This window comes from Scleropages formosus, chromosome 6, assembly GCF_900964775.1.
Source record: "Scleropages formosus chromosome 6, fSclFor1.1, whole genome shotgun sequence".
NCBI lineage: Eukaryota > Metazoa > Chordata > Actinopteri > Osteoglossiformes > Osteoglossidae > Scleropages > Scleropages formosus.
In genome coordinates, this window is record NC_041811.1 from 25,216,544 (window position 1) to 25,280,378 (window position 63,835).

General features: G+C 39.7%; 1 protein-coding gene across 4 annotated transcripts; it reads left to right on the top strand.

Annotated features, from left to right (window-relative positions):
* The first annotated feature begins 5,906 nt into the window (after positions 1 to 5,906).
* znf462 (zinc finger protein 462) lies at positions 5,907 to 51,470 on the top strand. 4 transcript variants are annotated; one of them, XM_018754475.1, is made up of 13 exons: positions 5,907 to 6,001; positions 27,124 to 27,347; positions 27,716 to 33,129; positions 37,199 to 37,336; positions 40,992 to 41,350; positions 42,166 to 42,284; positions 43,252 to 43,443; positions 44,170 to 44,419; positions 44,731 to 44,867; positions 47,548 to 47,771; positions 50,594 to 50,759; positions 50,844 to 50,967; positions 51,184 to 51,470. In XM_018754475.1, the coding sequence occupies exons 2-13, from the start codon at positions 27,158 to 27,160 to the stop codon at positions 51,392 to 51,394; spliced, it is 7,524 nt and encodes a 2,507-aa protein (XP_018609991.1). In that variant the 5' UTR covers positions 5,907 to 6,001; positions 27,124 to 27,157; the 3' UTR covers positions 51,395 to 51,470. The 4 variants fall into 4 exon arrangements, with proteins under 4 accessions (XP_018609991.1, XP_018610007.1, XP_018609999.1 ...); XM_018754491.1 differs by having other exon boundaries at positions 40,995 to 41,350; XM_018754483.1 differs by having other exon boundaries at positions 27,127 to 27,347.
* Positions 51,471 to 63,835: the final 12,365 nt, after the last annotated feature.

The window sequence follows — 63,835 nt, forward strand, 5'->3', positions numbered from 1 at the left end:
ATACCAAAAAACAAGCAGATGAATCTCTTATCAAATTATGTCAAAATTCTCAGTGGAAGCACAAATAATGAGACTGAGCTCATCTTACTTAGGAGATTTCATGCAAAGATTAGATTCTCATGAGAAGACAGTAATGTCTGAAAAAGTTGGAGAAAAAGAAGAAAAGGATGACCAACAGCCAGATGGACAGACTCAATCACAGCTACAATGGATGTACCCTTTTCAAGTGTATAAGGACACAAGTCATACACAGAACATTCTAGACACTCTCTATATATGGTCACCAAAAGTACATGTTGACTGGATAGCTCTTAACAAGTTATGCTTCGCAACTCAAGGTAATAGTCCAGCCATCCAATTTCAACAACTGCTTGTCCTGAGCAGGGTCGCGATGATCCAGAGCCTCCCATCTCAGAAGCATTGGGTGCAAGTCTGAGCGGGTGTACATCTTGGACTGGATGCCAGTCCATTGCAGGGTGCCCAAATAAGACATATGTTCAACTTTCCACAGTAAAAACAAATTGATTTATTTCACTATTTCACTATTTGCATTTTCTTATTTTACTACTTTGCTGCTATTGCTGATTACTAAAACTATAACATTTCTGTTTTATTATTACATTATGGGGGGGTGCGGTGGCGCAGTGGGTTGGACCAGGTCCTGCTCTTCAGTGGGTCTGCGGTTCGAGTCCTGCTTGGGGTGCCTTGCGACGGACTGGCGTCCCGTCCTGGGTGTATCCCCTCCCCCTCCGGCCTTACGCCCTGTGTTGCCGGGTAGGCTCCGGTTCCCCGTGACCCCGTATGGGGCAAGCGGTTCTGAAAAATGTATTACATTATGGCAATTATGAGAGGGTAGCATAGGAAGCATTTCATTGTACAACATGATCTGTGTGTTTTCTAGTAAATTAAGGGAAATACGGAATGTTTTATGGCAATATGTTGATATACTCTTGTCAGTACCTTAGCTTTTTAAACTGTGCCTTATGCTACAACTGTAACTGAGGCATTTGGGGATATAAGTACTGTATTTCACTGCAGTCTTGATACTGTGTGCCATTACAACATTAACGGATGACTCAGTCTGCATGGAAACAAGGATACAAAAATCCAAGTTACTAGGCTACAAAAGGTACCTTACACTGGCAGGTAGCATTTTGTGGAAGGAACAAAATACAAAAGGCATTATAGTTTATGCTACCTGGTTTATGCTGTCTGACACAGCCTTCTGTGAAAAATGAATGGTTGAACGTCAAAATTTAATATTCGACTCCATACAAACCCATCACCTTCAGGGTAAGTTAAACATTGTTTTTGTGGTTTTGTATTTACTAGCTATTACCCTAATTGTGCTGAGTGGTTAGTTTAATTTTTTTTTTTTTTTGTATTCATGACCTGATTTATGGAGATCAGCTATCATTTGCAGTTCACTTCCTTCCCTGTGGTAATGACTGAGAAATAGTTTTCTCACATGTATTAAGCCTTTATTACCCTAGTGAAAGAGCAAGTCCAAAAAGGCCCCTTGAGTCACATTAGTACAATGTGAATTCATCTGCATAATTCATATTGTTTTATTTTCTGGAACAATAAATAAGACATTTAACACAGGGGATTCAATCATTTTGAAATCTATAGTTCTGAAGAAAAGTGTATTGCTCATGTCTGAATATTTTTTTTGAAAAAAATGGATTTGAATAAAATATGTTTTCTTAGTTTTTTGGTGCAAGAATTTGGGTTCTGATGTTATCAGTACAAGTAAGGTATAGATACCAACCATTTTCATTTCCTTAACATGTTAATTTATTTATTACTGTTTCAAAATACACTTCTCTGTGTCCTCAGAGGAGATCCATTTAAAATATTTCTCTTGAGTCAGAGATGAGTATAGGCTGTTATTGCAAGGTATTGCAAATTTTTAGTGGCAACCAGGATGCGCAACATTGCCAGTTACCATTACCAAAAACCTATTATTTTCTGATGTAGCTCCTCCAACCTGTTTCAGTTTTTGAATGGACCTGTAGAACTGACGGTATCCCATCTCTCAATTAGCCTTCTGGCTCTCACTGAATTTGTAGATCACCCCAGAAAATTCATTCGCCTCTGCGTTCCTGTCCACCAATTACTCCTTCTCCTATATTCCTCAACCTTTTACCAGGAATGGAGGCAAAGGCTTGCATGCCTCTTCTCGGTGAAAATATCCAGTTCTTCAGTTGCCCAGTCTTTATCTGTTCTTTGAATTCCTCAGTCTAGGTATCTGGACTGATTGCACTGTTTGTAGGCGTCTACTTCCTCCCTCACAGCCTCCTTAACTGCTTCCTGAATGACCTTGACATTTTGTTGAGTTTCCCACCAGTGGACAACACCATGCTGATTCTTCTGATTCTTGTCATACATCTTGAGAACATTTAAGTTACCGAACTTCTAGCACTTCTACAGTCTATTGACCTCTCTATGTGCCAGTCTTCTGCCACCCACAAGGCCAGTAACCATCTTGACCTTGTCTTCATGTGGAATAGAGGCTGTCTGGCCCTCTTTGATACTCAATTTCATCTTTCTGATCATTTATTCGTCTTTTTTCCTTTCTGTCGCTTGAAATATTTTGCCTTCTGCTGCTGCACTGAGTATCACCTCCTGCTGTAACCTATAATCTGTCCCCTTTCCTACTCCACCCCTCTATCATCATTGTAATTTTTTTTGATCTGACACTGACAGTACACTGACAACCAACCGCAAGCTACCGCCCTTGCCCTCTCTCTTTCTCTGTTCTCTTCCATCCAGACCAGCGCATCCCACCTCCAATCCATGACTATCAGAGATATTACATGCTGATATTTATTTGTTTACTTATTTTATGCTTTTCTCCAGAGCAATTCACAATGCGACTTACACTGATTCAAGCACAGCTGGGTTACTTTTTCTAGAGCATTTTTAAGGAAAGTATTTTGCTCTAAGGTACTACAGTAGAAGGTGGGATTTCAAATTCAGTCCAAGTGGAAGGTGGCATCTCTAACTTTTACACTAGCAGTTCAGCTACACAGTTACAAACTATGAGCAAATGAGCAAAAGATGCTCTTCCTCTCCTTCTGCAACATGATTTTTCCTCAGTAAACTACAACCTGCTCCCAGGAATTCCCACTGAGTTTTTAACATGTTTTTTTCTATCTTTTTCATCTCTGTCTGCCCTTTCTTTTTCTTCAGTTTTTTTTACAGCAAACTTTGATGGCATCATCAGTAAATTCATTACATACCCCCTGCAATCCATGCCAGGGTTGCCAGCAAGACCTTGGTTCTTCCATTTCAGTTCATCTGCAACTATATCTCTGATCTCCAGCTCTCACATTAAGCCAGAAGACACCTTTTGACAACATTCTTTCTGCTCTTTTACAAGCCATTTCTCCACAGATTATTCTTTTATTTCATAATTTGTTCTCACCTTCCTCTGGTTTCCTCCCATCTACCTTGAACCTGCATGCATCTCTCCACACTTACACAAAACTTCTCTCGATCTAGAAGTAGCCTAGAACTACAGACCTGTTTCCCTCCTCACTTTTCTTTTCAAAATTATCCTTTATCTTACTGTTTACATTCAGTTATTGGTATTCCTTGTGCAGAATGATTTTCTTAGTGTAGAAAAATCTTAATTCAAGATTGATCATTCCACCAATACTATACTCTTCACAGTGTCAACAGCTCTCCAGTTTTCTAGGGTTGCTTTACTAGGAGAGCTTGGGATCAAATTACTGATATTTTATAGTTTGAACCTTGCCACTCAGGTCGCTCTTACAAGGTGGTGTGCACTCAGTATGCCGCTTAGTCTTGATCAACAGGATTCCCAAAGGCTTAGTACTGGGCAATTTACTTGTAATCACATCTGTTTCTCTTGGCTTGGTCATTACCTTTCACAGTTTCTCCTGCTTTTGCTATGCAGACAGCATGCAGTTCTTCCTCTCTTTTCCCCCAGCCTACACAGCTATATTCTCTTGCATTGCAGTAAGTCTCTGCCTGGGTCACCAACTACAACTCAGTCTTTAGCAGACAGAGATCCTACATTACCTTGGTAGCCTATCCACCTGTCATGAACACTCCATCAAACTGGGCAACTTGCTCAGTGGGTGGAATGGGGGTTAGAGCTGTTACTTTCCACTTGAAGGACCAGGGTATGAATCCCACCGTAGTACCCTTATTTAGTAGGTTACTGTACAGACATGCTGTTCCAAGTCACCTTGAACAATGCCATTAGCTAAGTCATGAATAATACTCATATAATTCACTTCACCAGTCAAGAGCTTGGGAGGAAGGATTGACTCAAGGTTCAACGTCTTCCACAACTGGGTCATAACATGATTCTGCAAATATTTCCTCCACAAGAAAAAACAGCCTGTACCTCATGCTACATGCTACCCAGATACTGGTCTAGGATATTTTTATATCTCACCTGATTAATGTAATTCCTTTCTGTATGGTCTTTTGGGTTTTGCCATAACACCTCTTCAGCTAATACAGAATGCCACAGAATCAGTTTTGTTTCACCTGCAAAAGCATACCCGTGTCTCTCTTCTGTGCTTCTTTTCATTGCCTTCTTCTAGTTGCCTGTATCAGTTTCAAGACTCTGGTTACAGTCTACAACATGGTCACGGGATCAGCACTTCAAAACCTACTAGACCTGATTTATCCCCACACCCCACAAAGAGTATTGTGCTTCTCTACCTCTCGTCATTTGCTTGTTGCATTCACAAAGTGTTCAAAATCAAAAAGGTTCTTGTTTCAGTGTAGTAGAATGAACTCCTTCACTCCCTCAGAAATGTCAAATCCATCCCACCATTTCTGAATGCTCTCCAAACCCAACTCTTGCTGTTTTTCACCTGATACCCTAACAAGTACATAAATTTGTTCTCTGCCATCTGCTGTGGTTTGGAATTTGAATCTCTCTTGTATAGGGTGACTACTTCAGTAATGAGTACCAGCAAAAGGGCAGTAGTGGACAACCAAGGTATGCTTTGGTAATCAAGTGTCTGTATCTAAAACTCTTTGTCTTACTAAATAGGTAAATATAAATGTATCGAAAGTGGATGGTGGAACTTGATTCCAAATATTATCAAATATATACAATATATATAAATATTATAAAAAATAATGTATATAATTTATAATAACATAACCACATTGCAGATAACACAATAACAGCAAGAACAAAACGACATTATTATTAATACTGTTCTTATTATTACTATCATTATAATCTATCTGTTGTTATTGTGTGCAGTTTTAGAATTTATTATTATTATTATTATTATTATTATTATTGTTATTTTTCATAAAAAATATTTCAGTTAATACGCTTGGCATGCATATGCAGACATGATCATAAACTCTTTGAGAGTTCACTCCGTAGGTCGCATTAAATAAGCATGGACATTTATGACATTAAATAAACGTGGACCACTTCTGAGCTCCTACGCTCCATGCAACCATTCTTCTGCTGCTTCGAAAAAACCTTCCAGACAGCGACAGACGTCGACACAAGTACAGTTTACCATCAACTGTTTATTGGGTTACTGCTAAATGATGGGTAACGGGCGCTGTTCGTTTAAGATAAAGCGAACGTGGACGCTTGCACATTATGGAATAAACCAAAAAAGAAAGATCAGGACGTAAACAGAAGCTCTGTCTGTCTGATAAGGACGTCCATGGAGGCTGAGAGATTTAACATTCATCAAGGATGAGAGCCGTTCTGGACATTGACCGCTCCGCCGTTCTCTCATCTCATGGCAAACTCTTGCGCACCCTCTGGTGCTTGCTAGACTCCAAAAGTTCTTTGTGTTGCCTGCTTTGCAGATTGTCTTCCTTGTCTCTGTGGTTGCTCATTATTCCGAGACAGACGGATCTCAGGTCATCTGCAGCTGCAGCAAAGGAGAAGCAGGAAAGATGGCGATCATGCACTAGACCGGGCACACGCATGAGACACAAAACAACTTTTAGGAACGTCGCTTTTCTGGACGACCCCGTAAGTATAAAAGGAGATACCCAATCGGCAGGCTTTGTTAATGATCCATATGCAATACGCCGTGGCGGACCAAATGATCTAGACTGGAGGAGCTCCTCATGAATGACCTGGAAAGAGGAGCTAAAGGCTTTTTTCTTACTTTAGGACCAGTCGCGCTGACTTGGGTTGGTAGAGCCGGATAGAGAGCACTGCTGGACGCTTTTGTTGGCACCCAAGCAGGCAAAGTCAAATAGATCATGGATTATTCTTCCAATCCAGCTATTTTATCTGCGAGCCATCGATACGTGCGGCTTTTTTGGAGAGCGGAATCGGGAATGCTGCTGCTGCTGCTCCTCATTAGATTTAGAGAGCGTCGCGTTGAGCTGCGTGAGCTGCCTGCTATGCTATCAACTAGGGACAGAGTAAAATTGGAAGCTCTGGTGAGGGTTTTAGGTATGGACTTCGCTCTCTTGTTTTGTCTCTTTGAAAGCAGCCATCGTACGGGTTGCTGTCTCCTCTCAGCACCGAACTGAACCTCCATTAGCGACAGCAGCAGAGTGTGACATTGCCGGTGGTCCACGTCCAGACGCTCCAGTAAAAAGCCCCCGCGCAGTTGTTGACGGCGCTCTCCCGCGGTTTGTCTTTTGCAGTTACGAATGAAAGCTGGTGGGTTTTTAATCATCATGTGTGCATATGTGGTGGAAATCGTGCCACGGAAGGGCAGTGCGGCTGCTTTTGTTTCAGTGTGGAGCACTTTGGAGCCGTGGCTGAGCTCAGCTTAGGCTGGGGATGTGTGTGTGTGCTGTCACCGCTCTCCAAGCAGGTATGTCATTGTGGGGCTTCACCATAAAATGGAGGAAGGGAGATGAGCCTCTTAGGACAGCCAGACAGCACTCCTCATGCAGGAGCAAAGCTCCATTCCCTTCTTTGGTGTATGTGATGTACTTTTTTTTTTTTTTTTTTTTTTTTTTTTGCGTGCTTTTATAAATCTGTTTGGTGGCTGCTGGCGGGGGGAAGAAGTGCGGAGCTTATGCTCTAAGTGAACTAGTCATGTTTTTTCACCAGTCAAGTTTTTTTTTTTTTTTTTTTGTATTGTCAATGCTGTGGACTTCACAAGAAAATGGAGGGCGTTAGGGCTTCCAGAAGCTGGACTCTGAGGAGGCTTGGAGCTGACAGTGTGATGGAGAGAGAGGGACAAAGATGAGATCGGAATTTTAATGCTTTAATTGTGCAGCTTTGGAGCCTACAGGTCTTTAATGTTCTTCAGAGTGGCCTTCTCAGAAGCTGCAAAGTTCAAGCTGGACTGGAAGTTCTTGATGCTGGTCTTCTTGTCAGATTAATACTAAGTAATTAATGACATCTTGAAAGCAGGTACATCAACCATCCTTGTGTTTATCAGACCTCTTCTTGGTGGACATGACCTGCATGGCCACAGTTTTCAACACTGCTGAAAAGAATGATTTTTCCTCAACTTTTTTTCATATCTGCTCATAATGGAGAATTATGTTCTCGGTCTTTTTGTGTAAAACCCTGCTCTCATCAGCACCGTATGACTCAATGTTCTCGGAAACCTACTTTTTTGTTGCCTTGCAGTCTCAAGCCTGCTAAGTCTGTAGAACTGTTACAATTAATTTTCCTCACTCGGTTGTGTATTTCAGGGCTTCTGCAATGCTTTTGTTGAACAAATAGTTTCAGCGAAATCTTGCTGACTAGTAAACAGAGCTAGACAATTTTTCTTTGACATACACTTTGCTAGGTAATCAAAATGGTGGTGTTTCTTTGTGTCATTTCAGAATTGAGGAACTGAATTGTCTCAAGATGCTTTTGAGAAGTGCTGTTACAGATGGTTGCAAAAAATAAATTAATGTCAAAAACAGTAAAAGGTGTTCTGGGTATGTCTGATTATTAGTACTAAAAGTATGTGAAGTTTGATGTCCAAGATAAGCTCTTGTAGTCAGACAGGTGTCTGCTCTAAATGGTTCCATTCCACAGTCATGCCATGTTCTTAAATTCACTCATTACTGTTATGAAAATTAGTAATGCATCATTTGAAAAGTGGCTCATTTATTTCTACAGACTCATGTTAAACCTAACATTCTCATATAAAATGTATAGTTATGTACTGTCACAGCCGCTTCTTTGACAGTCTTATCTAACTTGCTTGTACTTATGGCTGACTTGTGGTATTTCCTAAGAAATGTTAGGCTATCTCTTGCTGGCTTAAACTCTTCAGGTTATGAAGTTGAAACCTTTTTAGCTCACACGCCCAATTTCTTAAACGCTATTCTACCTGCTACTATCATTCTCTGATAATTTTGCAATTAAAATGTTTTCAGTGTTTTTTGCTATACAGATGTAACTAGGACCTTGACCTTGACCTTTGTATATCTGAAACCTTGGATGGATTTGTAGGGGAGGTGCAACGTACTCAAAGTTGTTTTCCTTTAGTTGTCATACATACAGTAGAGACCCACAAAACAAAATCTTGAGTTGAAATCTTGATATTTTTTTTGTCTTGCAAGACATGACATGTCCAAACATTGTTTATATTTTCAACATTTCTTAATCTTAAGCATGACAATTCAAGGTCTCACAATCAACTTGGCTTTTCCAAGTTACTGCTTTGCTTTGCAGCAATAACCTTTACTTTGTAAATATAACTAGCAGATACAAATAGTGCTGCAGGAAACATGAAAACTGTACAATCTTAGTTATAATGAACATTATCATGTTTTACAAATAAATGTAAGGATTTAACACATAACAATACCATAATGGGAAATGGTAAGTAAACCCCTGAGAAGTTCTGGTTTTTTATACATATGTGGATGTGTGATAGTAATTTATGTGCTTTCAGTTGATTAAGGTGACCACATTTGAGAATTGACATTTCAAATTAGCTGTGACGGCCTAGATTTGCACAAAGACAAGAAACTGGTTTCGGTTTTGAAGTAACCATATTGGTGAGGAATACATCAAGGCCAGCAGAGCTGTCACATTGCTGATGACCATATGTGTGGGAAGGGTACAAAAATTCTCAAAGGAAATTCAAGTCCACAATTCTACTGTACAGAAGATAATTTACAAGTGAAAAAAATTCCAGATCATCATAATGTACAAAGAGTAGGCCATCTCTCCAAATTCAGCTGACACACTGACTAAAAAACACTCCAAGATGTCTCCAAGAACTCCAAGTAAACATCAAAGGATTTACGACCATCTGTTGTGGCATTCAATGTCAACGTGCATTATTCATCAATCGGAAAGAAACTTGGAGGTCAGTAAAAAAATAATTAAAAATAAAAGAAAAGCTCATCAGAAGTTGTCTAAAGATCACCTGGGTTTAATACATGACATGTGGAACAATGTGCTCTCTACAGATAAGTAAGGTGGCATTATTTGGCTTGAAAGTCAGACACCATGTTTGACGGAAGCCATTTAAAGTCTTGATCTTATGAATGTCATACTGACTATAAAAATGATGGAAGGAACATTATAGTTTTGTACCGCTTTACTTCTTAAAGCTTGCTTTTTAACCATGACCACCTCTATGTACCAATGAGTACTATAGCACAATGCAAGGCCATCTGTTAAGAAAGTGAAATGAAAGTGTATCTTCCCACAGAAAAATTATGTGACACACTCAAGCAAATTCACAATTGCTTAGAAAGAATAAATTGAGACTTTTGGGGTGACTAAGTCAAAGTCCAGATTTGAATCTAGCTGAGTTGTTATGAGGGAGTTGGAATGAGCTGTGTATTAAAAAAAAACTTTCAGGGGGGTGCACTTAACTTCTCAAATAACTGTCTATAAAGAGGAGCAGGACTTTCAAGCGACTCCAAATATGAAATTGCAATTTTTCACTGTAATTTTTCATTAACAAAATTAGTTTACTCTGAGTTGTATGTTACTTTGGAGAAAAGTGTCTACAAAATGGCACAGCTGGTAGCATAGTTGTTAGAGGTGCTGCTTTTGGACCTAAAGGTCGAAGGTTTAATCCCCACCTCCGGCTGTAGTACTTTTGAGCAAGGTACTTACCCTAAAATTGCTTCAGTAACATTACAAGCTTTATAAATCGGTAAATAATTGTAAGTACCTCAACATTGTAAATTGCTTTGGAGGATAGTGTCAAGTGAATGAATATATGTCAGTGCAAAAAAGGTTTGTGAGACACACCAGAAAAAATAGTTCTTCTGGAAGCAAAATAGGATGTATTATTCAGCTACAAATGAGTTATGATATTTTTGGGTTTTCATAATATGCACAGTACATAGTGCATTGCTTAGGTTAAGCCAACCCCTGCTAAGTTCTACAAATGTGCTTAGAATTTTTTTCTCTGTGATGTTTATTCCCAAGCATTGAAACAATTATTTTAAGATGGCAGTGTTTTATTTTAGATTTTTAAAGTAGAATGTATTCGGTCCTTACACATTAATACTTGGAACATCATCTTTTTTTCTGCAATAAACACCTTTAAGTCTTTTGGGTCAAGTACATGACAGCTTTGCATTGTTTTGGAGTGATTTTAGCCCTTCCTTTAGGTATTTCTGCTCCTGTTTAATTCAGATTGGTTGAATGACTGCAATTTTCAAAAAGTTACTCAGCGAGTAACGTACTTAGTCTTACTTAGCGAGACTGAGATAAGGACTTTGATTTTAGTGATTCGATTTAGATTTTTCCAATGGAAAAAATTCATCATGTTGAAGAAGGTTCTCTTGTAATATTTCAGTGTATTTTGCTCCATCCTTTCTTAGCAAGATGTTCAGTCTCTACTGATGAAAAGCAGCCCCACAGCATGATTCTGTCACCACCGTACTTTATTCTATGGATGGTTTCTTGAGGCATGAGCAGTCCTAGGTGGTAGCACTAGAATTCCTGCTAAAAGGTTCTATCTTAGGCTCTTCTGACCAAAAAAAAACCTTTTCCCACATTGCCACTGGGTCATGCCCTCTGGTAGAATCCTGACATGATTTAAGATTGTTCTTTTTGAGTAATGGCTTCCTTTGTGCCTATGTCCCATACAGTTCAGTATTATACAAAATTCTTGATTATACAAAGTTCTTGATATGGTTTACTATTGCACCTTGAATCCAGTCTCAGGTACTTCTCAGCCAGGCTATCTCTTTCAAAGTGAATATTTGACTCTCTGAACCTGTATGAAACAAGTATACATTTTTGCATACTTAGAGCCTTTTCTAGACAATGCTTAGGTGGTGTGATGTAGCCTCAACTTCCTGATTATTGAACCAACAGTACCCATAGGAATATCCAAAAACTTGGATATGTTAAATATCTTTTTAATAATTAATGCATTTGTATTTTATATATATGTATATATATATATGAATTTGAGTGGTGTTTTATATCCAGATAATATGACCGTTAGTTTTACGTATTACAGGTAGCGGCCAGTTGTGTCCTGTTTTAGAGCAGTTGTATTTCATCTTTGTAAACTTCCACAGCACAGGGACCGAATTCTTCTCTAAATACAGTATCATGTTTCAATTTCTATTTTTTATTAAGAACAATATGAGTTTTATTTTTGATAGAAAATATCACAGAGAATAACATTTCAGTATTAAAAGTTTCAGTATACAAAATTCAAATTTCAAAGACATCAAAGAATTAGCCAAGGGTCTGAATATTTTTGCAAGACATTGAAAATTATTTTAAAGTAGAGGTCAATACTAGTGTTTACAAAGATCACAATATTTAAGATTCTGCTTATAATGGTTTTTAAATAATTGAAGTTTTATATAAAAGAGTAGGCTTCAGGTCACAGGCATGTTCATACAAGATTATAAAATCATGCAGCTATAAACCATAAAGTTTCACTTTCACTTTTAAATGTTGTAAAGTATAAAATAGCATTAGCCTGTGTGATCAGAAAATCACATCCTAATATTTTGCATATTAGCATTTTTAATGAGTTCTTTGTAAGTCCTTCAAATTTCATTTAAGTTGTACAGTGGAACTTTAAAAGCATTTGTTACTACTGTGCACAGTGCCATTGAATTTCACATATGGAGCAGACGTTTTTATATGTATTTACTATAAGCTGATCTCTTGTTTTTCCTTGATTTTTTCTGCTTCTAGTTTCACATGAACCTTTCAGATTTCTGTGTAGCACTTGTGCATTAGGAATAGGATACATTTCAAAGAGAAAACCAGGATAGTCCTTTATGGGTCTTTTAGACGATGTGATGTGAACTTCAAGTATGGTTGGGTAAATCTTGCAGCCATGTTACTGCTGTTTACCTGCAGCAGTGGACTAAGCTAGCACAAAAGGCAACTGAAATGTTCCAAGGAGTCTTTTCTTCTTATGCTTAGACTTCTGAGGAATGAGGGACAGATTCTATGTAACAGATCTTTAAAAACATGGTTAGAAGTCAGTATAAATTTTACGTAGCTGTTTCTGAATGTAGCGGTAATATTATATTCTTGCTGAGGTAACAAACATTTTTTGGTATGATTTTCTCAGACATTTCCAGGCCCAGACATTTTTAGAGATAAATCTTAAGCCTCAGTACCTACAAGTACAGAAATGACTCACTCTGTGGTTTCTAAAATGGTTTAATATTGGTTGAATCTATAGTTAGTTTTAGTCTAATGGCTGTTACATGGGAAGGTGGAATTTTTAATAATGTTATATGTAGACATTCCAGTCATGACACAGTATGACTAGTGAATGCGCACATTGGAATAAGTAGTAGTTGAGGGCATATCTGTCAATATAGCTTGTCAATTTGTTTAAACAGCCCCCAATAAAGCTGATGACTTCTGTGCTTCAAGGGAATAGCTTGAGTGTGCAGAAGAAGCATATTGACCAGTAGTTGTGAAATGAGATGCAAGAAACAAATCTTGCAGAGGAGGTGTGGAAACATTCCAAGGTCTTTGGAGAATGTTCCTCTCTCGCTCTGTTTGTGCAGGACAAGGCCTTCTTTCAGGAAGAACAGGAATGATCTTGTAGGGATATCCACAGCTTCAGCCCATGTGCAGTGCTGGTGTCCAAAGTCTATTAAATATTTAAGGATTTGGAAGAAGGTCTAGTTGGTAAGTTAATATTAATGGCTCTCTTATCTTTCTACCACAACTGCTCGATGGTGGTTTTGGAGTGGCTTACCTGAGAGCATTATATTGAAAACTACTGACCAGCAAGGTAGTGTACATGGCCATTGAAAAAGATGTACATATTTTTCAACTCTAATTTCTCAGTATTGCTGTGGTGACATGTTTAAAGAACTGTGTTGTTTTTGCATCAGCTGTAATTGTTTTGATGTGAACGCTTTATGCATGAGTATAGTAATTGGCAGAATGAACTTTTGCTATGAACCTGTGGTATGTAGAATGAATCTATGTAAGGTACTCATTTCTGAGGTGCTTGTCAGGAAACCTCAGTGACTTTTTCTTTCACACCAGTGTTGGCTCTGCCGGTAGCCGCCTGGCATGCATGTTCAATGTCCCCAGCTGAACCAAATTATCACGCAGAACATCAACTCAGCTCCAGTAAGTACTGAACTGCAGCATAAGCCAGTCTCCTGCGTTAGTGAGAAAATCTGAGAAAGAAACAATGTAACACTGTGTAACGCAAAATGTGTAACGACCAATAAATGAACATGTTCAATGCATATTTGAACAGCAAGATCTAATTTTACTTCTTCTTTTGATACTTTAATATCGACAGCTCTATTGTTGGTTATGTATTACCATTAAATGAAATATTTTGACACGTCAGTATTTATTGCACTGATGTGCCAAAAGACATGTATAGCATACATGTCAGTGTAATTTTAATAAATTTTTCATTGAACTGATACCAAAATTCATTTTATTCTTCTCTGTTGTCAGATCATACTGTATTCTTCAGATTGATTTATTTTAATTATGACCCAGCTTCTTTCTGTATATTAGATAATGCAAAAAAACTTGAATACTAAATCACAATGCCTATTTCTAATCATATCAAAACAATTCTTTTAGTACTTTGTATTTAACTGTTAGTAAATTTGAAAGTGCTACAAACTGTTACAAAATGTGAAACTGTTAGTGACAGCCAAAAACAGCTGTACCAATCATCAATCAATCACTTTTGACAGATGGGTTGTGAAGTGAGTTTGCAGCAATAACTGAAAAAACACTTTAAGATATTTAAAGGGATCAAGAAATATAAGAATAATAAGAAAAAACAGCAAGAATCTCAGTAGAAATTAGGAATTATTTCCCCTTGTTATCACATAGTTTATAGATAAAAAATGTTTTAAAAGATACTTTGGTATGCTTGAACACCATCTCAGTGACCAAGGTCTACATCACCTCAAAACACACCTCTTTAAACAGTGCTTTAGCCCAGAAATACAGCACAACTGGCTTGCTTTATGCTGCTTAAACTTATTACATGAGTGCAGGATTTTAAAAATTCTTTGTACATCATTTATTGCAAATCCTTACATGTAGTATCTAATATTGCACTAGATAGAGAAGAAACTCTGCAAAGAATTTTACCCCATCCAATTTCTTATGTTTACAAGTCATTTATCCTAAGTGCAGCAACTGACTTGAATGTCACTTTGGATAAAAGCATCCATTGACTAAATGCAAATGCAAGCAAATAATTATTTGTGCAGATAGATGCCTTGCATGGATGAAAAATAATATGTAACCTTACAATTTTTTTAAAGACTTCCAAGTACATGCCAACCTTTTCTGTTTTGTCCACAGGTTTTGTTTTGATTTGTCTACATTTTATTTATTTAGAAATACGTGGATTTTCAAAAAAGAGATGGTTGCCTTTCCTTCCTTCAACAACTATTTGGGTACTCCGAGCATTATGATCACATTTATTGAACACTCATGGTTTACCTGTCTTCTTCCATTGTAAAGGCTCTGGGTTACAGGTCAGTACAATTCACATTATGTCTTACTTCAGTTGAGAAACACTACATTAACAGAATTACTAAAAGGCTTACAGGCAATGATAGCAAGACTTTTTTTCCTATTTCTTGGAGTCCCCTTAAAATACTGTCATGCCATCTGAAGTGTACCTATTTGAACTAATACAAGTTCAACCCCTACTGAAAGGAACACAGCAGAGATTTTGAATAATGAGTATTTAGCTGAGGTTGTGGACATCAGCCAAATGCTTTCAGCTTCAACGTCTTCCATGAAACCCTGACATAGCAGATACTACGGTTACAGCTTGCGGGTGAGGTTACAGGCTGGTCTGACTGCCTTGGAATGATCTGCTGGCTACAGAGGACAGGAACCTGGGCAGATCTGAGTTCTTGGTTCTCTGTAAAAGCATACAAGGTGCCCAAATCACTAAGCACACTATTTAATACATTTGGGTTTTATGTTTTATGATTATGAAATGTAATTACATTATTGTTTTAAAGTATGAAAATATAACTTTTTATCTTTGATACATTACATGGCACATAGCCCTTTATTTTAATAAAGCAGAGAGTGAACAGACGGTATGTATTTGCATAGACTCCACGTCTTTGTTGCCAAGTAATTCTTAATACCAATGGAAAAACAGTTAAATTCTCCGTCAGACAGAAGTTTAATTTTTAAGTTTACTCTTGCTCAATGCTTTAACCCCATTCTTAAATTTAGAATTCTGACTTTTCCCAAATGAAACCTAAAAAAAAACACAAGAAAACAAAATCATTTGTTCTACTGTTCCAAAAAGAATAATTGATATTTTCCATCTATTGCATGAAAGTACACCGATTAGCCACAACATTAAAACCAACTGCATAATATTGTGTAGGTCCCCCTCATGCCACCAACACAGCTCTGACCCGTCGAGGCATGGACTCCACAAGACCTCTGAAGGTGTTCTGTGGTATCTGGCACCAAGACGTTAGCAGCAGATCCTTTAAGTCTTGTAAGTCAATCGGGTTGAGATCTGGGGAATTTGGAGGCCAAGTCGACACCTTGAACTTTTGTCATGTTCCTCAAACCATTCCTGAACAATTTTTGCAGTGTGGCAGGGCCACTGCCCTCAGGGAATATTGTTGCCATGAAGGGGTGTATGCGGTCTGCAACTATCTTTAGGTATGTGGGTCCTGGCATTCATGTGGATGTTACATTGACATGTACAACCTACCTAAAGATTGTTGCAAAAATTGTTCAGGAATGGTTTCCGATCAATCATGTGTTGGATGTGCTGGAAAAAAACAAGTCCAATCCATGGAGATCCCACCTCACAACTTACAGGACTTAAAGGATCTGCTGCTAATGTTATGGTGCCAGATACCACAGGATAAATTCAGAGGTCTTGTTGAGTCCATGCCTCGATGGGTCAGAGCTGTTTTGGTGGCATGAGTGGGATCTACACAATATTAGGCAGGTGCTTTGAATGTTGTGGCTGATCTATGTATACTACAATTTTACCATCCTTTTTATTTTAGAAGAAAGAAAATGAAAATGTGAACAGAAAATAATTCTGCAAAGTCAAATTTATATTCATCCCTTTTACAATATATGCATTAAGAACCAGTTGGCACAGTGGCACAGCGAGTAGAGCTGCTGTCTCAAAGTGCTTGGGTGGTGCGAGACAACATGGTTTGATCCCTGCTCAATCTGTGTGGAGTTTGCATGTTCTCCCCATGTCTGTGTGGGTTTCCTCCCACAGTCCAAAGACATACTCTTCAGGTTCCCCCATAATGTGTGAGTGACACAGAGAGAGTGTTTCACTGAGCTATGGATGAGTGACCCATTGAAAGTAGTGTATCTAGCAGTGTAAGTCACCTTGGGTGAATAAGGTGTGGGGGCTGATAACACTACATAGTGTTCATTGGAAGATACTTTGGAGAAAAGCGTCTGCTAAGTGAATAAATGTAAGAACCAGTAAAGACTTACATACAACTGTAAGTTAACTATCTCTTACAAGGTACCTGATAAATGGCACAAAGAACAATATGAAAAGGTGAATGTTCAGTATTTTGAAAATAATCTTTTTATTTAATTTTGCTTGCCTTGATGTACCCACCTCCAAGGAGGCTAGTAAGATGCACAGAGCAGAAGCCAGCACTCTATTGTAGCTTTTAGTGTACATCTACTATTATTTTTAAATGACTGGAAATGTTTTTACAAAGCACACCACCTACACATAATGTTTCTTACTAGGAGTGCATTTTGTTATATAATTTAAATTGAAAAAGGTAGCGTGCTAGGAAAACTAAACATGAATATTTCTACCATAACCTTCATGTTGTATTGCTTTTGATGAATAAAGTAATCTTAAACCAGAAGGACTACTGATTGAATTCTGAACAGTGGTGCTGGGCTTTTATCTTCTTGTTATTCAAAACCATACTTAAGTTCTTATTTATTTTGTATGGAACATTTCAGGAACAAAAATGCCATTTTAAGGGTTCCTTCTCGTTCCTCTTAGAAGTAACAATGATTGTATTATGAGGTGATTTTTTCGTCCTATCACTGCAATTATTACCTCTGAAATACTATTAGTGAATTGTTTATTAAATCATAATCTATTAATTTTACAATAAAATGACTTTTTTCCCCCAAGTAATGCATTGTCATCCAGGGCTCTTATTTCACTTGTTGCCCTTAAAACTTGTATTTCAGCTTTTCAAAGTGATGGAAATCATTTCAGATCATCTGAAATACAGAATAACAATTTAACTATTCAATAAAGTTACAGGGTCTACATTTTATCTGATGTTAAAATGGTTTCAAAACAATGCTGTTTGTGGCTACTTATTTTTTGAAAAGGAATGCGCCTGTATTTATTCAGATGAATTAGGTATCCCATGAATGCATGAGCGTGCTGGTGCACGAGTAGCATTGCTACCTCACAGCACCTGGTTGGTGTGACAGGCCGTAGGTTTGATCCTTGCTCAGTCTGTGTCCTGTTTGCATGTTCTCCCCATTTTTGCATGGGTTTTGGGTTAGGGTTAGCGTGGGTGCTCTTGTTTCCTCCCACAGTACAAAACATGCGGTTCAGATAGATTGGTGATGTTAAGTTGTGTGTGTGTGTGTGTGTGTGTGTGTATGTATAGCTATCCTGCAATGAACTGCTGTGCCATCCAGGGGGTATCCCCCTCAGCCTTGTGGCCTTTTCTTCTGAGATATGCTCTGGATCACCTCTACTTTATTCAGGATAAGTGATTATTGAAATTGGATGGATGGATAAACACATGAGAAAGAAGACCACAGAAATGTCCGGCTGACTCGGCAGGTAATTAGTGATACACAAGTCAATGACGTACAAGTTTCCAGGCCCATGTGTCTGTCATCAGCTATATAACCAAAGAGAACAAATCAGTAGGATTTCATCATACGCATAAAAATACATAGTGTTGTAAGAAAGAAAGTACACTCTGTTACAGTTATATGGTCTTACATGTTACTACATAACTATCCCTGTTCCGGTCTTCATCACTCTTAACAGTAGATAAATATGAACACAACTGACAGCACATGACAGAGTTTACTTTGTGGTTATTTATTCAGCGGAAAACGTGCAGAAACATTGTATAAAAAAGTGTACCCTCTGATTTAGTAGCTTTAGAATGCCCTTGAACTTGATAATTTTCTGTATGAATATGAATGTGTCTGTTACAGTGCAGTGAAGAGATTCAGGACCACTCCGCTTTACAAAACTGCTTCAGCTTGTTGATATTTTAGGGTTTTGTTCTTTTCAAGAACAAAAGATATCTGTGATGATCTCAGAGATGAAATTGTTTCTGCTCTCACTCTGGGAAGTGTCATACAGCCCTTTTCAGACAATATGGAGTCCGTCATTCTACAATGGGAAAGATCATTTACAAATAGAGTACATCGCAGAGAGCTGACAGTCCATATTCAGAGATCTACAGGTCTCTGTCAACAAGGTAAATGTCAGAGTTCCTGAATCCACCTTTAAGAAGAGACTGAACAAGTATGGCTTTCATAGAAGGCAGCCAAGAGAGAATGCCTTCTCTTCAAAAAGGATAGTGCAGCAGGGTTTACGTTTGCAAAACCATCTGAATAAACCACAAGACTTCTGGAGCACTGTTCTCTGCACACATGAGATCAAAGTGATGTTCATCCTCAATTCAAAAACCTAACATTGCATATCGCCAGAAGAACCTCATACCAACTGTCAAGTGGAAAGGTGATACCACACAATCACTGAGTCCACCATTAAGTCCTCTCTACACCAATATACAGGAAAATGTGAGACCATCTGTTTGACAGCTTAACTATCGGCCAAATGTACAGGCGTTAACAGGACAATGATCCTAAGCCCACTGGAAAGTCTGAATCATTGAAAAACAAAAGGATTCAGGGTTTTGGAATGGCGAAGTGAGCCTCATTGAGAAGTTACACAGTACTAACCCTATTCCTAATCTTAAAATGTGCATAAGTGAATGTCCTCAAACATTAATGACCTGAAGAAGTTTTGTAACTAGGAGTGGACTAGAATTCATTCAATGCGATATAAGCGACTGATAAACTGGTAGAGGAAATGGTTTCTTCAAGTTATTGCTGCTACAGGGGTTTATAAAGCTATTGAATCATGGGCTATGCTTTTTTCAGACTTGGCTTCTGCATGTTGACTTATTCTTACTAGCACAGCAGTAAAATCTGTTATGTGTTATTTAACTTGAGGTTATATTTTTAAGCCTGAGGTTACTGTTAGAACTTCATGAGAATCACGGGAGGGTTAATTATGTCCTGATATGTAAGGCCATAGGATTAAAAGATGGTGTACTTTTTCACATCATTGTATGTTGTCCCTTCTCCCTTAAATTCTGCACAACAATGTCATGCCCTATATTGTGAAGCTTATGGCAAGCAGAATAAAAATGCAAGATGTTTTGGGTTTTTCATGTGGGATCACACTGTGCAAGCAGTGGCAGTCCTCATTTATCTGCTTTGTTTGGTATGCTGGTTCTATAAGGTTTTGCAAAGTTGCCACTTTCGGGCAAGAAAATGATACCCGTATGGCAAGATACGTGCAGGGCCAAGAGGGATAAACAGGGAAATCAATGTGTCTCCCTTTATTAAATTCCAGGATATTAGAATCCAGTGAGGCAGGGGATAATGTTTGGCTTCCTTTATTTGAGATGTACATTCAAGTGAACGTGTTAGTGCTTCTGCCCCTGGGTGGTCATACATAGAAAAAATAGAGGAGATGTAGTCATTCCAGCAACATTTTGTGGTAAAGCAGTGACCTTTCTAGTCAGTGCTTCCCTCAGGCTTTGCGTTTTCATCTCCTCTTGCAAAGGAATTGCTAGGAATGATTATCCATGATCCATTGTGGGACCTTACTGATATCCTGAAATTAACTGTTAAGTTCCTGATTTATTTTCAAAATTTTTCCACTTTTTTCAAAATAGCTTTTGGCTCTTTATGAACAGTTCTTCTAATGTAATAGATGAGCCTTGCCATAGGCTACTCATTCCTTCTACTGAGATCGACCGACACTGTAAATGTGTGTATCATCATTGGAAGTAATAAAATTAGGAAAACAGGGACAAAAGTATTTTAAAAAATATTAGTGAATAGTTAGTGTCGCTCAGTGTAGTTCTAAACATAAGTAAATACTGGGCATATTTCATTATATAGATAAGTGGTTTCCCACCTTTTTAGCGCAGGGCAACTGGTTTGAGATGAGGGCTGCGCATGTTAAAAGTCACAGTAAGTGACACATTTAAATGTCTAAAGGAGAAAAAAATTATTTTGATGCATAGGATACTTTTCATTCCAGATGCTATTCTTGTAAAAGTCCAACAAAGAGTAACTGTGAACTTTTAAGTTAGATGCGCATTGAAAAGCAATATGCATCAAATAATAATGATAATAATGATTAAAACTTGACACTTTAACTTTTAAAATGTTCTCAACACTAGTGGCTAACTTGTGAATTCAGAAACCCCAGTATCTGTTGCGATAATCTTATTTTAGCAAGCAGTTTTTTCTTCAGGACATATTATATGAGCAACTTGCTCAAATCATTCTGTAACAAATTTTCCATGTGAAAAAAATGATTGACCCTAAACCTTTATTTTTATTTTGATTTTAATAAAATCAAAGCATTTGAAATTCGGCTGCACAAAACAGAGCTATAGCGTTGCTGCTAAGGATGACTGAGGGACAGCTGGACTCTGCGCTCAGATTCCACCTGAGCAGCCAAACGGCGAAGGTGGGTCTCCTGTCCTCTGCTGTGCTGTCACTCCATGTTACAGGCAATTATTAATCTATACTAATGTATACATTGTACTGTATATATCAGTGTATTCATGTATACAGATACTATAAATGTAATGTAATGCAGCCCATGAGAACTTTTTAAATTGTAACATACTGTATAAGACACAGCTGATCAAATATAGATCCACCCCAGAGACATCAGCATCATTTTATGTCAATTGAAATCTTTTTTATATTATTATTTTAAAGTTGTAACACACAAGCAATCTTCCTCCTTTTTACAGGCAATGTTTGTGCATTGCTAAATTATCATGCCATACAATTAAATTTAAGTTGTTTGGCTAGTAGGTTTTGATATTGAATTTTGTGCATTTTTTTAAATCCTTCGTATTTGCGCCATTGTAGCTGTTGCTTTGCGTTGTAAAGAATCCTTTGTTTAAATTAGTTTATTTAGCTGACGCTTTTCTCCAAAGTGAGTTATGATGTTAAGCTACCTATAATTATTTCTCCATGTATAGTTGGCTATGTATCTTGCTCAAGAGTACTACAGTTGGAGGTGGGAGTAGAACCTGCAACACTGAGGTCCAAAGGCAGTAGCTCTAAACACCATGCTACCAGCAGCTGCTTTAGTGTACTACATGTGTACGGAAAGTTTAGGTATGTCCCTCTCTTACCTGCAATGTCCAAAAGAAGAATGCAATTAAACATATCAGATTTAACTGGTATTCATGGATGACTACTTTCTACTAATGCAGGGAGGCATTGGATTTTGTAGTGGTTAAGGAACTGGACTTAACTGAACTGAAAAAGTCAGTTAATCTGGGGGAGGGGTGTTGTAGGTGGTTACAATGCTAGCCTATGCTTTTATTGATAGCAGTTGTTTAAAACAGTGCAGAAATTCACTTTGTTTTTATGCTCACTTCTGGATTGTTCCATTTGTGCAACAAGATCTCAGAAATGCAAGCACAAAGGGGGGCGTGCAATACTTCCATCCTTCAATGATCTCAAAGTGGTGGGTGACCATTCAACGGGCTTAAGTTTGAAGCTGCGGCAAAACTGGTGAAACTGAGGATTCCTGAGCAAGCCAATGTTCTCACCAGTTCTGCAGTGTAAGGCAATTCTGTGGAAATTAAGGAAAAGCAGCAAACGTGGCATCTCCAAGCTGCCTGTCCAGTAGGCCTACTCTGATGAAGTGAGGAACTTAACCTGTGTTGACTAATCTTTTTGGCCCATGCAGCACTGTGAAGCAAACCTGACTTTGGATCTCAGTGAATTATGCAGTAAAGTTTTAAAAAAAAATGCATTTTTATGCTTTAACAAGGAATGGAATTTGTCCATCTCTATATGGATTAGCTGTGCACTGAAATATTTCGAAACCTAGTTAAAGTCTACAAGGTGTTCTATAATTTGTTCCCTATTGATAAATGTAGATTACATTTGAAAGAAGGCTGTTAGGATCACTTGTCTGAAATTGTGGCTTCATTATCTTCATACTGTGCTAGAAGCTGGCTGTCAGCCATATCTGAGAGGAAACAGTAGATGCTCTCCTTGAGGAACAAAGACAACTCTCAGAGCAAGGTTGCCTATGTGCCTGTGTCCTACTGTGCCTTTGATTTATGTCTTAAATAGGTTGCATTTGATGGAAAAAGGAAGCACACTTTGGTACACTGAGGTAAAGGAAAAAACTGGGTTATATGTCAGGTAACCATCTGTTAGGACTTGGTCGAAGGTTAGTGTGACCTTGTATTTTAAGTTCCACAGAATTAAATGGCAAATGAGTCCTTGACTGAAAGAATAATGTAAGTTTGTGTTCTTCTTTCTGGCATTTAAATTGTAGAGGAGGTATATCTCCAGTTTAAAAATTCTCCCTCTTGTATACCTTTTCAAAACAGATAAGTGCTCTTTCTGTCCTGGCATATTTTGATATGAGAACTATGCCCCTGTTTTCATATATGCAGCTCTATTTTAGTATCCATTGGACACCTATGGATTTTGCATCTCTCTTGCAGTACGCTGTCATTATAATGTCATTATGTGAATGGAAAAATTGGTTTCTCTTCCACACACAGTTAGTGATAATAGGTTTTAGCCCTATACTATAAATGTATAATAAACTGAAAGTTTTACAAATGATAGAAGGACATCTCAGTTTAATGTACTTGCAGTGTAAAAAAGCTGACTGATAGACCATGATATTTACAATATATTGTCTGGTTTAATCTTATTAACCTTTTGTAGGAGGAGAAATTCTCAAATGGATCTACTGATCATAAAATGTTTTAAAAAATGTAAAGCTCTCATTGTTCAAGGCTCTTTTGGAAGCCTCATTTTATGTTTCCAGCATAGGAGCTGGATTAAAAATGATAATGGAGGTGGTTTACAATCTTATTTTTAAAAATTACCATTTGTAAACACTTCTGTTTTGAAATTGTGCTGCTGAGACTGTTGGCAATAGTTTTATTTTTTCATGGGACTGCTCAACATGGATATTACTGAGGGGTAATGTGCTTCTAATTATATCAAGAACGCAAGTAGCTAAGTGTGAGAGATAGTGTTCACTGCCACAACATGGCAAAAGGATTCTGGAATGTCAAAGGACCTTTTATATTTGGGCACAGGATAAAATCAATACCTTTCGAAGTCATCCTTGTCACCACACCAGAGATTATTTGAACATCTGGGAATACAAGAATATAATATTAGAAACAGAGAGGACCTATGTCTCTCAAAATGATGCCTTCATAATAACTTCATTCTGAAATTTTGTTTTTACTATGTCATAAGACAATAGATCCAGCTGTGTTCTACTACTTATTTTGGATCTTCAGTAAACAGGTAGCATTTCGTCCAGGAATGTCATCTGTTTTTGATGTACTTTAAGTCCAGAAAAATGTCTGAATACTAAAGCCAAATTTGACTCATGCACTTTTTGGAAAAGTGAATTGTTTTCAAATAGGGAAATTTTATTCCACTTTTTAAATTCCATTTTGTGTATTAATTCATATTGCTTTTATGCTATTTTTATAAATTGATGGAAATTTAACTTTATTTTTGTATACATGTGATTTTTTTTCAGTCTGAAGGGCTTTGACAAGGGCTAGATGGAGAGAAATAAACAATAACATTTTTAGGCTCCAAAAAACTTATTAATTTTATATTTTAGAAATTTTACAGAAAGCACAAATTAGTGTGTGTATCAGTCTGTTTATCAGTGTGAAAACAAATGTGTCTGACATTATTTGCTTTTAATATTTGAGTAAGCCACCTTCCTACAATGAAATACAGCAAAAATGATCTCCCTAAATCCCCTGATGGCTTCTGCGGATGGATCAGATGGATCTTTGTTAATGAGCAGCACTGAAAACTTTGTAGAACATCAGATTTTCTCTTCTTCTAATTTTAATAAATTCAGTTGGTACTTCTTTCAATTATATAACAAGTTTACAAATACATGAATGAGAGCATGTTCATTCGTCCTTAAATGTGTAATAATATTCATAGATGTAATGAATTGAAGCAAACCTGTGGTCTTATTGTTAAATTTTTTCCTCCCATTTCCTGACAAGATAATACTGAAGCTATTTTTCAGGACAAGTTAAAAGCATTTAAGGAAACCTCTAACCTCTGACTATCTCTATCTGATAGAGGTCTAATAAATGTCAAGGTTCTTCAATTAACCTATTTCAGAACTTCTGCTACTAAAAGAATGTAAAAGTAGCTTGGAGAAAAATTTTTTCCATGTGAAAGCATAGTGCTGTGCAATGAGTTTTGCTTTTTCTCTTCCAACTCCATGCTTTCTTGGTTTTATTTTGTGCTTTCTTTAGGTTAAACAGAATCAGCAGTCTGCAGTTCCCCAGATGGGCTTTGTAAACGAGATTGTGTCAGTAAAGGTTTTTTATTCAGCACACGGTTTCAGAAAGTGATGTTTCAACATAAAAGAGGAAGGATGGACCAACGCCAGATAATATAAACAGTATCGCTTTCTCATTGCATGACATGGTGGACCAATGGTTAAGGACAAAAACCTCTGTAGTCCTAATCAGCTTAATACAGGCTTATTCAAAGGCCCTCTTTCAGACAGAGCAGCTGCTGCAGGCAAGTTTGAGTTGAGGGTGTGACTGCTGGCAGGGCTTGCTGATGCAGAGAGACCGGTTGGTGATTAACAAATGCCAGTAGACTTTGGAATCTGGGGAGCCGAGTCAGATGGCTTTGTCCTCTGTATTCGGAGGAAGGTCTCCCAGGTGGCTGGGCCATGCTTCCCTCCCCTTATCCCACCCCACCCCACTCCGTTCATCCCAAGGCTGCAGATGTTTTTGGAGCTATGAAAAAGGAACTTTAAACATGCTTTGCATTTTAACAGGTTAGCTTAACAGGTTACTTGGAAGTTTCCATTCTTTTTTTCCATGATTCCCTTGGAGGAACAGGTATCTTTCTTATCCCATTTGTGATTTTTTTTTTTTTTTTTTTTAAGGATAAGATTTCAACAGTATTGTTACAAGATTTGAAGAAAAAAAAACGGGCTGTCAAGCACAAAGTCTGCTAGGCTGTTCGGGGGGAGAAGATGGGTACATCTGGCAGATAGATTTCTGTCAACAGCTCTCTAGTGACTGGGCTGTCTGTGAGGAGGATCTGTGAGTCCATGTTGTGCGTTGGCTGAGCACCTTAGAAAATGTCTCTGGCTCTTAAAATGGCTGCCCCTGGAGCTGACAGGATCCATGCAGCTCAGCGCCTTTCAGAATCCTGGGGAGTTGATGAAAATATGACAAATCCTACATGGCTTTGCTCAGAGGGAACAACTGCTGGAGAATGTTTTTTTCCCCTCCCTTGCTATTGTTGACTAGCAAGACAGCGAGGTTCGATCAGTTACTGGACAGCACAGTGAAGCCTGTTGAGAGGACCTATAAAGTGTTAAAGATCAGGGTGGGGCAATTGTGTCACTGTAACCTGACCCAGATACGCAGTAGCTGCGCTGACTCCTCTAGGACACTGGCAGTGCCTGTTCTGGGTTTATATGGATGACTGCCATTACGGTTTCAGCTCTGCAGTGTACAAGCAAGTTCCAGCCTTGGTTGGACTCAACTTTTGGACCCCCTAAAATAAATGTCACGATAAGGAACCAGAAAACTGATCTGTTTGTTTTTTTGTGGTACATTTTCATTTCAGAAATGTTGACAGTATCATTGACTATGTGCTGTTATTTAGTTTAACTGTTGGCCTATTTTGCCCTTTCTCTAATAAAACAGCTGTAAATCGTGTTTTGGTGTATAATCTAGCCAAGACTGATGGACCTGGCACAGCTATGAAAGGATGTGTTTGTAGTTTGTTGTAATCCTTTTTAACCATGGCTGATGTTGTTTCCTCAATGTTAGTCCACTATGTACCATACTTTATGAATTAAAACTAACTGTGTTTCTGTTGACAATAATGGATATAGATGCAAAAAGGCTGAAGCATAAGCCGCCACTACTATATCATGTCTTTTAAATCAGCTTAATTTACACACAACATTTTAATATCAATACCTATTGAAAATTGGTAGAAAAACAAGCCGGTTATTAAGCTTGTACTTTTAGAAAGAGAGAGGAAATGCAGCCTTAGACCATAGGACTAGGTTACATGGCCTTGAAGTGATGGACACATAACGCGGTATATTTTCTTGGCAACTTTAATGTAGTGAGAATCTTTCATTTCTACAGATTCAATCTTATTTTGGAAAGCTTGATGCAATTGGATGGACTCGTCTGTAAATTCAGAATTATACTAGGCCTTCAAGCTGCGGCTTATCCCACTGTAATAAAAAAAATAGAACAAATCAACCTATAATCCTTCCTCACCATTGTTTTACTGTACCATTCCAAGAACAAAGATCTTCCACATGCAGCATTTCACTCCCCCGTTAAATCCCTCAAAGTTTGCCATTTGCACATTTCAAGAAGTTAAATTGATTTTTTAGATTTCTTTGTTCTTTTCTTCAGCAGGTATTCTGGATTTTTCAGGGAGTCCTTGGTGATGGAGGTGCTACAGTGCGATGGTTGTGACTTCCGGGCAGAATCATATGATGACCTAAAGGCACACATTCAGGATGTCCACACAGCTTTCCTGCAGCCCACAGCAGTCAGTGATTCTTTCAGCCACATGGAAGATGAAGAGGATCTTGCTCCTTTAAACTGTGAATATGGATCACCCAGTGAACAATCAGGTAGTCAACAGCAAGAAGACTGAAAAGTATTGCATCCGTTCTTTTTTGTTCTTGTGTCTTTAAAGCCCGTAATATTAACCATATTTTGAGGTCCTTATAGGCAAACAGGAGATTTGTGGAGCTTCTGAAAACCTTTGAAAAAATCATATTGTGCTTTTAATTATCTCCTGCCATTGGTACATGTATAAAAACCTTATGGACTGATACAGTTTCATTATTATTTGACAAACTTTAAACTAAGTCATTATTAATCTGACCAATTGCCTAATTTTTGAGTTCATATTTCATGTCATAGAGTACAGTAAAGAAATGTCCTGAAAGTTATTTTATTGTACTTATAGTGATTTTTTTTCTTTTTGTTTCATTAGGCCAACATTCCTTTGACTCTGGGCACTTTTCAGACTCAAACCAAATTAAATACACTCTATCAGCAAATATGCTGACCAAGCCTGCAAACCATTTTTTCCAGTGCAAGTTCTGTGTTCGCTATTTCAGATCAAAGGCTCTCCTAAATGAACATACCAGGAAAGTGCATGGCATCTTAGGTGGTACTTCACTTAGTGATAGATGTTCACCTGGCTCCCAGACTTCCAAGCAGTCAAATTACAGAATCCCTATGCACGATGGTTTTGGAAAAGTGTTTTCTTGCCAGTATTGCACGTATAAATCTCCACGTCGAGCCAGGATTCTAAAACACCAGAAGATGTATCACAAAGGCAGCATGCTCAGCTCTTCAGCATCTCCACCTGAGAATGTTACAGAGTCTTGCTCTAGTGAAATGCCATCTGAAGAACTCTGCAGTGACCTACCTGGGGAAGTGGTTGACCGTAGTGTTTTGGAATCAATGGTTAAACCTTTGACAAAGTCCCGTGGAAACTTTTCCTGTGAATGGTGTTCTTACCAAACCTTCCGTCGAGAACGGTGGTGCGATCACATGATGAAGAAACATCGCAATATGGTGAAAATAATGTCAGCAGTTCACCAGCATCAAGAGGAAGGGGAAAGTGCTGGTTCCTTAAGGTCTGACTCACCATCCTCACCTAGAAGCACCACCAATTCCAACATCTTATCAGATAGCCTAAATGGAAATGAAAATTCTTCAGTGAACAGAGGAGCTTCTGGAAATACTGTACTCAATCTCACTTCTGGGCAAACCAACAAAATTTCATGTTATCAGTATTCACAGGCTAAATCTAAAGTACCAAACAGTACAGCATCATCAGTTTTATCTGAAAGATCAACATTTGTAATGTCAGACATATCAAATTCTGATATGGACATAGACACAAACATCACAGTAAATGATTCCCAAAGTAGCTCAGATGATGAACTTGTGGACTTGGATGATGCAAATACCACAAGCTCTGTACTGAATGAAGATTCTGCAAAACTCCTTCTGTCTGAAGAAGATAATAAAATGCTGGAAACAAAAGGAATACCATTCAGGAGGTATATGAACAGGTTCCAGTGTCCTTTTTGTTCATTTCTCACCATGCATCGGCGGAGCATATCTCGTCACATTGAAAACATACACTTATCTGGCAAGACAACTGTGTACAAATGTGACGAATGCCCATTCATTTGCACAAGTCTTCTCAAATTAGGTACTCACAAGCAATTTCACATAGAAGGATCACCAGACTGGGACCATGTAGACTTACAAAATGAAAGCCCTGATGTTCAACAAGAAGTATCAGAACCAGTTAATGGAGAAAGTGTCATCACAAAAATTAATGGCAAAAACACGGGAAATGAAGTCAACCAACAGAATCCTCACCGGTGCACTCTCTGCACATTTTCCACAACTACACTGAAAGGCCTCCGTGTCCACCAACAACACAAGCACTCTTATTGTGACAACATGCACACATCAAATCTTGAAGCATCATTGAATGAGCAGCAGGACTCTGAATCAGAAACAAACAACTCTTCAAACTTTGTACAAAAAACTCAGACATCAATTTTAGGATTTTCATCCAAAAAGCACTCAGTAAACAAAAGTGCAAGGAAGTCCATTAATGATCTTCCTTTGGATCTTTCACCAGCTAAGAAAAGGACAAGAATAGATGAAATTGCCAATAACCTTCAAAGCAGGATCTGTCAAAGCAAGCAGCTAGAGGACACAGTAATCAACTTGGAGGAAATTTATGATGGTGAAGAGGAGGATGAGAACAATGCTGAAACAGGTGTGTGTGAAGGGACAGAAAGTGCTCAAACTGAACAGGGAAACCACTACCAAAAGCAAAAAATATATATGAATGAATCGGTGGATTCTCAAAGGGACAGCATAATGGCACCAAGGAAACACAGCCTTCAGTCAAAATTTAGTTCAAGACACATTCCAGCCCAAGTTATTATCTCAGATGATGAGGAAAATGAGAATGATATTGGTGTTTCTACAGAATCAAAAACTCTTCAAGACAGAGGTAGCCAAGACAGCAGAGATGCTTTCCAGGATAATCTTGATTACAGTGAAGATGCTGGAATGCTGTTTTACTGCAAACACTGTGAATACCATAACAAGTCTGCCCGCAGTGTGAGCACTCATTATCAGAGAATGCACCCATATATTAAGTTTAGCTTTAGGTATATTCTTGATCCAGAGGATCAAAGTGCTGTCTTCCGTTGCTTGGAATGCTATGTTGAATACACAAACTTTGATGAACTTAATCAACACTACATGGATCATCACCCTGAGGCCATAAATGTTCTCAACTTCAATCAGTCTGATTTAGTGTACAGGTGCCGTTTTTGCTCATATACCAGTCCGAATGTTCGGAGCTTGATGCCTCATTACCAAAGAATGCATCCAACAGTGAAAATAAATAATGCCATGATCTTCTCCAGTTATGTGGTTGAACAGTCTCAGAAAGGTGCTGAATCACAAACTCTGAGAGAAATTTTAAACTCGGGCCCCAAAAGCTTTTGTACTTCAACCAGTGTATATACGTCATCAGTCCAATCTAGTCCTGTTCACAGAAGCCTCTCAAAGATGCAGGAGTCGAACACAGAAGCAGAAGGTCTTAAAGAAACAATGGATAACAGTATTGTGGTCTATGACTGTGACATCTGCTCTTTTGCTAGTCCTAATGTGCACTCTGTATTAGTTCACTATCAAAAGAAGCACCCAGAGCAAAAAGCTTCTTACTTCCGTATTCAAAAAACCATGAGGCTGATCTCCATGGATAGGTGTCAGACTTCAACTAATAAATCTTATGGTCTAAATGTACCTAATATCTCAAAGAACTCAAGTCTGGTTCCTTTTGAAGTCGATGAAGAAATTTACTACTGCAAACACTGTGTCTACAGCAACCGCTCTGTGGTGGGTGTTCTCGTACATTACCAAAAGAGGCATCCGGAAATAAAAGTGACTGCCAAATATATCAAGCATGCCCCTCCTTCCCCTGGCTTAATGAAACTCATGGACGAGTTACAAATTGCACCACCGAAGCAGTTTTTAAACCAGTTCAGCAATGGAATAGATGTGTCCAGTGCTTCCTACCCTGGTCCTGGAGGAGACAAAGGGGAGGTAGAAATGCTTTTCTTCTGCCAACATTGTGACTATGGAAACCGCACAGTTAAAGGTGTGTTGATTCACTATCAAAAAAAGCACAAAGATGTAAAAGCCAATGCTGACTTGGTTCGCAAGCATACTGCTGTTGTCCGAAGCCAGCGAGAACGGGCTCAAATGGTTCAGTCTGGAAACATGTCTGGAATACCCTCTACATATGATTTGGACAAAACTAAGGCACTTCGATCCTTAAAATGCAGACACTGTTCTTACACCTCTCCATATGTGTATGCTTTGAAGAAGCATCTTAAGAAGGATCACCCTACTGTCAAGGCCACAGCTATGACCATTTTACACTGGGCTTATGAAGATGGCATTTTAGAGGCTGGATATCACTGTGAATGGTGCATCTATTCCCATGCTGAACCAAGCGGGCTGCTTATGCATTACCAAAGACGTCACCCAGAGCACAACGTTGACTATACATATATGGCCAGCAAGTTGTGGGCTGGTCCAAATGCTACTTCCTCCCAGCAAGTGGAAAATTTGGACTCTAAACTCTACCAGTGCAGAGATTGTGCCTTTGAGGCTTGTTCCATCTGGGATATCACTAACCACTACCAAGCTGTGCATCCCTGGGTCATCAAAGGAAATGATTCTGTGCTCCTGGACATTATAAGAGGTAACCAAACAGCAGAGCAAATGAGGAGTCCTACTGACAAAGGGCCAGTCACTGGATCCAGTCCATATAACAACAATCATCTTGTGCATGATGAGGAGTCATTCGACATTACAGGACAGTCTGCAGAAGTTGTCCCTCAGCTGTCCTTTGCCAGTACTTCCATTTCAAATAATCCATACCAATGCACTGTTTGTCTTTCTGAATATAACAGCCTTCATGGACTGTTAACTCACTATGGCAAAAAACACCCAGGCATGAAAGTCAAGGCTGCTGACTTTGCACAAGAAGCAGACATCAATCCTGGTTCAGTTTATAAGTGTCGGCATTGTCCATACGTGAATTCTCGGATACATGGTGTGCTTACTCACTACCAAAAGAGGCATCCACTGGTCAAAGTTACTGCTGAGGATTTTGCTGATGACATTGAGCAAGTTATTGATATTAATGAAGGGGAAGAGAAGTCCAAATCTCAGAGACAAGGATATGGTGCTTACAGGTGCAAGATGTGTCCCTACACTCACGGAACTTTAGAAAAACTGAAAATTCATTATGAAAAGTATCACAATCAGCCAGCTTCAGATATGTTTGCCCCTTCCCTTGTAAATATCAATAAAGATGATACTGTTGCTGAGTGCAGCAGCACCAGTGTAGATGAAGTACAAGACATTACTGACTTTCAGCTGGCACTTGCTGAATTTCCCATTGACAAAGGAGAAAAACATGCTGTGTTCAAGTGTCAGCTTTGCAAATACTTCTGCTCCACTAGGAAAGGTATTGCTCGCCATTATCGCATCAAACACAATAATGTTCGGGCTCAGCCTGAAGGAAAGAACAATGTCTTCAAGTGTGCGCTCTGTTCCTACACAAATCCTATTCGTAAAGGTTTGGCAGCACACTACCAGAAGCGACATGACATTGATGCATACTATACACATTGCTTGGCAGCCTCTAAAACCTTTGGTGAAAAGCCAAACAAAGTGGTGGTACCTGTTTCCTCTCAGGCCAGTGGACCTATACTGAGTGAGGAGCTGAGACTGGCTGTGGAAAGGAGGAAATGTTCTATTTGTACTTTCCAAACATTCAGCAAGAAGAGCATTATCTCACATTACATTAAGAGACATCCTGGGGTATTTCCTAAAAGACAGCACTCCAGCAAGCTTGGGCGCTACTTTACTGTAGTCTTTGCCCAGGAGCCAGAGAAACAAATTCCTGTGGAGAAGGAGAACCATACTGAGGAGAAGTTGGAGGAAGAGGTGGAGGGGGATATGGAATGGCTGCCATTCAAGTGTTTAAAATGTTTCAAGCTGTCTTTCAACACAGCAGAACTGCTCTGCATGCACTACACAGACTATCACAGCCAGAAATTCAAGCGGGACTTCACCACCCTTCTTGGTCCTACACAGGAGGAGGGGACAGAATGCTATGAATGTTCCCACTGTGAGCTCAAATTCCTTGCCCTTCAAGAACTCAGCACCCATCTGACTAATCACAATGAAGAGTTCCAGAAGAGGGTCATACGAGAGGAGAGAATAAGGCAGCTTTTAAGTAAGCCTAATGCACCAGAGCACCTAGAGGCCAAGGTGGAGAAGGTTGGTGTTTTTAAAAAATTACACAATTTCTGTATTCATTGTTGCACACTATTAGCATTCCACATATGTATATCATATGCAGATTGCATTTTGTCATTAGCACTTTAGATTGTTGTTTGGAGTTGCAGATACAACTCCTATCATTTAGCTTTGTGGGGGGCAGCAATGTGTGTTGTGTTCTCTTACTCAAAGTACAAATAAAAAAGTAACTTTTAAGAAAGTGAAATAGTGAACAAAAGATGAAAATACTAATGCAATACTCTAACCTTCTCCTTTGCAAAAAATGCTTAGCTAAAAGTGCACTTCATAAAATGTGCCAAGTCACAATTTGGTCATTTTATATAATGCCTGAAACCCTGAACTGTAAAATCTGAATTTTAGTTTTTATAAAATCTCACTTATCAGCAATACACTGGAATTCAAAAATAAAAAAAAAAATAACAAATTATCTGAAAAGTGGGGGGCACGGTGGCACAATGGGTTGGACCGGGTCCTGCTCTCCAGTGGGTCTAGGGTTCGAGTCCCGCTTGGGGTGCCTTGCGACGGACTGGCATCCCGTCCTGGGTGTGTCCCCTCCCCCTCCAGCCTTACGCCCTGTGTTGCTGGGTTAGGCTCTGTCTCCCCGCAACCCTGTATGGGACAAGCGGTTCAGAAAGTGTGTGTGTGTATCTGAAAAGTATACAAATTTTTTTGCAAGCAAGCCACTTTGCATATTTCCCTATAAAAATTTTTTATTTCTTAACAAATAATGTTTCCTTAGCTGGGAAGTTACCTAGTAACTCCACAAATAATTCTTAATGACTAATTTCCACATAGAGTTCAGGAGCTACCAAGTTGATCACAGCAAGGATTGTTATTGGCGTGTAGAGACAGTTGCAGTATGCTCACATCAGCATTAGGGCAAGTGTGCTAAAAGGAAGATCATCTAACCTTGCTATGATTAAGCAATGAGAAAATTTGCCAGTGTTAATTTAATTGTTCAATGAGTCAATGTTACCTACTGTATATGAGTCTGCAGCATTGTAATTTAAGGAGCAAACCAGATGATTTTTATTATGTCCATCTTGATGAAATGACACCATGAGTATTTATATGTACTAACTAGAAATAAAATGTGCTCATTCCAGATAAAATACAGCATGGTTCTGTTAAGATATTATTTGGCAAAACTCATTTATCCAAAGGGACTAACAGTGTTAACAACCACATACGTAAGGTGCTATGTAAGAATTACTGTGTTAGTAAGATTGAAAATCTATTACATTTATATTGGAATCCCTGTGAACTTAGCAAGGTAAAAGGTAACTCATTAAGCCTGTTCCACACCAGAAAGAAGGGAGGACAATGGTTTAGTAGGCCTACAGAAAGAAAACATTCACCATCAGCTGAATAATCCAATTCATTAGTAAAAGTGGTTTCATCTTCTATTCCTACATTTTATTCAGTTTAAATTTACGTTTCTTTGACAATGGTACATTCCTTAATGCTACAAATAAGTCATTACAGTATCATAATCGTCAGTGATCAATGGGACTCCAAGTAAAAATTTACCATTTTTATCCGATAACCTTGAAATATAAAAACTGTAATACTTAACACAAAACATATATTTTATAATAATAATGCATGTGAACATCATTTCAGTACAGTTCACTTCAGTTTACATCTGCTTGTCTTGATAGGGGTTGCAGTATAGCAAGCTGAACATATAAACATTTTAAGCAGAAATTAACATTTTCTGGATAAATTATTGCATATATTTAACTGCATAGTCTTAATAGTCTTAATATTCAGTTTGTGTTAAGACAAAGATAAAACAGCAAATCCAAACAAGCTCCCAGAAAGTATTTTTCTGGTAAATACATAGTATTGTGAGATATGTCTCCTTAGTCCTGTGTTTAGTACACTGCAGTTGAGTCAGAAAAGCAGATAATTTGCTCACATTAAATAGCTTGGCTACTTGGGACCTCCTAGGTTTATGTAAAGTAAATAAAATGATGGAAGAGCAAATTATTCTCAAAAAATAAAACATATTTTGGTGATCTTTTAAGTCCCCTCCCATCTTTGTCTTTACTCTACAGTGCAGTTGACCTATTAAAAAGATTTTGCATTGTCAAATTAAATTACTACTTTAGTTATAGAAAATTATAAACACCTTAACCTTTTCTAGAGTTTGTTTATTTATTCAAAAATACATTTATAATATTTTACTTTAAGAGGGGGGCATGGTGGCGAACCGGGTTTTGAGCGGGTCCTGCTCCCTGGCAGGTCTGGGGTTTGAGTCCCGCTTGGGGTGCCTTGCGACGCATTGGCATCCCGTCCAGGGTGTGTGTCCCCGCCCTCCAGCCTTACGCCTTGTGTTGCCGGGTTAGGCTCCGGTTTGCTGCAACCCTGCTTGGGACAAGCAGTTTCTGTGTGTGTGTGTGTGTGTGTGTGTGTGTGTGTGTGTGTGTGTGTGTGTGTGTATTTTACTTTGTGATCCATTTCATGGATAGTCTGTCTCTACAAATTCATCACTTTTAGCACAGTGTTACCCTCGTGGGCTTTTGCTATAGCTGTATGCTGGTAGCTTTCCCCACAAATGTAATTGATCAGTAATTTGCTGATTAATTAATTCAACATTGTACAGTGTACCAGGCTAATACTGAAAGAGGGAAAAGATTCTCCCAAAAGTAACATTTAACACGGGCCTGAGGCTGGAAATTCTCTGTAAATAAAGTATGGATTCCAAGCCACTCGTTTAAAATTTTGCCTGATTTTGGCCATCACTGTTTGTTGTACAAATTGGAATACTTTTGAAAAAGCAAAATGTCTAGACATTAAGTAGTTATGGAACATGAGGAGAGGATAGGTAGACATCATAGTTTTACTTTTTTTCTCACATTGTATTCCACAGTCTATCAGATGAATTACTACACTAAAGGAAAAAGTATTTTTTTTTAAAAATTTTCAAAAAAAGCCAAGGGGTGAGTTCTGGTTGGGTGTTAGAAACACATGTAAATCTAACAATACTGTTGACATTTAAAATCCACCTTTTCCTTCTCACTTTTTTAGAAATGAAGTCCTCAAATTGGGTTAATGGGCCACACCTGGTGCTCATTTCTTCTTAATGAGCCTTTACCAGGTGCAGTCATCAGTGTAAGAGAAGATGTATGGCTTCCAGCTTGAGAGAGAGAGAGAGAGAGAGAGAGAGAGCGAGCGAGCGAGCGAGCGAGCGAGTGCTCGCTCGCTCGCTTGTTCGTTCGTTCGTTCGTTCGCTCGAACAAACAAACAAACAAACAAACAAACCTGAAGTTTCTCTAAAAATGACTGGCTGAGGCCTGCTATACCATAAGCAAAGTGACCTAGTGTAAGTCACCTTGGTGAATAAGGTGTGTGGGCTGATAACACTACATAGAGTTTGTTGGAAGTTTCTTTGGAGAAAAGCATCTGCTAAATAAATAAATGTAAAAAAGTTAAAATTTATTGATTTGGTGGCTGGATATGAGACTTAAAATCTTATATATGTACCCCATCAGGATGAGTGGAGAGAATATGGTATGACTTTTCAGAACCGGTAAAATTGGCAATATTCATTTTACAAAGTAAAGAATTTCTTAAAAACAGTATTTATAATAATATTTCAATTTACAATGTCCTCAAATGGACACACCAAATTTTGCTATTCACTTCAGTGTCATATCCTCTGGTATGCTGTTATTAGAATTTGTAAGTTTTATGACAGTGGCATTACTTAAATTTTTGTGGTCAAAGTCTGCGGTAGGTTAATTTTTGTATTATCACATATTAACATTAACTAGCTTGTGCTACAGGGAAAGCACTGATATTGTTTAATAAATTTATCTTTTGCATTATAAAACTCTGGTAAAGCAACTTAGTTTCATGTATTTATAAGGTTAGATGCTTTTCATTATATATTCAGGTTAAACACCTTGGTCGAGGGTACTAAAAGAGGACCTTACTTGGCATTTAAACTAGAAAACTTCAAGTCACCTTTTTCTAAAACATATTGTACCCTAAACAAAGACATTCCACAAAATCCCCCTTTTTTTCCTCTTTATTCCCATAGATCAACAATGAATCACACAAAGTCCCGATTGGCTACAGGTGTAACTTCTGTGTAGAGGTTCACCCGACTTTGAGAGCCATTTGCAATCACCTGAGGAAGCATGTTCAGTATGGAGAGGTCAAGGCAGGGCACATGAAGGTAAGCTTGGGACTGAGCTGACGTAAGATCTGTTTACCACGGTTGGTGAGACATGATGCCCTGTGGATTTAATGCGAGTACCCTTTATAACTTCTGGTGTCACAGCAGGCGGGCAGTTTTGGATGACCTTTCAAAATGCAAGTGGATTTCTGTGACACAAATTTGAGTTACTAAGATAAGACATGAAGCTTATATTTTGTCACCATTTTCCAAAACGATTTCATTACTCAATGGCTGTGTTGTACAACTGCCTACTCTTTTTTTTTTTTTTTTTTTTTTTTTTTTTTTTTTTTTGTCGATTGACTCCTGATAACTGTGATGGGTTCTGTAGCTCTCCATTTGTCAAGTTGACTTCTCTTAATATATTGCAAGCTTTGGTGGCCTGCACTTGGCTTCTCTTTGAAGGGTGCCTGTCTGTATCTGAGTTTTTCTGGTTGCTTGGATTAGTAAGCCACAAATAACAATGAACTAAAAGCATAGAAAGTGAATTACATCACAGCAATATTGGTTTAATTGAAATTTATTTCTGTAACCAAGCTCAACTCTAATATTGCTTTCTTGGATTTCTCACTTCCCTTTTTCTTACATCAGAGAATGAACTAAGCCACTATCCCCCACTCTAGTTATAATCTGACTATTGACTGCAGGCTTTTAGAAATGCTCTCTGTGGAAAGGTCTGTTTTATAGAGGCTGGTATTCTTTTCTAAGGTTTGTTTATGGCAAAAGGGGCCCTACTCTGTCATCCATTAAGTTCTCTTGAGAGAAAGAGTGAGGTAGTCCTTATGTATGGGAGGAAAAAACCATAGCTTTGGGGGCAGTGGGTTACCATTTCAGCATTAGTATTCCACTGAGGGGGCCAGGGGCCAGACACAGAGATGCTGGCCAAAGCAGTTAGTGTGTCAGCTGAAATGGAAGCTAGTATTTGTGGAATGCAAGCCTGTTCTCGTAGACAGAGACAGGAGTTTTATACAGTCATTTGCTGATCTTCACTGGTTTTGTTTGTATGTATTCTGAAAAGATAGAGGATTTTTGTCTTGTCTTCAGCATACAGAACTTCAAATGGATTAACTGACTGTTTATTTTGTTGCATGATGGTGCAGTGGGTAGCACTGGTGGCTCATGGATTTTGGTTGAAATCTAGCCGTCTGTGTAGATTTTTGTATGTTCTTATTGTGTTTGGGGGAGGTTTCGTCCAGGTTCTCTCTTTTCCTATTGCCAAACACATGTCTCTAGTGAACTGGTCACCAAGTGTATGTGTGAAATTGCCCTGCAATGGACTGGCGTCCTATCCAGGGTGTACTCTGGCTTAAGTCTCGTGCTTCCTGAGATAGGCTCCGGACAATGCCGAACTTGAGATTCGTGTTGTGTAAACAATGTATTATCTTGAGTTGTATGTTGCTTGGAGAGCAGTGTCTGCCAAATGAATATTAATGTAAATGATTTAAATGCAGAATTTCATTAGCCAGATGCATATCTGTTGTAGTTGTACAGAACTGAATGCACAACAAAATGGCTGCCATCTTTTTATGTCAGGTATCAAAATATACACACACACACACACACACACACACACACACACACACTCTGTCTGAACCGCTTGTCCCATACGGGGTCACAGGGAGCCGGAGCCTAACCCGGCTACACAGGGCGTAAAGCTGGAGGGGGAGGGGACACACCCAGGACGGGACGCCAGTCCATCGCAAGGCACCCCAAGCGGGACCCGAACCCCAGACCCACCAGAGAGCAGGACCCGGTCCAACCCACTGCACCACCGCGCTCCCCTGGTATCAAAATAATTGATTTAATTCAAATGAAGCCTATTTAACCACAGCCTGCCAGCAAATGAGTTGGACTGCTGTGATCTAGACTGGAAGTATGTGGTTGCTGTTAGGAATTCTTAGTCTTTTTTTAAAATTCTCTCAATTTCCAAGTGGGAGGTTGTGATATGTATGTATAAATATGCGCTTATTTGAGGAATTAAACCCTCAAAACTGACTACTCTAACTCTGGGAGCACTGCTAGGGTCAAAAATCAATTGGAACCTAATGCATTGGAATTTTCAAATTTTTCAACACTTCGTATTTCATTGCTCCTCATAGTGTGCATGCAAGCTTTCATCGTTCACTAGAGCATGTCAGTAATGCAATCTAGTACTGAGTACCAGCATGGTCACCTTCGAACCCCAGGTCAAAATACTAGCATTGCTGGAAAAGGTACAACTGCTGAGTGCTGATGGGGTCAAAGTCAATCCATAGCAATTTGTAACAGGCACTTGCACCAGGTTGACGAACATGTACATGCTGTTAACAACAAACAAAATCAGTGGACATGGATCATCTTTTTACGCAATTGCTAGAGTGTTTGGGATCACTTGTCCTGTTACAACATTCATTTTTTTTGTTCAGTTTCAGCTTTTTTGACAGATGCCCTCACGATTTGCTCAAGTATTCTCTAGTGCATTGTGGAATTCATGATCAACTCAGTTATAGCATTGTGAGTACAAAGGTGTCCGCTAAATAAAGCTGCCCAGGATTTGATGTAGCAAAGCTTCAAACTGTAATGCTCATGTTACCATGCTTCATAGGTGGTATGACATTCTTCAATTTGAAGGTAATTTTTGGTCTGTACTAAACGTGCTGTCTGGCATTGTGGCTAAATAATTCCACCGTTAGCTCGACTGTGCAAAATGCACTGTTCAAGAAGTTCATATTAACTTTGATCGTGCATGCATGTTCTCTTGAGTTCAAAATTGTTTTCCTTACTGACCACCTATGTAGACCATGTGTTCAACTTCTTTCTTACAGTTGATACATGCATATAGATAGTGATTTCAGAAAGATGCATGCAGATTCTTTGACTAGGGTTTCTTAGACTTGTTTTTTTGGAGCATCTTTTGATTAGTGTGTGGGCTGAATTTGGTGGGGCGGCCTGGTCTTGGTAGATTGCCAGTGATCTGGAATTTTCTCCATTTGTAGATAATCCATCATACTGTGGAATTATTTACTTGAAAATCCTTTGAAATTGCTTTGTAACCCCTCCCAGACACATGGGCATCAACAGTCCTTCGTCTGAGTGCCTCTGAGAGTTCTGTTGATCTTGGCATGATTGTGTTTCCACTCACCTATATAATTAAGACAAAACTATTGCACTTAGCTATATGTAAAGCTGGGATATTCAAACTACACCCCCCCCCCAATCATTTGCATCTGTTTTGGTGTACCTGATGCAAATTTTAATTCATCTGAGATGATAAAATAAGTGCAATTAATTATACTCGTTAAAACATTTAACAAGAGTAGCTTTCTATTACTTGTTTCATTTAACCATCTTAATGTACTGATTTAAATTAAATTCTGCTATCTATAATACTATGTCTGCAAATGTGTTAAAAAGGGAAAGTTTTCACAGGTCTACTTGATGGTGAATTTGTCCCAAGGCACAGTTTAAGGGTTTTTTTAATTGACTTTTTAATGTTATAATGCAGCGAGATACAAATAAGGCCTACTCTCACACTTGTAATTATCACTAATCCAGATCATAAATGTGTGTGAAGTTTGTCATTGTATTTGCAATACGTTGTGTAGGTTTTCATTGGCTGGTGGTCCTTAGCCAGTGAGACAAGAATTTTCACCAAGTCTTATTTTCCCTCTTTTAGCAGGAATTAATAGAAGACACTCTGACCATCCCAGGGGAGAGTGTGATGAACTTGAATGTGGCCAACGGGGCAGGCAAGGATCCAGGCCTTGTGGAGACAAGTATAGCAGTTGCTCCTGTCCATATCCCCTCTCCCAATGTGGCGGCAGCTCCTGTGGGCTCGGGTCAGGAACCTGGGGGAGTAGCAGAGGGAAGGCCGAGGCTTGGGAGTACTCACTCCTGCAGCCAATGTGGGCGCGTGTTCATGTCTACACAGGGCCTCCGCTCCCATGAGAGGAGCCACTCTGCCACAGCACTGTTCTCACGTGATGACAAGTACAGCTGCCAGTACTGCCAGTTTGCATCCCCCTTCAGGCACAAGTAAGACTACTCCTGCCTTCAGTCTTCTCTGTTGACCTTTGTCTTTGACTCCTTCCAAGTTGACCTTTAATCTTCTGTGGTGCTGTCTGACATTAGGATTATGTTTTGGTATCACTTTTAGTGGGACATCAGATGTGATGCCAGTCCACTGCAGAGTAGCCAAACATACACATTTGCTCATGCAGTATAGACAATCTTGAGTCACCAATTAACCTAAAATATATGTCTTTGGACTGTGGGAGGAAACTGGAGCACCCAGCAGAACCCACACAGACATTAGGAGAATATACATACTCCACACAGACTGGGCTCCATTTAAATCTACTGTACGTCCGAACAGCCCAGATACTGTGAGACAGCAACTCAACCTGCAGCGCCACTGTGCCATCCCTTCTTAACATTTTATATTTCCAAATGTTAATATAGCAAATGATTAAAAGACATGGAAGTTTGCCTTGTTCAACAGAAGCTCATTCATACAGTTCCTTCAGTTGAACTGTGCCATGTGCTCTAATACAAAATGGAGATGTCCTTATGCTTCCCAAGAGTGTGTGGTTAAACACACTTTTTCTCCAGAGAAAACCCTAATATAATGTGGAGCAGCTGGTAGAAATGCATAGCAGAATGTCTTGAGAGATAGCATCACTGCACATTGTCCATCAAGATATAATCCTTGGGGCTATTTCACTTTTGTTTTTAAAAGCCATCATCTGGGGCCATAGAGGTTGCTGTGTCATTGAGAAAGGCTTGCAACGGAGAAAAACTGCAAACAACTGCCTGTCTCTAATGCACATCAAATGGTTGTGTTGCTGCAGCTTGGATCGGCACATTCAGTCCCACCACGGTCACCACAAGCCTTTCCGCTGCAAGCTGTGCCCTTTCAAGTCTGCTTACCTGAGCCGACTGAAGAACCACCTGCACAAAACACATGGAGGTAAAGATGGTCCAAAGCCAAAAAACCTTTCTAAAATTAAAATTTGATTGTAGCAGTAGTATGTGACGGTCATTTAAAAATTTAGTTGCAATTTATGGATCCTTTCTAGTGTAGAAAGTTAGATTACATAGATGTTATATTACTGCCAAGTTTAGAAGTTCATTCAACAGTTGCATAAATTTCTATTGAGTTAAAGAAATTTTAATTATGCTTTTGTATTTCTTTGTGATGTTTAAGAACAGAACATGGCCTTGAACTTGGGTGGTTGGCTTGCTAGAATTTTGTTATGCTTGCAAATGTTTATACAAATGTGCTAAAATGACTTTTTTCCATATTGAGTAATCATGTGAATGTAGTTTGTTAATATGGAATGCATTTTGGTGTTTACAATGTCATTTTCTCAGTATCAGAACATTCATATTGGTTGTTTCCTGAAACTCAATGTCAGGGGTCCAGATAGCAAAGTAACTGTTCCCATTATTTATATTAAAAATTTGTTGGTTTTCAAGCCAACACAAATTCACTCAAATGACCCAGAATATACCTAATCATAAATAACATTATTCTAAGTTTTATAAAGAACCTTCTACTTATCAAAGTAGTATTTCTTGTTATTGCGGTTTCAGGGGTTGCTGTTGATGTAGCAAATTACTAAAATTGGGTGTGTTAAGAGATATTCTTCACAGTTCATACATTAGGAGATGTTTCACTTATGGACTGAAAAAGGTCAAGGTAACAATTGACAGTCTTTATAATGGGGTGAGACGTATATGCTCTTAAATCTTTCAGTAAGGGTCAAGGCACTGAGTTGAAACAGTGATTAATCAAAGATGTCTTTTATTTGCGTACAGAATGAGTTATGTCCCTGTTTTAGAATTTGCTTCGGCGTAAAAAATTTATCAGATTATTTTATATCTTTTTACAAAAGGCTAATACTGATTGATCAATTTCCCTGGTATTGTATTAGGTGAGAACACGTACAAATGCTTGTCCTGCCCCTTCTCCACGATGACCATCAGCCAACTAAAGGAGCACTCTCTAAAGGCTCATGGGGAGACCCTCACCCTTCCCAAACTTCGCGCTGCTACCCACGCTGCCCTCCGCAACACCAGACTAACCCAGAACAGTGACCAGCCTCTCCCTGTTCCTGAATCTCAGGGTAAATGCTTTTCATCAGAATTTCATTCAGAAGCAGTATTAGTAGGCCTTCAAAGCATTTTGGCTGTGAGGGTAAGGAATGGAGATGCATTTCTTATGCTACACAGAAGTCTTTCTGTAAAATCAGTCTTTTATTAAAGATAGAGATACTGGACATAGCTGTGTCTTTGAGACTTGGATTGTATTTAGGAAAATAGAATATACTCTTGACATGAAATTTAGGCAGCTTTTGCTGGTTTCACTTCATTTTGCATAATCTGCTTCAGTATGTCATGCTTTTTCCAGAGCAATTTACAATGGAGATACATTTATTCGTTTAGCAGATGCTTTTCTCCAAAGCAACTTACTGTTAAGGTAATTACAACTATTTACTCATTTATACAGCTGAGTAATTCAGGGTAAGTATTTTGCTCAAGGGTACTATAGCTGGTGGTGGGAATTAAACCTGCAACCTTTAGGTCCAAAGGCAGCAGCTCTAACCCCTATGCCACCAACTGCCCATAACCTTAACATTGTAAGTCACTTTGGAGAAAAGTGTCAGCTAAATGAATAAATATAAATGTACATAATGGATGAATATTACACATTAAAAAGACATTTAAAGTACTTCACATTTCAACTGTGGGTTAACGTATTCATAGCACAGAGGTGGCAAAAAGCTCAGTAGAGAATTGGGTTTTTTTTTTTTTTCTTTCTCTTTTCATGTGCCTCTTCCACCATCCTGCAGAACCTACATATTTGGAACTCCCAGATGTCCAGCAGCAGCTCAGTCACCATCAGCTGGGATCCCACAATCAGGCTACCTCCAGCCCACCTCTCTCATTGGGAATGGAGCCCCGGCTTGATGGGGTCCTCACTTGTGAGTTTTGCGACTTTAGCTCGGGATACATGCAAAGCCTGCGCAGGCATTACAGGGATCGCCATGGTGGCAAGAAGCTCTTCAAGTGCAAGGACTGCTCCTTTTTTACATGCCACAAGTGAGTGTCCTCTTCTTGAATGTTTACCTATTGCTTCTCCTGCTATTATTGTGTAGTTAATGAGCAGCCAGTTTTGTCCAAAGGAACTTAATTAGCTGTTTTACGTTATCAGTTTTCTTGTAACATGTGGAAGTCATGGATTTTGAGATTTTGCATTGCATTTTGGTTATGCTTAACTGGTTTTAATAAATTTTAAATGCATATTCTTTTGTAGATTACGCATCTGCTTATGACTCTGAAAGCTCATGTCCTCCTTTTGTCCCCCTGTACAATCCCAATGCCTTGGTCATGTTCCATATTCTGTGTTCTAGGTCAACGTTGATTGTACATGTGGAAGCTGGACACACCACGGTTCATGAGGACAATCCTCAAGAGCTGCACTGCCCGCTCTGCCCCTATCATACTGAACACAAGAGCAATATGATAGACCATATCGTCCTACACAGTGGTCAGTCCTTAGTCACAACCAGATAGAATATGAGTTCTGTATGCTAAGTCTGAGTTTGAAACAATTTTGTTTCTCATTTTGATGGATGGCTTTCTAAATTTTGCCAGATTATCTGATTTTGGAACACAATGTATAAAGGCATCTTTTAACAAGTGGCAGTAATGTAAACATTTCATGTAGCTGGCTAAGTCTTTGTTCTTACCCAGTCCCCACATATAAATTTTTAATAAACTTGCAGAACTCTTCCAGTTCAGTAATATTGTTTGACCTGCTTGTATAAACTGCATGTTTGTAATAGCCCCAAAGACTTTTATTTGTATTAATCTGGGGACTGTGAAAATCATTCCAAAATTCCCTGTAATCTGATTTTCAGGTATATTTTGGATCTGTCTTGCTGACATAGTCAGCTTCTTCATGGCTTAAATTTCTTCACTCAACCTTTTCATGATTTGTTTGTATTTAGTTTATAATTGAGTTTTTTTCCCCTCCCATACAAAATGTTTCCAGTTCTACTCCGTGACACAAGTCCAAAAGAAATTATATATCACATAACCTGCATTCGATGAAAAAAAGTGACACTTGAAAAGAAAACCTTGCATACTCTAAAAAATGGTGGTAGAGAGAGAGAGAGAGAGAGAGAGAGAGAGAGAGAGAGAGAGAGATTTTATATATAAAATATAGTTTATGTATCTGCCACCGGGGTGTCCGGTGGTGCAGCGGGTTTGGCCTGTGCCTGCTCTCTGGTGGGTCTGGGGTTTGAGTCCCACTCGTGATGCTTGTGGTGGACTGGCGTCCTGTCCTGGGTGTGTCCCCTCCCCCTCCAGCCTTGTGCCCCGTGTTGCCGGGTTAGGCTCTGGCTCGCCATGACCCCACTCGGGACAAGCGGTTTCTGTGCGTGCGTGCATGCGTGTGTGTACCATGTTTCTGAGTAGGCAAAGTTTTCTTTTCAAGTGCCACACCTTTTTCACCAAATGCAAGTTATGTGATTATGGCCAAAAAGTTTAGTCCAAGAGACATTTTACAAAGTTTTTGGTTTACCTATTTTCTGTACTTCGGACTTTTGTGTTGATTTCGTAGGAAACAATTCCTTCAGACAATGTTTTGACGTTGATCATTTTTGATTTAGTAAATGTATACTGGTGCACTCCTATGGACTCATTATGCAGTGTCACCTAAAACTGTCTGCAGGTGCAAAGTAGTGATAAACTTTGTGTTCTGCTTTATAGATCTGACCAGTTTATGAGCAGCCCTATCAAAGATTTATCTATCTCACTATGTCTTAATTATATTTCTGACAATTAAAATTAGAAGCAAAAAGCATATAGATTTTTTATAGCCCTTCACTTCCTTGTACAAGTCACGCCATTAAGTTGAAGTCAACTGCTTTCACAAATTCATGATTGTTAATAGTAGGTACCACATAATGAGAGCTTTTAAGAGTCTGTTTAAGGCCATAATTCATCATTAATGAATCCAATGGAAGTTTATTAAATCAATCATGTAATTGTGGATTAAAATTTGTGAAAAGATGTTTTTATTTACCATACAGATGTTGTTAAATTCTTTCCCCTTTGGGATTAAGTGACGTGCAGTGTCCAGACTGTTACGTAAAGCTGTATCCTAAACAAAGCTAGTTTGAGCACAAAGGGTAGATGTTCATAAGTAAACTTGGGGCAAGAAGCAAATATTAGCATCATCTTAGCCAATGATCCAGATGAAAAGTCTGTATAGATGGAATTTGCTGAGTTACCTTTATTCATTTAGCAGACGCTTTTCTCCAAAGCAACGTACATCTCATAGCACAGTTAGTTTGTTCATTTATTCTGAAAGATTACAATTACCTCTTTGTGATGTGGATTTTATTTGCCATACTTGGTTGTATGGATGTTCATATTTGAGTGACTTTGAGACTATTTAAATGATCATGACTTGTCCTCCTAGAAACCCATTTTTGGATTTTGTGGAAACATCCATTAATGGATTGATTGCATCTAACATAAATGAGAGCAGCCTGTCATTTTTCACAACCGCAGACACCCTAATGTATTGACCTATCGGACAGAATTGCACTGTGAATGTTTTCTGAGCTAACATTAAACTATAGTTTTCCCTCAGGCAAAACCAGTCTCAATCTCATACCCTTTGGTTTATCAGCCTTAGAATAAAATCTCAACAACCTGTTAAAAATAGCAGTTGCTATATTACACATGAAAATATTAGTGAGATTACCGTAGGGCAAATTAACTCTGCTGATTTGGCACTCATAGTAATACTGTTCATATTAGTATTTCACACCCAATTTGACACTTGTAGTAATACTATTCATATTTACAAATGTGTAATTGGTAAAAAAAAAAATCATTCTGAAGTACCTTTTGTTAGAGAGGGGATATAAAGGACATGTTAAAATGCTGTCAATATCACAATATTAAATTATGAACCATGTACTGGTTTTAAAAAGTATTTGGGCTTAATACAATTCCAGATATAATTAAAATTGATCATTGTCAAACACAAAAATGCAACATTCTGTAACAGCTGAGCTGTATGTTCCCCTCACCTTGTCAGTGCCCAGGTTAAACAAGTTTTTACACACAGCTTTAGAATGAACTATGAAAAATGCAAATCCCAGATTACCTCTCTCCTCACCTTCTTTCGTCTCCCTCCCTTGTTGCCCCAGATGAGCGGATAGTACCGCTGGAGGTCAGCCACTCTTCGCCGTCCTGCCACCTGCAGGGTGTGGTTTTCCGCTGTCACGAGTGCACCTTCAGCTGCTCCAACGATGAGGCCCTGCAGCTGCACGTGTGTGAGCATGGCGAGCGAAAGCCCTACACGTGTCAGTTGTGCTACTATGACAGCAGGCAGCGCCTGGACCTGGAGGCACACCTGCGAGACAAGCACAAGGTGCATTGCCTTAGTCACCCCACTTATGTCACCTGTCTGTCAGTCTCTCTTCTAACACCTTTCAGAATTTGCTTTAGAGTAGAAAAAGGATTGTTTCATTTGTTGGATTCAGACAAATTAACAAAAACTCAGAATTTTAGCAGAATATCTTAACTGTATGAAAATTATACAAACGTTTGTAGATCTGGAACAAATAGAATTTTAGGCTGGCTTTTTTTAAAACTTACCACAGCAACACCATTTAGAGGAAAATAAGATCAAATGACAATAATGTAGGATAATTATTAACACTAAGCAGAAACTTATTTTGTTAAAATAAAAAATGAGTTGTGAAAAAGTATACCTGCATGAAAAGCTGTTTCCCCTCCCAGCTTAATTGCATGTGTGGATATTAGATCTCCATTTCACCTATCCTGATAAAGGTTTTCTAATTTAACAAATCGAAATTAAAATCGTTCTTTGCACTCAACTATACAGAAGTCAAACAAAGTTGCCTGCTATGGGAAAGAAATAAGTACACCCCCTAGCTTCAATAGCTGGTGTTGCCCCCTTTGGCAAAAATAATTTCTTGTAGGGTTTTCTTGTTATTGTCAATAATTTTCATTTATTCATTTAGCTGATGCATTTCTCCAAAGCAACTTACAGCATTAGGGTATTTACAATTACAGTTGTATTTACAATTATTTACCCATTTATACATATACCCATTTGTAATTACTGGAGCAATTTAGGGCAAGTCCTTTGCTCAACGGTACTACAGCCAATGGTGGGAATCGAACCTTTGGGACCAAGGGCAGTAGTTCTTACTGCACTACCAGCTGTCCCTGTATTAGTGTCCTAAATAAACTTGGGAGAAATTTTTCACAGTTCTCTTTACATCATACCTTCAACTGTGTGGTGTTTAAGGGCTTTCTTGCATGTATTGCCTGCTTCAAGTCCCCCACAACATTTCTGTAGGGTTAAGATCTGGGCTTGGCTTGGCTGTTCCATAGCCCTCCATTTCTTTTACAGCCATTCTTTTATGGCTTTGCTTGAGTGCTTTGGTCAATAACTTGTTGCAAGGTCCACTTACAGTTCAGTTTCAGCTTTTTGACAGATGGCCTTACATTTTCCTCGAGTACTCTGATACAAGGTGGAATTCATGGTTGACTATGATGACCAGGCCTTGAGGCAGAAAAGCAGCCCCAAATCAAAATGCTTCACATTTGGTATATGGTTCTTCTGACGAAACTTAGCTTTGGTTTTCAGACATGATGTCTGAGGCCATACATGTCATCAAAGGAAAGACATCCTAGATACTGAAAAGGCACTTCCTGGAAGACCTTGAAGAGCTTGCTTATGGATAAACAAATTGTTCCATTGTGATATTGGTAGTGTTCTTGGTCTTTACCTTCTTGTTGGTGCTTTGATATTTTGGTTTCTTTCTTTTTATATCACCTTTATACTGCTTGTACACTTGTTTCATTTTCTTTAGATAGTGTAGAAATCATGTGGTTAGGAAGGTGGCGGAAGACTGTTTTGGGTTTTGACCCCTTTTTGTTTCCGGGTAAGAGTTAGTTGCTACACAACAAGGGTTAGTTTAGTTTGGCATTTTCTTTGTTTTTTGATTACCCTTTGTAATCTGTCACTTTTGTAAAATTTGCTTGTTGGCTCTCTTTTTGTATACTTTGACCGCCCTTTCACCAGAGCATTAAACCACACCCTCTTGTTTCTGCACCCTATTTGTTGTCTCGTCAATTGGCACAAAACCATTATACCCCTCTACACAACCTTGGGTAACAATACTACTTTTTTTTATGAATTTTACATTTATTTAATGGATACTTTTCTCCAAAGCAGCTTCTAATGAACTCTAGTGTTTTCAGCCCACACATCTTATCCACCAAGGTGACTTACACTGCTAGATACACTGTTTACAATGGGTCACTCATCCATATATCAATGGAACACACTCTCTGTGACACTTGCACACTATGGAACAGCATGACTTTGGACTGTGGGATGAAACAGGAGCCCACGAAGACATGGGGAGAACATGTGAACTCCACACAGACTGAGCAGGAATCAAACCCACATCCTTTTGCACCACCCAGGCGCTGTGAGACAGCAGCGCCACTCGCTGTGCCAACCATTTCACTGTGTATTGAATGGTTATTACTAGTGAGAGGTTGATTTTTTTTTTCTTCTTCTATGAAACTCAGTGAAATGTAAGAATAGTTTTCTGTGCATTGTATATGAATTTTGAACATTTAATGTAATTAAATGGAGGGCACGGTGGCGCAGTGGGTTGGACCGGGTCCTGCTCTTCGGTGGGTCTGGGTTTCGAGTCCCGCTTGGGGTGCCTTGCGACGGACTGGCATCCCGTCCTGGGTGTGTCGCACCCCGGTTTCCCGCGACCCCGTATGGGACAAGCAGTTCAGAAAATGTGTGTGTGTAATTAAATGTTCCCTCAAAAAATGGAATGTTTTAAGAGTTCTCACTGTGTGGTATTTTGTATTAGAACCAAAGTTATTAATGAGATGGAAAATCCTTCTTTGTACTGATGTTTTTCTTTGATGCAATCCACAGTGCTCATGGGGGGCTTTTATGGATTATTGTAGCCTAATATTATAAATAGTTATAAGCAATGCTGGAATGTTTCCTTTTTGAAAATAATTGATAAAAGAACTTTGAAAGTCATGGTGGAATTGACAGCTTATGTTTGCTTATTTATGTTTTTGTTATATGCTAGTAGTATTGTGCTTGCTTTGTGTGAGAGATTCTCCTTAAGTAAATGTAAATGGGTTTTTTTGTCTTAGTGATGTATGCATTCTTTCTTGCAGGTGATCCGAAACTTCGAGTTAGTTGGACGCGTTAATCTTGATCAGCTAGAGGCCATGAGAGAGAAGCCCAGTAGCTTAAGCAGTGCTGAGGAGGAAGGAGACCTTGAGGAAGAGGAGGAGGGTCATGGCAGTGAGGATGTAGAGGAGACTGAGCAGCCTGAGCCAGGTTGGAGTAGTGATCGCACTACCTCTTCTGCATATGCCAAACAGTCTCCTTCCTGTGCCTGATGTTGACACATTTGATCCTCAGATGCACCCACATCGCCAAGTAGCAGGATGTCTGGCTCTGATGGGAGACGCATTTCCTGCGAATTTTGCGGCCGCACTTTTACCCACAGCGCTGAGTGGGAACGCCATGTTCTCCGACATGGCATGTGAGTCTGTCCCTCTTGTTTTTGCCTCTGCATCTACAGGAAATGTTGTCAGAATTGTCATCATACCTTCTATAAACATTATAATAAATCACTTCATACTTTTCATGCAGTGAAAATCCACTGTTAATTAAAATTAATTTTAAACCCAGTATACCTTTCTGTGCGCCTCTCTTAATGTGGGCTTGCGATATGTTTTCCCTTGTTTTGTAAAAATAGGACTGTTGCCTCTGTCAAGAAGGAGGACAGCCCCACCCAGATATCTGCTTCAGAGTCTGAGATGTGCTCCACAGATATGGTGGTGCACAGTGATGGAAACCTTCCTGTTGCTGCCAAGAGTGCGGAGTGTGGATACCCTCTAGACCTGGCAAGAAGGGAAGTGATAAAAATGGAGGACAATGAAACACCTCAAACCAAAAACAATCCTTAGGAAAATAACGTACTATGGCTTTTGTACACAGTGTATGTGAAAATTTGGATTTTTAGTGTGGAGAGGAGACAAAAAATAAAAACCCAAAATAAACTAAAATCTGCCAATTTCAAGCATCATTTCATATTTAGTGTTTGAAAATGATAAGTTTGTTACATCTTCCATGTTAAAAACATAGCTTAACCTCAAAACTTATGTTTTGGTCCCATAGAACAGGTGTTAATATATTGGTAACCAATATAGAATGGTGCAGTAATACAGTCATTCAGGTCAAGTCAGTTCCTACAGTACAATTGCTAATGGAGTTTAAATTCTCATAAACATCAATGTATTTCTGAGTTAAGGAGTTCCACTGTACAAATTTTCCTCTTCAATATGGACTGCAAAATGTCTCAAACCTTTAGCTTTTCAGCTTCCAAAGAAAAAGGGTTCCTTTGTTATGTATTATACATAAACAAATCTATTAATTTTCACTGATTTTTTTTGTAACAAATATTTTGACAGTATGTGGAAAAGCTTTCTGTCATTTGACCGAATGATGTTTTACATATTAGTGATTGTGTTAATCTCCCTTAGCAAAATTCCTTGAGGAATTGTAGCTTTTTTTATATGCATATCATTGTATACTTTTTAGGCATTTATATATTGCCCCAAAATCTAGTTCAGATGTGTGTTGTGTTCAGCTCTGGACTTCCTTGCACTTGGGTGCTTTGAGTTAAAACAAAACTAGTGTATTGCCCAACTTCTGACATGTTCCAGTCAGACAAAAAAAAAAAAAAAAAAATTAAATGCTGGAATGCTTTTCTAAAGGGAAATGTGCACCTTATGCACCTTAAATATTACAATACATACTTGTATTTTATTTTAAGACATTAATGTAATGTTTCAGTGTTTTTACATTTGAAAAAGGATTTGATCAAATTACACAAAGTAGCTGTTCACCTCAGGATAGAAAACCCTCAGTACCTCTGAAAAAACATACTGTAATTTAAACATTATGATTTTTCTTACTGGCATGTGTGTCATCAGGAGGAGATGTAATAATGCCATCAGTCTTATTTCAGCAGCAGTTTCACATGATAACCAGGGTTAGTTGAACTGTGACAGAACATTTTGGGTGCCATTTCAAAGAATCCCACATGCATATGGTGAGCAAATGTACAACAACCAGCATTATAAAAAAGCACTTTCTTTTACAATTAAAGTATATAAAACATGTATAAGGCTGAATTTCAGCTTAAGGAACTGAATATCCTGAATTTGGTCACATTTTCTGGTTGGAAAATACGTATTTCTGAAGTAATGTGAATTTCTATTTCCTAAAAAGGTTGCTGCTCAAATACCCCAAAGCCTTATATATCAGTTTAAATAGCTTGGTTTAAATAACTTGTAATAAGTAAAAATATATACCCCAACAATTTAAAAATTGAAGTACTTTGAGCCATGCACAAGATGCTGATTTTTTTTTTTTTTTAAAAAAAAAGGAGAATATTTGTCCTCTTTCTTGAAGTTTGTTTTTAATCTCTTTCCAGAGCAAAGTATAAGTGCCACAGGAATGGCAAAAGTCCAGTTGCTGCTGGGTACATTCTCATGTATAGAAAATGCTGTACTTGTGTACTTGTGGAGTGTTTGAAACTGTAGTGTCTCAAAGGCAAAACTTTGCCCAATTTCTGTAGGTGTTATTCTATCACAAAAGGAAAAACCCAGACAAAAATGGAACTTTTGGAGATCAGTTGTCCATCAGTTAAAACCTGCAGTACAATGTCTGGGGGAAAAAAAGTCTAATTTATTCTACCTTAAGAAACTTGGGGTGATTATGTGCCGAATACTTTTGTGTCCTCACTTTCCTTCATGAAGACTAGCCTGCTTTTTGAAATATAAATTATTAGAAATGTTATGAGGAAATAAGCTTTTAAATGGCAGCTGTTTGTTAGCAGTTACCTTAACACACTGGAGACATGTATATATATTTCTGGTTTGGTTCTGTTACACTTCTATTCTGACTGTTGGACTTGACGTTTGAATAGCTCCTATATTTTGCCTTTCTCCTGTGAAAATCTAATTCCTGACAGTGGATTGTGATGTTGCCTAGAATGGTTGTTTACACTTCTATTCCATTTATTTCTGGATATTATGTAAATACTGTAATTCATTTGTCTTTTTTAACTTGTTAATAAAGTTATCAAATAACATTGCAGACTGAAATGTAGTAATTTGCACTAAAGTGAACAGTTATTTGAAGTTGAGCCCAGAACTTAAGTGGTGATATTTAACTATGAAATCTGAAACTTCCTAGGCAGGCCTGTGACAGAGAGACACACATTTGATAACTTCACTTGACAGTCTGAATACATCAGTATAAATCTGTCTCCATGGTACATATGGAGAACATACAATCTGTAAATCTTGTCACGTTTTTCTTTGAATTGTGAGTGTGCTCATCAGAAACTGTCCTTACCAGGGTAATACCCACTTTCATGCCAGTGTCTCAAATTCCTTGTGGAAACCTGTGTAGTCCATGAGGTCAGCTAATGAGTTTCAAAGGGCACATGGTATGCTTTTCAGTGTTGATGGAAATAAACTGAGATTTTGTGTATAAGAGCAAACCTTGCTGCTATAAACTTTCAGAACTGCTTGTACCCAAGGGCAACACACAGACATGTAACCTGGTGTAAGGAGCACACAAACTTTGCCCCCTGAGCAATGGAAAAAAAGAAATATGGTATGATGAGTGATCTTTCACCCCATTTCCAACATCTAGATGGTTTTACATTTGAAGATAGCAAAACCTACAATGTCGTTTACCAACAGTTGAGCACGGTGGGGAATCCATGATAGTCTGGGCAGCCATCTCATTGGAATCATTAGGTCACTTGATTTTTTTTTCTGTATTTTCATATAACAGCCAAGGAATATGAAGCCATTTTATTGGACCAGGTACACCCTATGGTGCAAACACTGTTCCCTCATGATGTTCCCATATTCGAGGATGATAATGCCCCCAAACACACTGCTGAACAAATTCAAGCATTTTTCCATGAACACCGGGATGAAGTCAAATGCCTTCCATGACCTCCCCATTTGCACTATAGGGTGCACATAGTCCTGTAAAACAGCCTCATATTCTTTGGCCATTATACAACCGTGCAAAGCAATCATCGGACCTAATGATTCCAACAGGATGACTGCCCATATATTGCCATTGTTTTTGAGACTAGTTCCTTTGACACATTAAATATTTTTATAGTTTTTGTGACCAGTGTACTTGTAGTTTTAGCATGGACTTTTTGGCATCTTTGGAAATCTTTATGCTTTTTTTGAAAACTGACCTATCAAAGTGTTAATTGCCAGACCTCCTTTTGCTGGAACATTCTGCTATTGGCAAACAACCTTATATGACTCACCTTTGAAACTGCATTAGTAATAGTAATTTAGTTACTTCAAAATTAACATGATGACGAATAGATTTTCAGACACATTTCCCACAATAGTTCCACCAGGGTGGCGCAGTGATGCGGCTGATTTGGCCAATGCCTGCTGTGTGGCGGGTCTTGCGTTCAAGCCCTGCTTGGGGTTCCTTGCAGCAGACTGGTGTCTCGTCCAGGGTGTGTCCCTTCCTGCTTTGGCCTTGCGCCCTATGTTGCCAAGTAAGGCTCCGGCTTGCTGCGACCCCCACTCAGGACACGTGGTTGTAGACGTTGGTTGGTTGGTGTTCCACCATAGTCATCATGTCCTCAAACAATTTGTACAGTTTTTTTCATTTTCAATTGTCAAAATTGTTTTTATGAACCAGTGACAAATTAGTCTCTATAGTTGTGTTTGCACCAGCTGCATATCATAAGCTTTCAGGGCAAAGTGGGAATTCAGACGGAAATGCAAGTGTGTCCAAACCCTCTAAAACACCGTTATCAAAGAACAGATGCAATGAGACAAAAGCACTTTTAAACCCCCATGAGACTGACGTTTCTCCTCCTTTGCCAGAGTTTGCTATCATTGTTGTTCTCCACCATCACATCCTATCTGGGGAGCTTCTTAAAACCGAGCTTCAGAAGTGTAAAGGATTTCAGGCTTTTCTTCTTCCTTTTATGAGGAGACCCTGTGAGATGTTTCCAGTGATTGATTACTCAGTTCTTCCCTCTGTGCAGCCCGGACTTCAGGGAGGAAAGATGCTTTCTCCATGAAAGATCTCTAATACTGGTAATACAAAATGAATGTTCAAACTAGGGCCTCTCTCATGTGTATAGAGTGGGAAATCTTGGCTGCTTCAAGTAAACTCAGAAGACGTTTCTAAAAGAAATTCCATTGTTAAGGAAACACAACAACACTGCATGCACTGCTGCTGGCTTTCTGCCAAATTCTTAATGCTTTAACTATGCAAACTCCCCAAAACAAGTGACAGTTTCCAAAAGACAGAAAATCTTCCATAATTCACATTCAGTTTTAAGTATGTATCAGACAGATATAGAAATATTCACTTAAATCAGAGCAACTGGAGACAGAGAGCATTTGTTAAGAGTTTGTTAAACAGCAGCTCTGTAGGCAATTTAAATCACTTCAAAGTGGAGCAAGCTGAGAAAATTCAAAACATACACACTATATAGTTTCAAGTTTCAAGTTTATTGTCATAGATACAAGTACCATGTACATGTATCATGAAATTCTTCCTGAATGCTTTTCCACAGACTATGGACAAAGACAATAGAAATACTGCACAAACAAAACAGTGACAATGACAGTGAGTAGTGCAACAGCAATAGCAATAAATAATGGTAACAGTAATAACAATAATACCAGTTGACAGCCAGAGAATTCTGAATGAGAGAATGAGAATGCTTAAGTGACAGTGTAATTTACCAATGTGTTTGGGTGGAGCAGTCCAACTCTAGTTACAAAAGGTGGCACATTGGTGATTGTTGTATACTCTTACAGCACTGGGGTGAAAGCCGTTCCTGTACCTAGCAGTGCGGGTTCGAATAGACCTGAGCCGCCTTCCAGACGGCAGAAAAGAGAAAAGTGCCCGTGCGGGGTAACTATGATCTTTCATGATGCGCATCGTCTTTCTGAGGCAGAGTGTGGTGTAGGTGTCCTGGATTGCTGGTAGCTGTGTGCCGATGATTTCCTGAGCTGTTTTGACCACCCTCTCTAGGGCTTTCTTGTCCTGTATGGAGCAGCTACCGCACCAGGGTGTAGTACATCCTGTGAGGACGGACTCCACAGCACACCTGTAGAAAGTGGTGAGGACTGTAGTGGACATCCTGGCTTTCTTCAGACGCCTGAGGAAATGGAGATGCTGATGGGCCTTTTTGATGGTTGATGCTGTGTGCTCAGTCCATGTGAGTTTGGCAGTGAGGGTGACCCATAGGAATTTGAAGCTGTTGACCCTTTCTACAATGTCCCCTCCAATGTAAATGGGTGCATGAACCGTATTCTGTTTCCTGAAGTCGATCACCAGCTCCTTAGTTTTACTGACATTGAGAGACAGGTTGTTGTCCTGGCACTACTCTGCCTGGAGCCTCACCTCCTCTCTGCAGGCCATCTCATCGTTGTTGGTGATCAGATGGATCATATAGGAATTACTAGCTAAATGATTACTCTCCAGTTGCATGAGGTCACTAAAGACCTGTATACACTTGGAAAGGTGATGAAATGTGAATTGTGACATGCTTTTTTTAAATTACTGCAACTCTACAATATTCAAAGTTTTAATTTTCAATTTCAATAAATTAAAAAATCCAGTTTAAGAAAAATTTGAATTTAGAGACCTCTAATTTACAAGTATCTAATAATCTTCTCTGTTAATTCCATATCTCTTCCATTTGCGTAGTTATATATTGAACTCCAAGACACTTTCTATGTACAGACAAGACTGCACTCACAAGCTAAAAATTAGCTGTGAAGTCCAGCAATACCGAAGGCTGCAGTTTTCCACACTGACCACATGAGAGCATTATCTTCAGGTTTGGAGAGCTTACGTTTTTTAACTGGCTTGCATTGCGCTTCGCAAAATTGTGACTTGTAAATTTCTACACTGGAATTGTAATAAACTCTTTGTAAACTGCCCTTCACTTCACAAATTTATGAAATTGGAAAACTCACTGACAAAATCATTGCCATGGTTTTAAAAGGTTGGGTTTGCTTCTTAAGAATACACATTCTTAGTGGCAATTGTTTTTTGTGGGGTGAAGGTTTGCTTCCTACATCTAAAATAATATTTAATGTAAATGTGATACATAATGGGAGAAAACAAAGATGTTCTGGACTTTTTTGAAAAATTTCAGTTTTGCTTTCAAGGAAGGAAGACAAGTATATTTGAAGAATAAAAAATATTTGTAGTAATCTTAGTGTTAGATTATTAATTGTACATCAAGGGCATCCTTTGTTTTACCCTTAAATTTTCATGTCATTAGTCATTGTTCCTTCTGTGTACAAAATGTAATAATCTTTAACATGTTTCAAAATTTGCTAAAATAACTATTGCTATAATGACTATGAAATATTGTTTGAGATGCTTAACTAAATATCATGAGGCAAAATCACGTGGTATTGGCCTGGTTAGAACTCAGTTTCTGAACTGAGCATGCAGTATGTCATATGCTTTCCAGAATTTCGTTGTTAGGGAAACAGAAATTTCCTGGTTGACAAACAGAACCTGGTGTCGGATAGAAAGCTTTCAACAAGCTGAAATCAGTGTCAAGGTTCTGATGAATAATGAGCTGGTGATTAAGTGAGCAATTTGCCAGCAGAATGTGGCCTTTGGCTGAAGGGTTTAAGCAAAAATAAATTGAGAGTGATCAGAGGGCCAAGAACATAGTCGTACTGCATCAAATTCTGGATGGATATATGCCAGTACATACAGAGTATATATGTATAAAGAAAAGCATGAATTTTAGTTTTTGTGCTATGCATATTCAGCACAACAAACGCTTGTCCCAAGCAGGGTCATGGCGAGCCGGAGTCTAACCCGGCAACACAGGACGCAAGGCCAAAGGCAGGGGGGACACCCAGGATGGGACACCAGCCTGCGGGAAGGCACCCCAAGCAGGACTTGAACCCCAGACCCACCACACTGCGGGCACCGGCCAAACCCACTGCACCCCCACTTTAGCACAATAAATTAATATATTAATTATAATACACATTTATACTTTTCTGAAAAATGGAAGTATAAGTATAAATGATGGCTGTTGCAAATTTTTACTCAAATGTTCAAATTTAAATAGTGTTGTGGAATTTATATTGATATTATATAAGCAAATGGCAAAAGCGGAAAGGAAAATTACGAGAAAAGCTTCTTAGAAGCAAGAAGATGGTGGCACACATCCAGCTCTGACCCCCCTGTAGTCCATGCATCTGTCACCTTCTCATCCATGAGTTGGTTTGCCTGAAGAGATTGAACTAGGCCATCCACACTGAGTCAGTGGAAAAGGTCCATTGCGGGGGGTAGTGGGAATAGTTAAAAGAAGAAAGGACCAATGACACTTATCCTCAGAAATCAGTGGATACTGTTTTCACTCGTGTTCTTTTTCTATATAGAAATTTCTGCAACTTTAGTGTTTCATGTAGAAGGAAACTATATGCCAAGCCCGAAATGATAATTAAAAAAACTAAAAAATAATTAGTGGGTTGATGATACAGAATTATACAGCATTTAAAAAAGCATCATACACTCAGTCACTTGCTCTTTCACACACTTTCAATAACCAAATCAGAGTTGTGGTGATCTGGAGCCTATACCTGAATCAGAACATGCAAGGCTAAGAAGAGTACACCCTGGTGAGGATATCTGACATTTACTTAAAACTTGTATCAAAATACAAGTTCTGATGAAATAATAAGGCATACGATAGGATAGCCACCAAGCCTTCACCATTCCATTAACATGGGAAAAAAAATCTACTGAGGACAAAGGACCATCTTTTTACATCTACAAGGCAAAAAGAAAACAGCAGTTTGATTGTGAAGGTTTTAAGAAAAAGCTGGTGAACAAAGCAATCTTTTTTCTTAAGAGCAAACTCTAAATTCATAAAGAACAAGAAAACACCATCTCAGCTAGGAAAAAGTGCATTAATGCAGACCTTTGTTGAGCACTTAGGTGTAGGTTCACAGGCTCTAGACTACACTCTGCGACTCATGCATTACATTCATGAATGGAAGTATTATTTCAAAACTAAATTACAATCCATTTGCCAGTGTATATTATATATTAGAAATATTCAAAAATATAGTGTCCATTTGAGCTGTTTCCTTTTTTATCTGTCTACTTATTACTTTGACATTGAACACTTTACAGATTTTTTTACATGGCAGTAAATGGACCAGGGTTATAGTCTGAATGAGGGTAAGAATGAACTTTACTGTGTACATGAAACTAAATTTTTTATATTATTCTTATCAGTGTTGAAGTGTGCAGCTGAAATAATACAATAGAACAATTAAACTAATTAAAAACTAAGAAAAACAATAAATTAAAAACATAAATGCACTCATACATTCATTTATATTACTTGATGTTTATTTAGTTTTCTTATATAAGAAATGGTTTTTAGTCCTGCTTGAATTTATATATATTTTATAGTTTACACACACACACACACATTTTCAGAACCGCTTGTCCCTTACGGGGTCACGGGGAACCGGAGCCTACCCGGCAACACAGGGCGTAAGGCCGGAGGGGGAAGGGGACACACCCAGGACGGGACGCCAGTCCGCCGCAAGGCACCCCAAGCGGGACTCGAACCCCAGACCCACCGGAGAACAGGACTGCGGTCCAACCCACTGCGCCACCGCACCCCCCTATTTTTTTTTTTTTTTTTTTTTTTTTTTTTTATAGTTTATTTATTTCTATATTTATATTACACACGCTTTCAGAACCGCTTGTCCCATACGGGGTCACGGGGAGCCGGAGCCTACCCGGTAACACAGGGCGTAAGGCTGGAGGGGGAGGGGACACACCCAGGATGGGACACCAGTCCGTCATAAGGCACCCCAAGCAGGACTCGAACCCCAGACCCACCAAAGAGCAGGACTGTGGTCCAACCCACTGCGCCACTGCCCCCCCATATTTATATTATAGTTATATTTTTGATATTGTGCCATATTCTACAGTGAAACCAGCCGATATGATATACTATAATGAATACTGGTATGTTTTAATATGTAGGAAGTAATTAATCCATATATTGTACAAGAATCCACCGATGTATGACTTAATAAATCCTTGGATGATCTTATGCAGAGACTGTATCAATATGGGGGTGGCGCAGTGGCGCAGTGGGTTGGACCACGGTCCTGCTCTCCAGTGGGTCTGGGGTTCGAGTCCCGCTTGGGGTGCCTTGCGACGGACTGGCGTCCCGTCCTGGGTGTGTCCCCTCCCCCTCCGGCCTTACGCCCTGTGTTACCGGGTAGGCTCCGGTCCCCCGTGACCCCGTATGGGACAAGCGGTTCTGAAAATGTGTGTGTGTGTGTGTGTGTGTGTGTGTGTGTGTGTGTGTGTGTGTGTGTGTGTGTGTGTGTGTGTGTGTGTGTGTGTGTATATCAATATGGATTCCATCAGTAATGTTAACTCCCCCTCCATGAACCGCCACCTTACTGTGGTGGAGGGGTTTGAGTGCCTGAATGAGTCCAGGAGCTATGTTGCCTGGGGCTATATGCCCCTGGTAGGGTCTCCCATGGCAAACAGGTCCTGGATGACAGATGAGACAAAGTGCGGTTCAAAAACCCTTTATGAAGAAAATAAAATCAAGGCTTTCGTTTACCCCGCCCGGTATGGGGTCACCGGGGCCCCACCCTGGAGCCAGGCCTGGGGGGGGGGGGCTCGCATCCGAGCGCCTGGTGGCCAGGTCTATGCCCACGGGGCCTGGCCGGGCTCAGCCCGAAGCCATGACGTGGAGCCGCTCTTTGGTGGGCTCACCACCTGCCGGAGAAACCATAAGGGGCCGGTGCATTGTGATTTGGGCGGTGGTCGGGGCCGAGTGCCCGGCCGACCCAAACCTCGGGCGCCAACTCTCATTTTTGGGACTTGGAATGTCACCTCACTGGCGGGGAAGGAGCCTGAGCTGGTGCGGGAAGTTGAGAGATACCGTCTAGATATAGTCGGGCTCACTTCCACTCACAGCTTGGGTTCTGGAACCACTCTACTCGATCGAGGGTGGACTCTCCACTATTCTGGCATTGCCCAGGGTGAGAGGCGGCGGGCGGGTGTGGGCTTATTAATAGCCCCCCAGTTTAGCCGCCATGTGTTGGAGTCTACCCCGGTGAATGAGAGGGTCATCTCCCTGTGCCTTCAGGTCAGGGAACCGTCTCTCACTGTCGTTTGTGCTTATGCGCCTAGTGGCAGTGTAGAGTACCCGGCCTTCTTGGAGTCCCTGGAGGGCGTGCTGGAAAGCGCTCCCACTGGGGACTCTGTCGTTCTACTGGGGGACTTTAACGCCCACGTGGGCAGCGACAGTGACACCTGGAGGGGCGTGATTGGGAGGAACGGCCTCCCTGATCTGAACCCGAGCGGTGAGTTGTTATTGGATTTCTGTGCTAGTCACGGTTTATCCATAACGAACACCATGTTCATGCATAAGGGTGTCCATCAGTGCACTTGGCACCAGGACACCCTAGGTCGGAGGTCGATGATCGACTTTGTAGTCGTTTCTTCTGACCTTCGGCCATATGTCTTGGACACTTGGGTGAAGAGAGGGACTGAGCTGTCAACTGATCACCACCTGGTGGTGAGTTGGATTCGATGGCGGGGGAAAAAGCTGAACAGACCTGGCAGGCCCAAACGCATAGTGAGGGTCTGTTGGGAACGTTTGGCGGAGGCCCCTGTCAGAGAGGTCTTCAACTCCCACCTCCGACAGAGCTTCAACCAGGTCCCGAGGGAGGTGGGGGACATCGAGTCTGAACGGACTATGTTCCACGCCTCCATTGTCGGGGCGGCAGTTCGGAGCTGCGGCCATAAGGTCTCCGGCGCCTGTCGCCGGCGGCAATCCCCGAACACGGTGGTGGACACCGGAGGTAAGGGATGGCGTCAAGCTGAAGAAGGAGTTCTATCGGGCCTGGTTGGCTTATGGGACTCCTGAAGCAGCTGACGGGTACCGACGGGCCAAACGGGGCGCGGCTTTGGCAGTCGCCGCGGCAAAAACTCGGGCTTGGGAGGAGTTCGGTGAGGCCATGGAGGAAGACTTTCGGTCGGCCTCAAAGAGATTCTGGCAAACCGTCCGGCGACTCAGAGGGGGGAAGCGATGTTCCACAAACACTGTTTACAGTGGAAGTGGTGCGCTACTGACCTCAGCTGAGGATGTCCTCGGGCGGTGGAAGGAGTACTTTGAGGATCTCCTCAATCCCTCCGACACGCCTTCCGTAGAGGAAGCTGAGGCTGGGGACTTGGAGGGGGACTCGTCCATTACCCTGGCTGAAGTTGCTGAGGTAGTCAAAAAACTCCTCGGTGGCAAGGCTGCGGGGGTGGATGAGATCCGCCCCGAGTTTCTCAAGTCTCTGGATGTTGTGGGGCTGTCTTAGCTGACACGCCTCTGCAGCATCGTGTGGAGTTCGGGAACGGTGCCTCTGGACTGGCAGACCGGGGTGGTGGTCCCTCTTTTTAAGAAGGGGGACCGGAGATTGTGTTCCAACTACAGGGGGATCACACTCCTTAGCCTCCTTGGAAAAGTCTATGCCGGGGTACTGGAAAGGAGAATCCGACCGATAGTCGAACCTCGGATTCAGGAGGAGCAATGCGGTTTTCGCCCTGGCCGTGGAACACTGGACCAGCTCTATACCCTCACTAGGGTGCTGGAGGGTTCGTGGGAGTTTGCCCAACCAGTCCATATGTGTGTTGTGGACCTGGAGAAGGCATTCGACTGTGTCCCTCATGGCATCCTGTGGGAGGTACTTCGGGATTATGGGGTTCGGGGCTCGTTGCTACGGGCTGTTCGTTCCCTGTATGACCAGAGCAGGAGCTTGGTTCGCATTGCCGACAGTAAGTCAGACCTGTTCCCGGTGCATGCTGGACTCCGCCAGGGCTGCCCTTTGTCACCGATTCTGTTCATTCTCTTCATGGACAGAATTTCCAGGTGCAGTCAGGGAACGGAGGGTGTCTGTTTTGGTGGCCGCGAGATCTCGTCTCTGCTTTTTGCGGACAATGTGGTCCTGTTGGCTTCATCGAGTCAAGACTTGCAGCGTGCACTGGGGAGGTTTGCAGCCGAGTGCGAAGCGGCGGGGATGAGAATCAGCACCTCCAAATCCGAGGCCATGGTGCTCAGTCGGAAAAAGGTGGATTGCCCCCTCCGGGTTAGGGGGGAGTTACTCCCTCAAGTGGAGGAGTTTAAGTATCTCGGGGTCTTGTTCACGAGTGAGGGAAAAATGGAGCGGCAGGTTGACAGACGGATCGCTGCGGCGTCCGCAGTAATGCGGTCATTGTACCGGTATGTTGTGGTGAAGAGGGAGCTGTGTCGT

Coding starts and splice junctions, on each gene's coding strand:
- znf462 (XM_018754475.1), top strand. CDS start 27,158: ATGGAGGTGCTACAGTGCGATGGTTGTGACTTCCGGGCAGAATCATAT. Junction 27,348..27,715: donor ATCACCCAGTGAACAATCAG/GTAGTCAACAGC, acceptor TTGTTTCATTAG/GCCAACATTCCTTTGACTCT. Junction 50,968..51,183: donor CATGTTCTCCGACATGGCAT/GTGAGTCTGTCC, acceptor TTGTAAAAATAG/GACTGTTGCCTCTGTCAAGA.